This window comes from Dermochelys coriacea, chromosome 4 (genome assembly GCF_009764565.3).
Source record: "Dermochelys coriacea isolate rDerCor1 chromosome 4, rDerCor1.pri.v4, whole genome shotgun sequence".
Taxonomy (NCBI): Eukaryota; Metazoa; Chordata; order Testudines; family Dermochelyidae; genus Dermochelys; species Dermochelys coriacea.
The window spans coordinates 18,157,180-18,229,268 of record NC_050071.1 but is presented as its reverse complement, the minus strand read 5'-3'; the positions used below and the strand labels follow the sequence as shown (position 1 = coordinate 18,229,268).

The window sequence follows — 72,089 nt, the reverse complement described above, 5'->3', positions numbered from 1 at the left end:
AACTTCACCCTCTTCCACTATTGCCAACCTTTTGCTTTCAAAAAAGCATGAGTCAGACTCCCAAAAATCATGAGACTGTCTTAAAAATCACGAGAGTTTAAAAATTAATAAATCCTGGGTAGGTTGTTTGCCTTCTGGTGCTTGAGCCCTTCACGGTTCACATTTGCAAGTTTTTTCCTTGCAATCATAAGGCCTAGAAACATCTTATTTTTAAATGAAGGCTGGGATTCTCACATAATCACATGACTCTAGAAGCTGGGGGCTTACAAAAAGACCCACCAAATATTGGGAGGCTCATGAGAATACCTGCCTTTCCCATCCCACAAAGCCAGTACACATGGGCATTGAACAAGGAACTGCATGGTATTTGGCAGGTGCCAGCCTCCATCCCCAATCAACAAATGGGCAGCTCCTCTATGGCCATTAGAACAGGTGCAGCAACTTCTTTAATCCCATAAGAGAGTTTGTGGCCACTGTTTCAGCATGATTGTTGACTCAGTGGCCAGGATCCAGCTTGCTCCCCAGCTCTGCACACTTGTGCTGAGTTCCGCACCCAGTTCCACTGTGTACAGGGTATGTAGAGTTCCCTTATATATCCTCTCCCCAGCCACCCAGAACCATGCTGAAGAACCACAATGGTTCTGCTGCAGTGGGTGAGAGGAGGGGGAAATCTTCCATAGCCCTTAATAATCTGATGGGCAAATTTTACCCCAAAAAAGCAAGGAATAATATAGTCGCTACATGGAAACAGTGAGAAGGATTGCAGGGTATCTGATTAAGAGTAGGTGTGTGAGAGAAATGTATTTATGAAGGGATATAGAAGAGAGTGGGTCCATATATTTCCTGTAAAATAATGGTGTGTAGGTTGCATCCACAGCTCTAAAAAACAGACCCTCAGTCTAAAAAGTAAAATTCATCTGAACACACTGGGCCAGTAAGAAACAGGCCTGGGCCCTGATGATTACTAAATAAGGACATAATTAATTATTTCTTCAACTGAATAGTCCTGAATCCTACCGCAAATCAATCAGCTCTTCTAGCCTAAGAAGCTCTGACTCTATTTTAGCTCAATGAAAACAAAATCAATGAAGACCAATTATAGCCCATCTCGTTAGAGTATGCAAATCATACACCATACAAATGAGCAGCTATTGCCTGGGGGACTGCTGTAGCCAATATCGCCAGTCAGAGATACAAACATGAGCTGGTGCTGGCCTCTAGCTGCATGTGCTGTAAAACGCCAACTCAGTTTGGATTTATTTAAAGTGGATAAACAAGAAGCAGGTGATACTTTGTCTTTGGAATCACGTCTACTCTCAGGAGCAGTTGTTCTTGAATTTCATCAGGGGGTGATGCAATGGCTTGGTACCTCAAACACATTTCAGGATACAGATTTACCATAGGTATAAAAAATTCTATATGCTAATGTACACATCAGAGAAAACAGACCAAGCCAGTTGGAACAGCAAAAGCCACCCTGGCATCGTGCTAGAATCTGACAAGAGGGCACTTTAAGATGCACAGAATGGCATGGCAAGCAAGGGATTTCAGCCAATTACTGCCTAACCAATAGGTCTCAAAATGTAATTGTAAATGGGGAATCATCATTGAGCAGCTGCGTTTCTACTGCGGTTCCACAGGGATCTGTTTTTGTTCCCATACTATTTAATATTTTTACTGATGACCTGAAAGAAAACATAAAATCATCACTGATAAAGTTTGCAAATGACAGAAAAATTGGGGGCGTGGTAAATTATGAAGAGGACATGTCACTAATACAGAGTGATCTGGATTGCTTGGTAAATTGGGTGCAAGCAAACTATGCAGTTTAATACAGCTAAATGTAAATGTATATATCTAGTAACAAAGAATGTAGGCCGTGGGGAACTCTATCCTGGGAAGCAGTGACTCTGAAAAAGATTTGGGGATCTTGGTAGATAATCAGCTGAACATGAGCTCCCATTACGAAGCTGTGGCCAAATGGGCTAATGCGATCCTGGGATATGTAACCAGGGGAACCTTGAATAGGAGCAGAGAGATTATTTGGCACTGGTGCTACCACTGCTGGAATGCTGTGTTCAGCTTTGGTGTCTACAATTCAGGAAGGATGCTGAAAAATGGGAGAGAATTTAGAGAAGAGCCACGAGATTGATTAAAGCATTAGAAAACCTGCCTTACAGTGGTAGACTCCAGGAGCTCGATCTATTTATTAATTTGATAACAATCTATAAATACCTACATGAGGAACAAATATTTAATCATTGGCTCTCCAGTCTAGCAGAGAAAGATATAATGGGATTCAATGGCTAGAAGTTGAAGCTAGACTACTTCAGACTGGAAATAAGGAATACATTTGCAACAGTGAGAGTAATTAACAATTGGAACAATTTACCACGGGTCATGGTGGATTCTCCATCACTGACAATTTTTAAAGCAAGATTGGATGATTTTCTAAAAGATCTGCTCTAGGAATTACCTGTGGGCGGGGAAATTCTCTGGCCTGTGTTATATAGGAGGTCAGTCTAGGTGATCACAATGGTCCCATCTAGCCTTGGAATCTATGACACTATATGTGCACATTTTTCAGAGAGGAAGACTGACCTTGTCATTTAGACATTGGACTGGGACTCAAGAGATCAGGATTCTTGGCTGTACCTCAGTCTTCCTGTGTCACCTTGGGTATGTTACTTAATAAATCCAGAGAAGAGCAACAAAAATGATTAAAGATCTAGAAAACATGACCTATGAGGGAAGATTGAAAAAACTGGGTTTGTTCAGTCTGGAGAAGAGAAGACTGAGAGGGGATATGACAACAATTTTCAAGTACATAAAAAGTTGTTACAAGGAGGAGAGAGAAAAATTGTTCTCCTTAACCTCTGAGGATAGGACAAGAACCAATGGGCTTAAATAGCAGCAAAGGTGGTTTAGGATGGACATTAGGAAAAACTTCCTAACTGTCAGCGTAGTTAAGCACTGGAACAAATTGCTTGGGGAGGTTATGGAATCTCCATTACTGGAGATTTTTAAGAGCAAGTTAGACAAACACCTGTCAGGGATGGTCTAGAAAATACTTACCCCTGCCATGAGAGCAGGGGACTGGACTAAATGACCTCTCAAGGTCCCTTCTGGTCCTACAATTAGAATCATAGAAGATTAAGGTTGGAAGAGACCTCAGGAGGTCATCTAGTCCAAACCCCTGCTCAAAGCAGGACCAACACCAACTAAATCATCCCAGCCACGGCTTTGTGAAGCCAGGCCTTAAAAACTTCTAAGGATGGAGATTCCACCACCTCCCTAGGTAACCCATTCCAGTGCTTCACCACCCTCCTAGTGAAACATGGTTTCCTAATATCCAACCTAGACCTCCCCCACTGCAACTTGAGACCATTGCTCCTTGTTCTGTCATCTGCCACCACTGAGAACAGCCAAGCTCCATATTCTTGGGAACCCCCCTTCAGGTAGTTGAAGGCTGCTATCAAGACCCCCCCCCTTCTCTTCTGCAGACTAAACAAGCCCAGTTCTCTCAACCTCTCCTCGTAAGTCATATGCCCCAGCCCCCTGATCATTTTCGTTGCCCTCCACTGGACTCTCTCCAATTTGTCCACATCCTTTCTGTAGTGTGGGGCCCAAAACTAGACGCAATACTCCAGATGTGGCCTCACCAGTGCCAAATAGAGGGGAATAGTCACTTCCCTCGATCTGCTGGCAATGCTCCTACTAATGCAGCCCATTATGCTGTTAGCCTTCTTGGCAACAAGAGCACACTGTTGACTCATATCCAGCTTCTCATCCACTGTAACCCCTAGGTCCTTTTCTGCAGAACTGCTGCCTAGCCACTTGGTCCCTAGTCTGTAGCAGAGCATCGGATTCTTCCGTCCTAAGTGCAGGACTCTGCACTTGTCCTTGTTGAACCTCATCAGATTTCTTTTGGCCCAATCCTCCAAGTTGTCTAGGTCACTCTGGACCCAATCCCTACCCTCCGGCGTATCTACTCTCCCCTACAGCTTAGTATCATCTGCAAACTTGCTGAGGGTGCAATCCATCCCATCATCCAGATCATTAATAAAGATGTTGAACAAAATCATCTTCATAAAGAACTACACAAGCCAGGAAACTTACATTTATCTATTTATGTCTCCGTTGAGCACTTTTCTCTGTGACATCATTAAAAATGCTACACTACAAATAAAGGGCCAGAATATGATACTATTCAAGGTGAATAAGCAGCGCTTAATTTGTGCCAGGGCTGAGCCCCAGCACCTCTAGATTTGACAGTTCATAGCCCCGGCACCTCTGGGCCTGCTTCAGGAATGTAAAAAAATAAATGTAAAAAAATGGCTTGAGCCCTGGCACCTCTTTCATTACAAATTAAGCAGATTAAAGGCTACCATACTCATACATAGTCCTATTGAAGTCAATGGGTCTATTTGTGGAGGAAGGTATTGCTCATTGTGGGAGAGATCTTTTCTAGAGAAGTGCACCAGTTAAACTACATAGATCTGGTTAGCCTAGTTAAACCAGTACAACCCCAAAATGGAGGCATTTAGCTCTTGCTTATATCGATTTATTTTAAATTGATAATTTACAAATGCAAGATAACCAGTTTAAGCATGGGATAATCTAGTGTAAGTTTCCAATTCAGCAAACTATTTATATTCACCAAAGCTCTCATGTACCTGCCTAACTTTAAGCACATGATTAAGTCTCATGCTTACACGCTTTAATGAACTAGGTCCTAAGTATGTCAGTATACAGAGTTTGCCCTGGTTTAACTACGTCAAATTTTAAATAGAGTGAGCTAACCGGTGCCCTTTCCAGAAGAGGAAAGGCCAAAGCGTATCACAATCGGTTCCTAAAATTAAAAGTCTATATCATGATTGACAGGAACCTATTGCACCATTGCTGCAAATCAAGGCCCTATTCCTGCAATGAGTTCCCACAGGAAGACCTCTTTGCCTGTGCAGAGTTCATTGCAAGATGAGGGCTAAACATATACAGCTAAGTACCAGGTATATAGTATAGACAGACAGATTTAAATAAATACATTAAAATAGTCTAATATCTAGAGCTGAGATTTTCAAAGGCCTCTAAGGAAATTTGGCACACAAATCCTATTGAAATGTAATGGGATTTGGGCACCAAACTTCTTAATACATTTTTGAAAACCCCAGCCTGTTTTTTTGTTTTTTGGGTTGTTGCTGTTTTTTGCTGGAATCCCATTGAATTCTTCTTATTTACTATTTATTTGTATTATGATAGCTCCTACAAGCCCCCTTCATAGACCACGACCCCAGTGTGCCAGGCATTGCACAAATACAAAACTAAAAGACAGTCCTTTCCCCAAAGACCTTACCATCTAGGTGTGTTTTCAGTCTATCTTTCCCTTCATGTTGATTACCAGGATATCTTTCTATACACAAAAGACATCTCCTTTGTCCTGAGCTTTTTCTTCTTCCCGATTCATACAACGATGCTGCAGTCTAGCATTTGTGAAATTGCGGTTTCTTACCATGGAAATTAATCTGATTACAACATTACAAATGATGAATAGTGGTACCCTCCATCTCTCAATGAATTGGGTCAAGAAAAATAAGACAAATTTTATTTACATACAGTAACTGAACTCTGGGAAATATTTTCAGGTTTCATTTCAAAAATAGGGGAGTTTGGGTTGTTGAATGTATTTGCATATAAGGAGCTTAAATTGTGAATCATATATAAATCTCATGCTTTACAAGCCCCCCGCTCAATCCTGGGTTTTAAAAAGATCTGTGGTTTATGTTATTTTAAAGCCCAATAATCAATAGTTTAACTACTGAGCATTTTCTTGCATAGAAAGAAGAATACTATGGCTGAAGAAACTTCTGGCTTTGGCTTAAACACTGTTTCACAGAAGTACCAGCATTCTTATTTAGCATTACATATGCTAACCATGTTATACATACAATAAAGCATATACAAAACACTGTTATCTGTGAAAGAAAAACTGGTACTCTGGTTCTGTGAGCTAGATCTCAATTTTTGCACAGTATCTACTCAGAGTTTTCTCTCCCCACCACTCAGCATGATTTTTAACATGTTTCTTTGTACTGCTTTAATTACTGCCAGAGAAACATAAAATTCCTTTTAGGTTTCCATTGTCCTTTCTAACTCCTCCAGTTTTTGTCTGATTCTGTTTCCTGGGTCATAGTGAGCTCCTTCAAGTGGACCCATTAATATAGTGGTAATAAAATGAGAGACGTGCCTTGAAAAGATTTGAGATGTGTAGGTTGGGGGAGGGGGGTCTCACCATTGTATTTAATCGAATCCTATTTCTTTGTTTTAAATACTTTGTTCCCCCCTATGTCAAAGGCCTGGAAAAACTCTCACATGAAGAGAGGTTTAAAAGATTGGGATTGTTTACCTTAGAAAGAAGATGAATAAGAAGGGACATGATAAAATAATGAGTGGCCTAGAGAAGACAGATTGGAAGTGTTTGTTCTCCCTGGCCCATAACACAAGAACAAAATGACATGCAATGAAATTAACTGGTTGGAAGTTCAAAACTGATAAAAATACAGACTTTTTCAATACAATGGATAATTAAACTATGGAACTCATTGCTACAGGAAGTTGTTGAGGCCAAAAAATTAACGAGATTCAAAAAGAGATTGGTTATTTATATGGATACCAAGAATATCCATCATTATCTAAATTAATGACTTCAAATTTTGTTAAAGGAATATTAAACCTCATGTATCAAGTCTTGTACCAATCTCTAACTACTAGAGATCAGGATGAGTTCTAATGTGGGGAACAGATTATTCCACATCTGCCTACTGAGGGATTTCTGCACCTTCCTCTGAAGCATCTAGTAGTGTCCACTGTCAGAGATAGGATATTGGACTACGTGGACCTTGGATCTGATCTAGTATGGCAGTTCCCCTGTTTCTATTGTTCTTTCCTGCTTCAATAGGCTTTGAGATGGTATAGGTGGCTTGAAGAATAAATGCAACAGTGCTAAAATCGCACATGGCGCTGAAGGATCATTGTGTAATGAAAGTCCCAACTTCAGGACACTCTTATTATACAATTTATTTATGATCCCTGCCTTGTGCACATGTCCTCATGAGATCCTGAACATTTATCAGTGTGGGGTTTTTTGATTAGTTGGTTCGTTGGGGATTTTTTGTTAGAAATCTGAAAAACATGGTAACCCCAGGTATTCAAGTTTGAATTTTATTTATTACAAAACAAAACAAAAGGTTTTTAGTTAAAAATAAATCCTGCTTTCATACTATGTAACAATCAGGAGAACGTCAGAGTGAAACGTTGATGCTTAAAGCTTAAGTTCTATGACCTGTATTATACAGGAGGTCAAACTAGATTATCATAATGGTTCCTTCTGGTCTTGGAATCTATGAATCTGAGTAGTAAAGGTCTTTCTTTGCTTTTTTTTTTTTTTTTAAGAAAAGAACCAGCATGCAAAGCAGGAGGAGACTTGCAATCTCTCTTCCACTGGGGCCCCATAATGACAGTGTCATAATGTCATCACTTTTTAGCAAGAATGGCACTGTTAGTGGCTTTCATGAAAAGCCTGTGAGAATAAGTCATCTCTCTGAGAATAAGAAAATGAAGGCACAACAGGAGTTAAAAGTATTACTACTACTTATCAGCTAAAAAAAGAGGAAAATACAACAAGTAGATACCAGTTATAAAATGGCCACTCTAGGCCTGCAGCTGTTCCCCTTTTCCAAATTTAAAGGGCCTGTTCTAGAAAGGCATATTGGGAAAAAGTTCATTTCAACAAGCAATCCTGGGCTGAGAAGCATTAGTAAGGATCAGGCAGTTACAATGGAAAGTGGTTTTGGATGGCTGACTGTGCATCATAAAGCAATATTTTCAAATACAACACAGAGCTCTGACTAACTATAGAATGAAATTTTTCTCCTCACTGTTTCCTATTGTGCTCTGGAGTAGAAGAAGTTCATTCAAATAATCCATCAGCTTTTCAAGAGGAGCTTTAACCTGTAAAGGTTAAAGACGCATTTGTAAGATTTCAAGAGGAGGGAAAATGAACATGATTGTCCTTTACAAACATTAGTGATGCATTATAATCACTTCAATGAGATCCTGAGAAAACTGATCTAAAGACTTCCTGGTTTCCTTGCCAGACTAAGTGGCATCACAGTAATATTAATAACCAAAGGGCTGAAAGGAGTTTAGAACAGGATGGTCTATTAAAACCAGGAAGTCTGTAGCCACTACGCAATCTAAATCCTCCAGGTCAGAGACCTACAAGAGACCTGGCTAATCCTCTAGCCAACTGGCTGTTGTGGTAGAAGCTGAGTAGCCTATCGGCAACTTCATACTAAGCAGCTGTGGTATGTCAAAGGGAGAATTTCTTCATCCAAATTACTTGTAAAGCCTGTTGCTGTAGGGCAGAGAGCAGCATTTGACTTTTTATGCTGATGTCAGTCTCACAAGAAAGGGCAGCTCTCTCAAAATATTAACTTTCAGAAGCAAAAGGAGTGCAATTCTCTTTAACCAGTACCATGTAAATACTCCTTGTGAAGATTATTGCCAGCCGGCTGGTAATGCATACAGCATGGGGTTAGATAGCAATATCTAGACATAAGAGGTTCTAGTTTTGTCTTTATTGATATTTCCCTGTTTGGCCTCAGTTTGTTTTGAGATATGTAGTTTACTTGCAGCATTTCTCAAAGTCTTACCCTCAGAATTAACTGAAATTGGCTGGAATATGAGCAGCGTTACCTGGACTGAAAACTGTCTGCAGAACATAATAACTGTTACAGCACAGGTTGGGGAGAGCCATCTAGTGAGGTACTACTGGGATCTGACTCTGATTTCATCTTAATTTCATTAATGATCTAGAATGGAGAGTAAACAGCACTTTAATTAGAATAGCATTTATTAAAATTCTCTCTCTGTCTTAGGTACTTATTTGGCCCCATCTACAATAGTATCTGAGTGTCTCACAATTTTAAATGTATTTATCTTCACAACATACCTCTGCTGTAGGATAGTACAATTATCTCCCCACCCCTTCACATTTTAAATAGAGGGGGAACTGAGGCACAGAGAGACTAACTCCCCAAGGAAGGCTGTGATGGAGCAATGAATTGAACCTGGGTCTCCCAAGTCTTAGGCTAGCACCCTAATCACTGGACCACACTTCCCCTTTATTATAAATAGTCTTTTCTCCCAGGATTGCCTTCTGCACCAAGAGCCAGGCAAGGTAGTGGCATAGGGATTCTGTGCCATTAAGGGAGTTTCATTACACAACGGGAATCCTCAGCTTTCCAACTGCTGTGTGCCAGAGGAGTGGAAAGCAGCCAGAGCAGACTCAAGAATTGGGCTGAGTAATTTTACCCCATTGTACAGGACTTTTCTGTATGTTGGTATGTTGTTTCTCCCATGAACAAGGGAGGATTTAAAGCAGTAAAAATTCTGCCTTGTACTTCCTTGTCTGAGAATCTGCCAATCGATTTGACTTGTAAACCAGCTTTTTTTTTTTATATGCACTTTAGGCTGCCTGATGATGCTTCTTCATATGACATGGTTTATAACATTGCAATAATGTAAAAATCAATAAATAGCATTTGCAACTTTAAAAAAAAAAGGATGTAGGGAGCTCTCAACTTGCCAAGGTCCAGCTGGGAGATGCAATGTCTGATAAAGACCTTAAATGAGGGATATATGAAGTTTAAAATGATGTGGAATTAATTTAACAGAAATAATTTTTATAACCTCAGATTCAGCCTCTGGCATAAATACAGTAATTTACACTAATAAAAGGCAGTAACAGCAGGCCTTAGCTCAGCTAGTTTAGCAGGTGTTAAAGACAGTGCCCCTTGTCTACACAAGACTTCTAAAAATTATGTTAGGTAGCACGTTAGCTAACACATACTAACATCACACCTTTAATTCTAGTCTAAACAAGGCCTTAGTGTCACAATATAGATTCAAGTCTGTCTAACTTGAACCCATGATCTTCAGGTTTAGTTCAACTGATGTGTATCTTTTGCCATTTTTTCAGTCCCACTGGTGCAAGCCACAAAAACTCTAGTCCCTATGATGTTCATATAGCTTCAGGACCAAGAACCAACACACCCACTGAAACGAGGATAATAATAATAAATCCTAGTTCTTATATAGCACTTTTCATCTGTAAATCTCAAAGCATTTTGCAAAGGGCTCATTGCTTCACAAACTTGTTCTGAATTTGGTTTTATTGGAGGATGGTACTACAGTCAGAGCTTGAGTGTGGATGAAAGATTTGATCCAGCTTCTGTTGAAGCTCATGGCAAGTCTTGCATTGACTTCAATGGGACTAGGTTTGGGGCCTGCCTGAAAGACATCAAGAAGGAGGAGGGTGAGCATAAACTAAGCCTCATAACAGAGCACTAGGGTTTTTTCTGTACTTATGCAGGTGAGGGAAAGAGGAGCAAGTAGTGACATTGCTGCATGCTCTTCTGGAAGGTGCTGAGATACCACAGTGCTGGGTGCAATATAAGAAGTTGAATTGACTAGAACACTAGGAGATCTTTCAATCAGCAATAAAATTCAGCAATGAACCCTCCACCCCACAGATCATTAATTATTTTCTGACACAAGTGTTTGGGGCAGTTTTACATGTTTAGTTTTATTCTGCATTGCTCAAGAACCTGGTGAGATTGAAGAACTGTTAATGTTGAAAGCAATTTGATCTCCAGCCAGTATCTTTCCAAAAATGCCTAAAGATGCAGACAGGTGCCCCTTGTGGGATTTTCAAAAATGTCAAAGCACCTAACTCACATGAGGCACCTATCTGCATCTTAGTTATGTGCCTCGGTGCTTTTGAAAAAGCCACGAGGCACCTATCTACACATTAAAGTGTCCAAATACCTTTGAAATTCTGACCCTAACTCCAGCCTTAACTTTGACAGTAACTCAACCAAGACAGATAGAACAGCTTGGCCTGGATCTACTGAATTTACTGCTGGCTTCTTTGCATATGGCTATCTTGAGGGCTAATTAATACCTGTAGCTAAAGCCTTTTGAATGATATTCTCTATTTCTCTGTCTCACTGACACGGTATAGTTCTTATTGTTAAGTGGGAGATGGAAGAGATTTCTGTTGCCAATAGGAGTCCATGCTTCTGAATTCCTTTCCTCTCTCTTGAGCACAAACATAGCAATAAGAGCTGTGTGTACAAGTGCGAGTTTGATTATGGCTTGATCATTTGGAGAGGATTAAACCCTGCCCAGGCCGCTGACTTTACTGGGTGCAGAAATCAAGTGTAACTGTTGCATGCAGTGGAGCAAAAGAAAACAAATTACAGAACATTTGTACAAGAGCAGTTCTGTGTTAAAGCGATCCCAATATTGGTTTATATGCCATCACGTTCACTTTATGCTGTGGTGCTGTCAAGCATCTAGTCTAATGTATTATCTTGGGATGAAGTGAAGATGACATAGTGTTAACCTTCCTATTGTTCTGCTACCACACAATGAAACAAACTATAGAAGACAGTGCCTGGCTGGTCTATAGGAAAAATCCAGGCAGTATTAAATAAACCACACAATAGGCATCATTATTTATCAAGAAGGGTTGGACCTTATTTTTGAAAGATGTCAGGTTGTATACATCAATGTGTTTATTGAATTGCAAAGGCAATTGGGCATTTCTGAAAACGCTATACAAATATAAAAAGCACAATGAAACCATATTAAATGGTCTGAGACCCTGATTCAACTTATCAATTGTTTAAGTCCATTCCTCTTCAGCAAAACACTTACTTATGCAACCAAGTCCCACTGAAGTAGAACATGTTTAAGCACATGCTTTAGTGTTTTGCTGAATTGGGGCCATAATCAACAGCTGACATGGGCAGTTTGATGCAAACCCAAATGCCATAGAGCCTCTCTTATCCGAAAAACCTATCATAAATTGGGTTATGTCCCCTCATGCTCATAAGATATGAATTAGTCCTCTTCTTATATGAACTCCTGTTCATCTATCAAACATTCTCTGTCCCATGTTCCATTCAGATGAAGAAGGTTTTACAGTGTTGTGAAGATGACTATTTAAAAACTTCCAGTGCAGATTATTTCACGTTGGATGTATTTGCTAAAAAGTTACAGGTAGTGTGTTTTTTCTTTTCCTTTAATGCTATAATCAACCAAAACGTGCCACTATTTGGAAGACCAGTTGGCCTATTTTTCCACTAGGTGGTCAACAAGCATATGGGGTGAAATCCTGCCCTCACTGATTTCAGATGGAGTTTTCTCAGAGATTTCAAAGGGGTCAGAGATGTCACCCAAGATTCTGTAGAATCTTTGGAAACAGCAGGTACTTAAGATTTAAATAATAGTGCTGAGAAGTCAGGCATGTTATATTTTTCTAACGCCATCAGTTACAAAAAAGGAACAAGGCAGTAGCCTTTGGAATGGAAATATTATGGTCACAAAAAAATTCTGTCACAACCATGTCCACTATGGCCAGTTTTGTTTTGTTTTTAAAGAAAACCATCCCACACAGAATGTAAACCTCTTAAACGTGTTTAAGATATAATATCGGTACATAGCTAACAAGACAGACAGGACCTCTGCACTGAAGGTTCATCCCTTGAAATTGAATGTTACAGTAAATGAGTGTTACAGTGATTCTCAATCTGTAACCAGGATATAGACAAGACCTCCCTTCCCATTTAGGTGTATGGGAAGTGACCCCGACACCTGTTTGCAACCCCAGGTTGAGAACTCCTGATCTGTTAAAAGATCTAAGAAGGCTTTATTTCATTTGAATCACAGCCTATCATTGCAAGAAATGGTATAACCCTTTAAACATAGAACATAGGAGGGAGAGGGCCACAGGTAAAGGGAAAAACAAATAAGATCCCCAGCATGTGCAGTCATCCCTTGGAACAGTAATATAATGTAAATTAAACCATATCAGTGTAATTTTAGCAATGTATTGGGCACGTTTTAAAAAAATCAATTTTTCTTAAGAGCCAAAGGGTAAGCAGAGGTCACGTGCACAATCGTAGAGCCTAAAAGCCAGATATTATTTTTGAGAGACTGTAATAGCTTGGTGATCAGTTCAAGAAAATCACCGTCATTCAAGATGATGTCTAACATGCACTGGCTTCTCTGTAAAATGAATTTACCTTTTCATTATTATTTACTGAGTGAGCCTGTATTTCATTTGTATGGATTCTATCCAGCAAATAGAAAAAAGAAAAACACAGAAAATCTAATAAAAAGATGGAGACAGTGAACAATCATTGGAGTCTGTATCCTGCCTCTTGAGGTCACATTTCTGCCTTTTTTATTATGTTCATTTAGGGGAAAACAAAAAAATATTCAAGATGGCATCAGATTGAATCTGATAAAGGTGCAGACGCATTGATCAGAGATGGCAGCACCAAGCAGCACAACTGTGATAAAACCAGCATGGTAACTTAAGTGTCTGGGGACAGTTTGCCATTTGAGTCATTCATAATCCCAGTGGCCTGGTACAACCATTTAAACTTGGGTGTAGATGAATCACCCAGGCTCTGTGTAGTGTGTTGTGCCCCATATGAAAGGTTTAACCCTTCTCTGGCAGGTCACAAGCCTGGATTCCTTCTGTTCTGGACAGCAGCAGCATGGAACTTTAGGCCATGATCCTGCAATGGAGTGATCTGCTGGCAAGAGGACACTTAGCTGCACACCCTATAGAGTCTGTGGGGGATGGAAGAATCAGGTTGAGAGGAGCGAGAGGACTCAAAGTGAAGAACTGGGAGAGGGGTGGAGAAGAGTTCAAAAATTAGCACTCAGATCTTTGAATATTTAGCCTAGTGAAGGGTCTAAACCTCTTGAAAATTGTGCACACCCTTTCCCACCCTTGAACTGGGAGCTTGCTGTAGTTTTAGTGGTTGTGATTGGATTTGTAGATAGTCCTGTGAAGAAGTAGGCAAACAAAACAAAGCTTATCACACCATCTGCCTGCAAAGGAGGTTAACACCACATGTGAGATATTTAAAGGAGGATGGACTTGGTCAGAGACCTCTGTGGATCTGTTGGAGCACTGAGGGCAAGAGAAACTGCCTCATTCATAAGTCTAACTACACAGTGACACTTAGACCCTGTCTTAGAGGCTCCTGCAGCACTACCGGATTATTCATAACAAATTTCCAAGGAGAGACTATTGTTTCAAGGATTTCCACAGTTCTCTTTATGCTGACTGAGTAAGACAACTAGACGGCAATGGCCCAAGTTTATCTAGCAGTTGTCTCAATTTCATATACGTAGGACAAACCACATTAAGGGTCAAACTCTTTTAAATCTGGGACAAATTAATTAAAAAACTCAAAAGGCCAACATTTTCAGCAATACTTACAGTGCACTACGTTAAATGAGAAGCTTTCACGTGACATGAAAATAATTACAGAACCCAATTTGACTGTCACTAAAATAGGAGTATAAAGGCCCTTTGTCCAAAGCAAACTCAAAGCAATCCTCCGTTAGGGTCGTGTGGGGATGGCCCTGTGGTAAAACTATTGGATGGGGATTCCGAAGATCTGGGTTAATTTCCTGGCTCTGCCACAGTCTTGTGTGACCTTGTGCAAGTCATTATTTAGTCTCTGTAACTCAGCTCCCTATCTCTAAAGTGGGGATAATAAAAGGGGTGTTGCGAGGATAAAGTCACTAGCATTTGAGAGATGTTTAGGTACAGTGGTGAGAGGGGCTATAGAAGCAGTTAGAATGGAAAAGCTGAAACTTAATTAGAGAAGAAAATACCTCAAATGTATGCGCCTTTAGACATCTAGATTCCAGCTGGGCCCAGAGGCAGAAGTGTGAAATGCCGTGCCAGTAGGGAGACCATCTGTCTCCAGAAAACAGGCATAATGTTGCCAGGGTCTATCCCAATATCCTGCCATCTGTACAAAAATAAATGTTTTATCCCAGTTTCTACTGCCCCTTCTACTAACCCTGCAAAAGTTCTCCAGCCAGACTGTATGAAAAAGAGGGAAGGGGGTTGAGCTAGGGAGGGGAAAAAGAGAAGTTGGGACCTTTCTCTCTGTCCTACTTCAAAAACCCTCCTGTTCAAACCTCCCCAATGTAAGTAGTGGGTCCATCACAAGAGATGTCTTATATTTATGCTTTGAATTGGCCATGCTACAGGACAGGCACTTCTCACACTATTCAGCACTGACATCCCCAACTGTTCAAAATTATGAATCAGGCCCCTATAAGTCATGTGATTAGCTGAAAAATCATGTATTTTAACAAAATAAGTGTGTGGTACTTGTTTGCCTTCTGGAATTTGAGCCCTTTGGTTTTCTTCCACATCCATGGGGGCTAAAAAAAAATTGTTTTAAAATGAGCACTGATATTCAGATGGTCATATGAGTCCAGGAGCTGGGACTGAGGCTTTAAATCCAAATATTGTATAGTTTGAGAGCTGACAGGACTGTTTCAAGCCTGATTAGATGCAGAATCACCTGAGACAGACTATTAGTTTGAGGAATGATTATATTGAATGGAAAGTTTCCTAAGAAGACTGAGTAGTTTACTAATAATGAGTTGAAGCATTTTACATTTACTGAAATAACACCCTCCAGAGAGCGTAGAGTCCTTCCTACTAAAACCCCTGCCATTTATAATAAGACTATGCACATTTATCCTGCACAGACCTTTCTAGTAGGTGCTAGACCTGGTCCTGACCATTCAACAGATTTTATCCCAATGCTACTACAGTATTAGATTTTGGGCCCATAACCCCAGAATAAGGAAGTCTATGCATAGACAGGTTTCAGAGTAGCAGCCGTGTTAGTCTATATTCGCAAAAAGAAAAAAGGAGTACTTGTGGCACCTTAGAGACTAACAAATTTATTTGAGCATAAGCTTTCGTGAGCTACAGCTCACTTCATCAGATGCATTTGGTGGAAAATACAGTGGGGAGATTTATATACACACACAGAGAACATGAAACAATGGGTTTTATCATACACACTGTAAGGAGAGTGATCGCTTAAGATGAGCCATCACATACGTACACATACACACACACGCTCTCTCTCTCTCTCTCTCTCTCCTGCTGCCCCTGCTAGAGAAAAAAGGAGTTGATGGTGTAATACCAAGCATTCATTGCAACTCTTACCATACAGTGAAAGAAAGAAAAAAAAAGAAATTTAGTTTTAGAAAGGGGTTCTTGTGGGTGCTTCTAGCTCTGCATTATCTGCCTCCTAGTGGTGTCCTGCAGCCTTTGGTTCCTGGATAGCAATAAAGAGCTGATTGCCACCTGGTGGCAAATAAGATACACTTACATATTTTCAGTCTTTGGTGTGTTGGGGGGGGTGCGGAAGGGGGCTAATTTATATTTTTAATAAATGTGCTACTCTTGGCAAGTTGTCTGTGATCAAGTACATTCCATGGAGGAAGAGAAAGAAAATGATTCAAACAGCAACCAGTTAACCCTAAAGGCTTTTCAGTTTACAAACAACAAAAAGACTATTAAATGTATCAGGAGCCCTTGGTTTATCCTACATTCCTTCTATACAATATTCAGTTAAATTAGACATTAATGGACAAGGTATTTTTCCTTGGGAAAAAATGTTAAGCTCCATACCCACACACAAAAGTCCTACAAAAAAATTTTCAGTAGCTTGTTTTCAGAGGCTCATAATGTAGTTCTGTCCCAGTTAATTGGTGTGCTGGCCAAGATGGCAGTCATCACAATCACTTACACATAGGAGCACTGCCATTGACTTCAGCAGGACTACTCACGGACATAAAGCTAGACGAATTTATGAGAGCAGAAAGAGGCAGGGGGTGTAACTAGCCCCATAACCACAATACAAATCTCAGCCAGCTTTTCTCCAGGATTCTTAAATGTAACCCTCCTCTGCTCGGACTCCATTGATGCTAAATTTGAACTCTAAGCCCAGTATAAGTTCCCTCTACTGTTACATCTATAGCATTTCTTTATTAAATAGAAGTTATCCCACTCCTCTTCCCCACTCACCCCCCAAAAAATTCTACAAATTAAAAATTATTTTCAAGTAGATACTAAGCCAGGAAAATTTCAGCCCATATAGCAAAAATGTCAGAAATTTAGCAAGAAGACAGGGGTTTACAAGGGAAGCTATTATACAACCTTGAAGTGGTTGCTGCTTCTGCTGTCCTTGTAATAACAAAGCTTCAAGTTTACCAAACTGAGTTTTAAGATTCAAAATGAACATACAAAATGAACTCTGAAATTTGCTCCTTATTGCAGAGCTACTCAAAGCTTTTGTTTAACAGGGATTACTATAGCCTCAAAGATATTCCTTTCCATCCTTCATCCCCAAGTCAGCTCTCATTTATTGCCCCTTTTTTCATATGCACCTAAGCTTTCCAGAATACTTTGCCTTTTGGGCTGATTTTTTTTTTTATTTATTAAATGCTTGGTCTCTGCCCAAAGGTTCTTTTTAACCTCAAAAGTTGGAATCAAATTTCTTTGCTGTTTTTGAGTGGAGATACCACATTCCTCCACTCAGAAAGACAACAGCAACTTTTCCCATTGTGTTAATAAAAATCTATGAGCCATGTTTATTCCATATCCTAGGGTGCACTCAGCCAAGATTTAGGCCAAAATTTTCAAACTTCATTAGTGAATTTAGGTGCCAATTTAAGACACTTAGATTTTCAGCTCCCGGATGCTTAGCACTTTCTGAAAAGTTGTATCTACTTAAGGTACATCACCTTTGGCCCCTAAAAGTTACTAATCACTTTGGAAGATGTAGGCTATAATCCAGGGGTGGGCAAACTTTTTGGCCTGAGGGCCACATCTGGGTATGTAAATTTTATTGTGGGCCATGAATGCTCACAAAATTGGGATTAGCGGGTGAGGGCTCTGGCTGGTGTGTGGGCTCTTGGTTGGGGCCAGAAATTAGGAGTTCAGGGTGTGGGAGGAGGCACCAGGCTGGGGCAGGGGATTGGGTGCCAGGGACTCCAGCTGGGGGTGTGGGCTCTGGGGTGGGAGAGGGGATGAGGGATTGGGGTGCAGGAGGGTGCTCTGGGTTGGGACTGAGGGGTTTACAGGGCGGGGGGGGATCAGGGCTGGGTCAGGAGGGGGTCGGGGTGCAGGCTATAGTCACTGCTTACCTCAAGCAGCATGTCCCCTGCTCTGGCTCTTGCACCGAGGCATGGCCAGACAGCTCTGCATGCTGCCCCATCCGCAGGCACTACCCCTGCAGCTCCCATTGGTCATGGTTCCAGGCTTATGGGAGCTGCGGGGGTCATGCTTGGGGCAGGGGCAGCATGCCGAGCCTCCGGCTGCCCCTATTTGTAGGAGCCGGATGGGGGACATGCCACTGCTTCTGGGAACCATGCGGAGCCACAAACCCCCAACCCTGCTGCCTGGCTGGAGTGTGAGTTCAAGGGCCAGATTAAAACGTCTGAAGGGCTGGATGTGGCCCCCAGGCTGTAGTTTGCCCACCCCTGCTATAATCCAATCTGCAATTAAGTTTATGGAGGACCTTCACTGAGTTTCAAATCAGACCCACAAAACTGCTCATGTCAGTAACACTGCTAACTTCAGTGGAAGGAATTCACCTGAGAGGTTCTCATGTACATATAGGTTTGGGCCCATAATTTTCAATTAAAGAATAGCAATTTTCATATTTAGGAGCATACAGGAAATCCCCAGTTTATAATGACCTATTCAGCATTGAAGAAGTTTTTTTTTTTTTTCTCTTAAATGAGTTCATAGTTTGTTACAGGATCTCGTGCTGAGGCTCATTGTTATTTGCATTTAATTTTAAGTTAATTGGTCTAGTGTCTCTGGGTCCTGTTCTAGTTTCAAGTTCAGTGCGCATTGTGTTGAAGCAGTTTTCCCTGCGTACAAGGGCCACTAAGTCATTTTGTTCTTTTAAACCAAAGGCAAAAAAGCAGGCCTATGTTAGCAGAGGTTTGATTAAAATAGGTTGGACTCCAGAATTGTAGCATACTACTATACTTGTTTGAGCCAGATCCAACTCTCATTGAGGTCAATGTTGACTTCAGTGATTTATCTCCTACTATTTTCACTTCGTTTTCTGACAGTGTGTTAAGTAGGAACATAGGCCCAGAGCTACAATCTCATGCCCAAGATATATCAGGAGCCTCAAATCAGGTATCGCCCCACCTATTGCACTGGCACAGCCCAATTCAGGAGGCATGCTCCGAGCATACCTAACTACACACAAAATGGCTAGAGAGAGAAGAGGGATGAGTACCCCCAAAAAAATAATTCAGTAGACTATGGGATATTCAGATATGGGAATCTCCTGCTGAAGCTGTTTCACTGTGAATAAATAAGATGCGTTGGGCCACAGAGCACAAGAGTAAAGCTTACTTAGCACTAGCTGTTAGGACACGCACCTGAGAGGTGGAAAATTCCCTGCTCCCCATCAGGTGGGGAGGGACAGAGAAGAATTGAACCTGGGAAGTTCCCCAACGAGGGGACTAAAGGGAGGCTTCCTCTGCCATTATCTCTGCAAGAAACTGCTTAGGCTCCTGACTCCCATCTGTGGATTCTGAGCAGAGATGGTTGCATAATGCCCTAAGAAGGGCTGGGCATAGGCCACACCCCTCCCTTCAGCATCTGCCATTGACTATCTTAGGTGGCTCCCTACCGAGCAGGCTGGCTTTTGTGGATCCCTTTTTTAGGCACCCGTTTCTCCCTAGGCATTGTCTAGGACGACTGGGTGGCTAGGTGTTGCCATGCCCATATCCTTTTGTGGATCTGAGCTACACTGCAAACCATTGCCCAACTGAAGAGAAATAGAAGCCAGAACGAACAAGTTAGAGGAAAAATACCATTACCAGAGACTCATTAGAAATATAGAATTTATTTCCCATTTGCAGTAAGGCTGCAGTACATGTGCATTCCCAAGAGGCCATTTCTTTTACTGTAAATGACACATGAATCCTGTTTTGGTTTGTAATAGATATTGCTAGCCCAGCCAAGTATGAGCTGTGTTGTGGTAGCTGATCCCCACAGATTTTTGTTAAGCTGTTAGCATTATGCAAAAAGAAGAATTTACTGCACTTATAATAAAAATGCATCTGCTATAATACACAGAGGTATCCAGTTTCAGTTATGGAGCTCCCAATCATCTCTTCCCTTTACTGTTCCCAGTCTGAAGCAGCACAGTAGTTTAGGGAATAGTTCCAGTATGCAGAGATGTTTCTAGAGGAATCTCCTAAATATCTTCTCAGGTATCAGTTTCCATTAGAGGCAAATCTAGGGTTAGAGGCCATTCAAGGTCCTGGTTGTGTTTGAAGAGAATATTGTTCCGATTGCCCACCTCTCCCCGCACTGTTTAGTGTCTGTCATTCTAGGTTATTCAGCAACTCCCTACTTCACATACATAGAAATACAAACCAATGGAGACAAACAGACCTGCATCAGGACACCACTCAAACCGCAAGATTAGTTAAGAACTAAACAACAAAAAAGCCAGCCTACAAGCATGATGAGAGAGAAAGCAGCTGTTCAGGAAACAAAATTTGTTTCCAACTTCCGAGTGACTTTAGCAAGAAGAGTTATTTGCACACACAGCGTCCGACCAGATTCACTGTATTCACTTCCCTTTCAGAGATTCAAGAGAGTCATGTTTCTCCCCCCCCCCCAGTTTTAAGTCTGGTTCTATTCCACGATACCTGGAGCTGCAATTCAGTGGAATATCATGCTTGCAATAAAAATACATAACAATATACTGTTCTGCCCCATCCACATAAAGGATATTCACACACATGAGAATAGGTTTGGTTTTTCTCAAAAACCCACAGTATTCTTGTCAGAGCTAGTCCTGGGAAGCTTAGTTGGAAAAGCTGGGATTCAGTCAGATTCTGCTCCCATTGATAGATTTCCTGTTGATCCATTTCCTATTATCATCTTGCTGTAGTTTTTCTGCTGTTGCTCCTTGAAAGTGTCTTTGACTTTGGCCCTTTTCAGACCGCCATCCCTGGAGTACAGAAGACAAAGGATGCAGTTAGACGTTATCAACAACATTAGGGAAAAAATGAAGTCGGAGTTGAGCCACTAAATGCCTTTGATGATCTGGGCCAAAGCCCTTAAATATATGCACCCATGTAACTTCATCTTTACTTCAGTGACAGTAGTGCTCGCACAAATAGTATCATTTGTCCCTTATGTTACTTAAATTCCATATCCCATTTTTCTTGGCTCTGTAGATCATTGAATCCACTTGTGCATTTTGACTGCTCTCATTAGGGCCTCGCTCTGGAGTTTTCAGCATGATCTACTTATTTTATAGCATTACATGCTCTTGGGGTACCATAAACCCATACTGAGGCAGGATGTTCAATGGGTAGGAGCTCTGCAGACCTAGGTCCTAGTCTCAGCTATGCTCCTGATCTGCTGTGTCTCTTCACTACAGTAATGTCACCTCTATGTACCTTAGTTTCTATTTGTCAAATGGGGAAGACTGTATTGTGCTTTGAAACTTTTAGCTGAAACCCACTGTTCAAGAGCTCTAGATTGTCATCATATAAATTATTAAGAAAACCTTCTTTCATATGAAAGTGCCTGAATAGCCAACTCTCTCATTATCTACCATATCCTAGCTAAGACCATTTAAGTTAAAGATCACAAAGGTTGAGGCAGTCAAAGCTGTCTAGGGGATTAACACATCTTCAATTATATAGTGAAGTAGTGTCTAAGTCCACTAGACAGTTTAGAGAGAGTCTGAACTACATTCTCTACCCATTAAGACTTAAGACATGTATGCAAAAATGTCACATTAAGTGCAAGCAGAATCACATCTCATACCAGGAAAGCTCAGTCAGTCCTCCTTGGTGAGCAATGGCTGACTTCACTCTGTTGGCAAACTGGACAGCATCTTCTCCTTCCTACAAGGGATACATATTAGAGTCAAATTTACCTATGGATTTAAAAAAACACACACCACACAAACACACACACACACACAGCTGTGCTACAAGTCCTACAGATTCTTTAGTTTGTGACCAGAAAGCTTTTGCTTTCAGACCATTAGGCTTTGTCCTGTTTTGTTTGGGGTTTTCGGTTGGGTTTTTTTGAGGAGGGTGAGGGTGTGGGGGGGGGGGTGTCAGAGAGGGAAGTGGAGCAGCTTCGACACATTAAGCTCATTCTCTGAAGATCTAGTTTTTATCCTTGAAGGAAAAGAAGGCTGTTTGTCCACTCATCAGCAACCTGATACTAAATGGAAGATCACACACTTCGCATGCAAATTTAAAAATCACACCTCCCAGGCAAATCTAGCACACATTTTAGGTCTGTTTTTGAAGTGATGGCAAGATGGACAAAGTTTCCCTCAGACAGATTGATGACTTAATAATAAACCAATTTTCCAAACAGCGAGTGTTATTCTTAGCAACACAGCTCACATTAGCATGAGTAATTGTGTAGCCATTGTGCCATCAGCATTTAGTTCCAGAGCAACACTATATGGACAGGGACAGCCTCCTTTTTCAACAGCTAATATACTGCAGATACATTTCATGCTTAAATACACTGAGAAATGCAAAATTTAAAAAGAAGCTGAACAATGCTACTAAGAGCACTGAAGGAGGCTCAATTTAAGATTAATTCTCTAAGCCATACTTATTTTACATCCTATACAAATCAACCACCAACCATATGCAAAGATACCTCTCTGACCATCGGTGGCATGTACCAGACGTTGCACACAATGGCCCAACTCGTCATTATTCGCAACAGGTAGCTCACTATGTCGTATTTGCTGCTGTTCCAGAACGCATCTCCAAACTGAGGGTCATACTGCAGAGAGGCAAAAATAGTAAGTTTAAGTAATACAGATCCAAGGTGTAAACACATGTTAGGGCATTTAGGCTGTATAGAAGGACATTAGTAACCATTATACATTGGCCTCCACCCCCAGAGTACAGCATGGGGAGATACTGTATATTTTTTACAGGGGTGTAAAGTCTAGCCTGGATTACAAGCTTCATTTTCCTATTCCTTCAAATATTGACTTGTTAATTCATGGGCTGGTCAGACCACCCCCTGCCTACTTTCTCTCCAGTCTTCCACATTGTAAGGCAAACTCCAACAGAGCCCACCAATAGGTTTCCACTAATTTCAAGTGAACAACTCTAAAGAGACTGAATTACTTTCATTCATGGGTATTCAGTTGTTTGCTTTCCAATGGCCAAGTACACCAGAGGGCCAGTTGCAGAGCATGTGCTTCTCCTAGCAACAGTATGAGACAAACTCTTGTCCATCTCCCACACACCCACTGAGCAGCCAGACCTTTCTACAGGTAAACAGCAGTGTCTGGAGACATATTGCTATTGTATTTTACCTTGATTGCAACTGGATAGATGGTCCCTCCTATTTCAAAGCTTCCTTTCTTAAACATCATTACTGATGTGTTGTTTATACAAGTGCCTGGACAAAAGAGAAGTCAGAGTGTTTGCAGTCAGGAAACCTTTGTTATGTATTCTAATGGAGTCAGACAGCAGGATTATACCAGTTTGCAGAGCAAGCAGCCACTGGGGAACAGTAAAAAGCACCTCCAAGAAGAATGAGTTAGTCTTTCCAATGTCTGTGCTTTGTCCAGGCCTAAAGATTGGAGGTCAGAGAACGGTGGGGCAGTGCTCCCCTCCCTGTTGCACTAGAAGAGTAAGGTTGAGGTTTGGGGGAAGAGGATGGAGAGGTAGGTAGAAGCAGGGAGACCATGCATGATACACAACAGGCTCTCTGCATCAGAGAAGGATTAAGCCATTTGTGGGAAAAACCCTTTCAGCCTTCTTCCCCTTCATCCCATCATTTCTGGGAGAAGCTGGGGCATCCTGACACTAGATGTTTCCTATTACAAGTGTGGAACAAGATCTGTTTGAGCAATAGGAGTCACAGCAGGACAACCAAGAGTGACATAAGCACTGAGAAGAGAACTAAATCCAGTGGAATGAGAGTTTACCTTCTGGAAAAATTAAGATGGGCAGTTTGTTCTTAGCTGCTATGTGTTCTCTCAGTCTGTAGAAGCAGAAAGAAGGATGTTTAAGCAATACATTTTGAAACGGGATTAATTTTTCCAGTCACATATGTACATTCGGCAGAAACCAAAAGCCAATGTTTGATGCAACACATCACTGTGCGTCTAATTCATAAAACGGGAATATCATTTGAGCCTAGATTCAGCTCTCTACATCCTTTAATAATTAGTCCTACCCAGTATTTCACCAATTATTCTTACTTCAAAGAGACATCCCCAGCTCTCTTGCGCATGGATATATGAGGAGAGAGAGAGAAAGAGCACGCGTGCGCGCAAGTTCAAGTTTAGCCTCTATTAATGGTTCTGATTTTTTTTTTAAATGCAATAAGTAGAGCAGGTCAAAATTTGTTGTAAAGAGCCAGTAAGATTTCCCTCCCCCCTCCCCATGAAAAATGGTGCTTTTGTGGCAAGCTCTAGTAATAAGTTGCCAATATACTGTGGTAAGAAGAGGCAAGTTTTCAACAAGGGTGTTTGTGAAGAAGCACCTCTCTTGCAAGTTTCACAAGCAATAACTGAGGGGTTAAAAAACCAAACAACAAGTTTTGAAGGGCTGACGCACTGAGAGGAAGTAGAGTTCATGTAAGAGATGAATGGCAAAGTTAAATTTAAGTTCTAGGCTGTCTATCCAGAAAAAACTTCTTGGCAGTAAAATACTTTAGGCTGTGGCACACTCAAGTGGTGGAAGCCCCGCTGATTGCAATACTTAAACAGGCTGAGCAAAATATGCAAGTTTGATAAAGGCTAAATAATCTTGGTTCTAGTTATCAAATCATAGGCCTTCTCCATTTCTGAAATATCTATAGTGTCCACAATTCTCTCTCCTTGATCTTGGTTTAGTAGACTTTCTGGAATGCCCCTTCAATCTACCATTTAGAAGCCAGGAAGGTGAAAGACAAGTTTATCCCTTAAGACTACCCTGAAAATTCTACACAAAATTTAGGATAGGATACAAACACTGGCATTGGAATCCACCTCCAACCAGCAGGTGCTCCTTTGATTGAATCAACTGGGACAGAAAACTTAGTTTGAAAGTTTTTAGTTTGGAAAGTTATGATGATCAGGATGATTGGATAAAGATTTCATCTCCTGTCTTCTCCTCCCCACCCCCAAAACCAAAAACAAAAAACCCCTTTGGTCATCTTCTGTAAATGAAGTAGTTAGTGAAGGTATGCAAGAAGAGAAAGAAGGATGAGAGAATGTGATTCTCCCCAGTTAATGAGAGCTTCCCTCCCTTGTTCCCTCCCAGGATTGGAGGTCAGCTATACCTGACTCAGATCTCTAAGGAGGAACAAGTCCATTCCTGAGTCAGGAGAGGGATGCCCTTTACAACAAGCCTGACGCTAGACTACAAACTTCATAGATACAATAGAAATAGTAGTGCTATATTTCAAGTACTGCGCTAAGGGAAAGTTCTTCCTTGCTACATGACTATACTGTACTTTGAGGAAATCTTGCCCTTTCCAGGAGCAGCTCAGTACAGTAGGTAACTTAATCTAAAACCGGCAAGTCTGTGATGTTTAGAAGGCTCCAATTTAGAAGACATTTCAGAAAGAGCTACAGGTAATTCTATTTCATGATAAAATTAAATATTTTGTGAGTAAAGTTAGATCCTACCTCCCAACAGTAAGTCCCAGTTTGGGATTTACTATGGCTTTTTCTTGACATTCATGTGGGAAAACAATTTAGATTATAATTGTGGAAAGAAACAGCAAGACACTTGGGTACCTGCACACCAAGTGTCCCTGGCAGCAGAGCTATCAGATTAACCCCATGTCAGAAGTCCTGTGCAGTCACACCTGGAATACCTTTGTCACTGGAACCTTTTGTCCAAACTATTTTACTATAGGAAGAGATCCCAAGAGTGCTTAATGACTTTTCAAAATATTGCCCCATTTCAGCAGTATCTCACTCGTCTGCAAGCACACACTTGCCTATTCCCTCCCCATCTGTGGGTAACATCCAAGTTCCATTTCTGTTGCAAATTAGATGCATAGTAATATTCCCAAAGAAAAATAGTGTAGGATTGCTCCCACAACTGCAATTTTTCCCATTCACTGCATGCATGTTGCAAACAACTGCAATCCCCATCACTCCAGACTATGGTAATACACAATCATAGAAGGAGGTTGAGTCCTGGTATTCGCAGTGTTTCTACAAGGTGTTTAGCATTTAGAACAAGGTGGCCAGATATATTCACTGCAGATAAAGTGCTTCTATATAGTCTGGCCTTTCACCCTCCAGAAGAGGCAAGACTGTTAAGCTACTGGCATGCCAAGGCCACTGCCTATCATGCTGACCAATGACTTACTGTTTCCTTATTGCCCCCACCCTGCCTGCATGTCTGTGTCTTGTGTAATACTTGCGTTGTAAGCTCTATGGAGCAAGGGCCATCTTTTTGTTCTGTGTTTGTACAATGCGGTTCTGGCCCATGACTAGGGATCCAAGATGCTACGATTGTTATGGTTAGAATAATGCCATTTTTCACAGCTACGGCAGCACTCAGCTGAGTTATTGCCCATTCCTTACCTTTTTGTCACTAGGTGGCGGTCTTTCATTTCCGAGCGTTCAAACCAGATGTGGGGACAGGCTTTGACAGTGGATCTCTGAATAAGTCCCATTAGACCCCTGTGAGCCTGGCCAACCTGCAAGCCCAAATGAGACAGGCTACTATACGAAACTCATGGCAAAATGAAAGTCCATCTGCTTAATGCCTATTTAAAAATATTGCTATGCATCTCCCAAACTTGAGCTATGCAATGTACAAAAAAGAAATCCAGTAAAAGCATTAGTTTCCTAGACACCTAGGAAATACAGTACTGGATAGTTGGTCTTTTAGCACTATTTAAATACTATACAATCACGGTTCAAACCCTGAATATATATGACAGTAGAAAGTAAAGAGGCAACTATTTTGTTAGCATTTACTTTTGTGCATCTTCAGGAAAAAAAAAAAAAAAAAAAAAAAAAAAATCACAAGACCCTTGAGGCTGCATTTTTCTGATGTGTCAAGTTTCCACTCACCCCTGTGAACAGTCTCTGCACACAGCTAGAAATCCCTTTAAGCACGTTCAAACCAATATGGTGGTTACTAAAGGCACTTGTGAAGTTCTGCTTTCACAAAATAGTTTAGAGTTTGTATCGTCTTGATCTCATACATATTAGGATGAGCATATATCTGTGAGTATTAACCCATCTAAATTTGTGAAGTTTTATATGCTTTTGCATGCACACCAAGAACTGTGCACCAACTGCATGAACAGAAAGATGTTACTCATAATGCAATGAGCATCAATACTTGAGAAGTCTTCCTCTTTCCATTCCAAACCTTGTCCTCTGCCTTTACTTTTATAACCTTTTAGGCAAAATATTTTGCAGTGCTCTGATCTACCAGTGACTTGCACAGATTTTAGGTACTGTCAGTCACTGAAGCGTTATAATAGGAAAGTTAACATTTACTAAAGATGAAAGTTGGAGTTTCATACCATCTTTGTGCTATTACCACATCACAAGCTACACTGAGATGCCCCCATCTTAACCTGTTACTTCCTTTTTTCGGGGCATTTCACAATCCCACTAATGCAGCTACAAAGTAGATTTCTATTCTAAATCCCATCCCCAGAGCACTACCTGTAGCCAGGCTCAAATGTCAGTCTTAAGCTGCATGATGGGCAGGCCACCACAAAAGATAGTCAGCTATTGCCATTATTCATGGGTGCCTTTTTACAGGCTGACACATTGGGTGTATTTACACTGCAATAGAACACCTGCAGCTGACTTGGGTTTGGTGGGCTCAGGTTGTGGGTTATAAAAATTGCAGTATAGACTTGTCAGGCTCAAGCTCCAGGACCCTGAGAGGGTATTCCCTTGGAACAAGTCTGTGGCAGCAGAAAGTTACTGGGCTTGTTCTTTTGAATGACTAACACCCAGTTTAGTTAGGTCATGACCCTCACAGTGGGCAGCTTTAGTAACACACACAAGAGCCAACATCCCTCTCCCACAGCCTTCTTCACAGCTTCCACGACAACAGCAATAAGAAGATCTGCTAGACAGATCAGATGGTAGCAGGAGTTTTACTTGACAAGCAATTTCTTCAGCACTACATGCAAAATACACCTCCAGCACTTGATCACAGGGGCTGAAGGAGGCCTGCAGCTAGGCCCATTCATGAAAGTCATCAGTAGTCTTAGTCACTATCAGGCATTAACTCCATTTTATCATTATATGCAACTAAGCAATTTAGCCTGTCTGCTCTATTGTAATGCAGAGTGCTCTTCAAATGCAGACAGAGACAAGTCATTGCAGGGTCAGGCACCTGTGCTGTCCGAGTTATTCCCAGGTGCACTTTATGAACAGTGCATTCACAGCAATTCTACTGGCCACCAACTTTCAACCTTGACACCCAAGACAAGCTTGCTCAAGGACCAAACACCCCCTTCCTTACTTACACTGAAAAAAGGATTGAGAGCAAAGGCTCAGTTCTAGAGCATTGAGCAATAACTTAGGATACGTCTACACCACAAATTTTGGTGTCATTGTAGGATGGATAGGCTTTAATCTAGCTAGCACGGGTAACATAGATGCAAAGATGCAGTGGGCATAGGCTCTAGCAGACTAGCAACCTGAGTGTGTAGCCCATTGGGCTTGTACTGGGGCTGCCAGCTTGTACTTCCATATCTTCACCATTACGGTTACCTAAATTCGTGAGATTAAAGCTAGTGTAGATATGTCCAATCACACCTTCATCTGCCATGTAGACATATCTGAAGCTTAACAATGCAGTGTAAAGAAATGCATTTTTAATAAGTGATCCAACAGATTCCATTTCTGTGACTTCTGCAATGGTTCAAGATTCTCATTTACACTTTGGTCTGAAGGGGTCAAGTGCTCATACACAACCTGGCAGAAGCCATGGAGTTTATCTGGGATCTCAGGATGCACGTTCATTCTAGAAAATGCTGCGAGAAGTCAGAGATCCTTCCCATAGTCAGAGGCTGGTGACCCACTGGGTTAGTACATAGCATTTATTCTAGACATCTGGAGTGAGACCTTAGTTTAGGTCACAAACTTTAGTGGCCTCCTCCTGATTGCTACTGTGTAAATCAACATCACAAGTTTTCACTTCTCATACCATTGCATAGCATCCGTCGTTGGTCAGGATTAAAACATCTATTGGAGATGTGTGGTTGGCAACACATATACCTCCTTTCTGTGGTCTGTTTTCCCTGCAATGACAGGAAGCATCATTCACTTAACTGTACAAAACATAACTATGTTGCTTTGTTGATTATATTCAGTGTTTCACTAGTTCATAGGAGACGGCATTTCAGTGGAATAGTAACAGCAGCAGTTACAATAATTTTGTAGGCACCTGCAAGCTACAACATGGTTGTGATTATTTTCTAACCTACAGAAAATTGTTGGTGAACAAATTCTGTCAATTTACAGACTAGACCTACTGTTAATGAAAACAGTGTTAAATAGCATTTGGACCATGCTTTGAGAAGAATTTCTGGTAAGATTTAGTTGTCACACTATAAGCAAATAAGCAAACACTGAGCAAATACCTTCATCATTCAGCCACTCTACCTGTGTAGCAGAGTCATGCTAATTCCATACAGACCAATTAAAGTTCATTGAAAGAGGTCCTCGCTTTGAGACATACCACCATTGACACCACCAAAAAACAAAATTACCACCTTTGTCCTATTTGTCTAGAGTTATGTATCCTCTTTACCAGGGCCATCCCTACAGGGGTGTGGGGCCTGGGGCGGAAGTGACAGATTCATCTCTTCCTGGACCATCCAATCGCACCAGCCCGTAGGGCCCCACCAAAGCATGGGGCCCAGAGCCATCGCCCTGATTTGTCCTACCCAAGAGATGGCTCTGCCCTTTACAGTAGTGGAGTGCAACACACTTACTCACTTGTTATGGTATGTGATGGTACCAGACAGAGCTCTGACGAGGATCCGGGAGGATGTCAGGTGGACCAGTTCGCTTAGCCAATCTTTAGCGCTGAAAGACACGTACACTTAAACCTCCAAACAGTCTTGGAAGGGAATTGTAATAGAAGCTGTTTTCCCTCAACCCTTGAGAAATGTTCCAGTTACAAGGACTAGGCCAAGACTTTATTGCAATAGTATAGTGTGTTTAGGGCAGTGCATTGGGATTCTGGGAACTTTGGTCCTATTCCCAGCTCTGCCACCAATCTGCCGCAACACCTTGGGCAAATCACTTCACCTCCCACTTGGTCTTGCCTATTTAGATAGTTCTACTCCAACGAGCCTGCCATCTCAGTGTGTTTATTTTATATACACACACCCCAGCACAAAGGCAGCCCAACCAAGACTGACTCCCCAAAGGTGCTTCCATACTATAAAAAGCGGTGATGCCACTGGTAGAGACAACATAAATAGCAGAGATCTCCCAGGCTCCTCTGGATAGCTTGGGGAGAAACCAGAGAGGCAGACCAGGGGAACAAGTGAAGAAAGGAGTGTTTAGCTGCTGTTCAGAGTAGCACTGCAGTTTAGAGTGGCATTGGGGTTTCATTCTCAGTTATTTCCATAATGAGCATGCTCACTTCAAAGGTAAGGAGAGGGGGTTTTGTTGTTGTTTGCCTCCCTGCAAAATCAACCTAGACCCTAACAAATCAATCTGGATTATGACAAGCATCAGTAATGAGAGGCCCTCCAGGCCAAGATAGAATCTCAGTTACACAGATGCTATCCCCTTAAAATGATGGGTTAGCACAAGTGTCACAACTGGAACTTAGTTAACAGTTCTGTTGGTGCTGCAAAGGAGGATTAGAATCCAGCTCAGGGCACAGAGCCAGGCTGGCCCTGCACATCCAAGGGAAATAAGACCACTTTTAAAAGACAGCCTTGATCACTAAAGAGGGAACGGAGAATACGCACAATATTTCCTTTCCCAGTCACTCTTTGGACTGGAATCACCACTTCAGAGTTTCTCCATTGCAGCAAGTATTGTTTCCTTGTTTGTTGCCTCTCACCTCTCCCTACCCCACCTGACTTTCCCCATTTTGCCTCTCACACTTGTCTTTTGCTTTCCCCTTCATCCTCCTCTGCTCCCAGGAACTCTGTTAGTCTCTCCTCTTACCAACTCAGTACCACATTTTCACCACCATATCCTTCACTGTTGACATTCTCCTCATACACCAGGAGCGGGCAAACTTTTTGGCCCGAGGTCCACATCAGGGTTCCACAAGCATATGGAGGGTTGGGTGGGAAAGGCTGTGCCCCCCGCCAAACCTATATTTCCCCCTCCAACTTCCCACCCCCTGAATACCCCCCCTCAGAATCCCCGACCTATCTACACACACACATACCCACCCCTAACTCCTTGTCCCCTGACCACCCCCTCCTGGGACCCCCTGCCCCTAACTGCACCCCCCCCGGGACCCCACCCCCTATCCAACCCAAACAGGTTAATTAAGGGGAGGGGGACAACACACACTTACCTGCTGTTTGGCAGCTGCCCTACAAGTGTGGTTCCCACAATCATTGAAACAATCCCAATGGCAAACAAGGTAACGCTAAAAATGAAAAGGAAGAGACAAGACTGTTTGTCTGCAGCAAGAAGATCCCTATTGGAGGGGAATTACAGCAATTCATGTCACAAACATCTAACTAGATGTACTAGAGAACATTAGAATGCTGAAGAGTATCTGATGAATATCCGAGCCCCTACAAAAGTTTCAATTTTAAGATGGGGGAAAGAAGTAAAAAGGAGCAGTGCAAGACTCCACAGTGACGGGTGCAGCGTGATAACTTAAGTCCAGTTTGCATGTTCGTCATTGTTTCTTGCAGGACTCAGTTACCTCAGAAACTGCAGAGTGATCATTTCACATTAGTGCATATGTGACACAGAGGCCCATTGGTGGGTTACTGCTGAAGTGAGGTGTAGCTCACGAAAGCTTATGCTCTAATAAATTTGTTAGTCGCTAAGGTGCCACAAGTACTCCTTTTCTTTTTGCGAATACAGACTAACACGGCTGCTACTCTGAAACTTGCTGTGTGTAAGTAACTCTGATCAGACCCGACATGCTCACTGCACCTAACACATTGTTGTCATAATCTGTATCGCAAAGGTGTCATGTAATATCATTGGAAAACAACTCCCTGATCATTAATATTCTTACATAATATACCTATGTCCGGTTAATCTACAACAAGTTATACAGATATGCTGATAATGTGACTAAAACATGTTTAAACCAGACACCTCAGGGGAAGTTGATAAACAGGGTCTTCCAGACAAAGGAAAGGGGCCAGCACTTCAAGCCAGATATAGCCAAGGACAGTGGGCTATTCATTTGCATCTGTGATTGCAAGAAGATGATTTGCATTGTAAAAGTCACCAGCAGGAAAGAGCCAGTATGGCATCTACATGGATGTAACACCCAGCAGGGGTATCCCCAGATAAATTTCATTTCAAAGGTTTACTGGACTATAAAGAGTAAGGGAGAAAACCCATTATTATCCAAGATCGCTAAAAGTCTCAGGAAATTGACTATAGGTGAGAAATCTGCTTAGACCAAGAATGTAACCTTCTGAAATTAAGTTTAATTTTAGAAGCGTATTTTTATTTGTGTTTGTAACCATTTCTAGCTTTATTTCTTACACTTAGTAAGACTTAACTTTATGCCCTTTTGTTAAGAAACTTCTCTGCCTTTTACCGTAAACTAACTCAGTGCTTTGACTGAAATGGAAGGATTGTCAGCCACCGCTAAGTTAATAAGCTGCTCTCTGTACTATTGCTTTAAAGGAGCAGCAAACTAGATATGGTTTTGTGGATGCTACAATAAGAGGGGCTGCAGAAAGATGTTCTTAGGGGGAGAATTTGGGACTGGAAAGGTTGGTGAGTTCCCCTTACAAAGAGTAAGTGGGTGGTGGGAGCCTGGGTGAGATCTCATGCTTGTAGGCTGGCTGTTGGTGTCAGGGCTGTGAGCTACAGCAGCAGAGCATTCTAGGTGCCCAGAGTTGCAAGAAGTGTTGGCTGAACCCCTTACTGGCCTGGGTGAACCCCAGCGTGTCACCACATATATACACACACACACACACACACACACACACACACACACACGAAAACCCAGTTTCCCAGTACTTGGCTCACCGAAGAGGCAGCAGGAGACAGTAGCGGATGAGGACCCCAAGGACCCATACTATAGTCAGACGCAGGCTGATGTACTGGAAGTTGACATTAGTCCTTGTAAGGAGGTTCCAGGAGACTAATTCCTCTGAAGAAAACCTTTGGGTGACTTCATCTTCCACAATAGCCTCAATCCCCTTCTTAGAGAAATAGAACACATCCGAGAGTTCAAAGTCTACTCGGTACAGGCCCGCGATCTCCTTCTCCATAGTGGTTTCATCTCTCTGTATGATGCCTTAACAGAAATGTGAGGAAATGACTAGATAATTGAACAGAGAATGGATTTAAACAGTTCTGTTGTCACAAAGGATTACTTGCTGCTATATGCCACTCAGATAGTGACCTAACAATATCTGAGCCACATATGTTTGACTGCCAGAATAGTGTGTCATGGATTTGCAAATACTATGCAGCAGGTCAGTTCTTCATCACCCCCACCCCCAAATTGCAGACACTTAGGCAACAAGGCAGACTCTTTCCTTCCTGTCCGCTCTCTCCCTGTGGGTTTCCTAAACCACATATAGGATGAACATTAGAAACTAATCCATGTGTCCTCACCACAGCTCCACAGTCACTCCACAGAGAAGATACAGGTGGGTACTCTCATTCTTGCTTCAGTTACTCTGGAAGATACATATGCTTTGTCCCTTAGACAATAGCAGCTTAGGACTAGATGCAAGAAGTGCTCCACTTGGCAAAGTACAGAACAGAGACCCAATCTCATTTACATTAAGATCCCTTTACACCACTCTGGCAATGCAATAGAGCCTTCCAGGGTAAATTACACTTACTCCAAGACCACTTTGCACTGCCAGAGAAGTGTAACCGACTTGGGCACAGATTTCTTCTCCCCCTGTGTTACAAACCATATTTAAAGTGTTCATTCTCCACTCCCCAGCATCTTTCCAACCCTGGCACCTGTTTGTGTTGGACATCTTTGTTCACCACCACCCAAGATGCCAGTTCTTGGAGCACAGACTGGCTAAAACCTGAAAAGCTGCTGAAAATAACTCCTCTTTGGCTAGACTTGCAGCTAGCCTGCATTTGGCACCAGTTCAGCAGCACCCCAGTCAGCAGTGGCTCACAAGCCACAAATTGTATTCGCTTAACTGAGAAAAATCCTGCAGGCAGTTGTACCAACAGTTCCTGTAAGAAAGCAGAGCCCTACCCGCTACTATTTTATTTCACAAGACGACAAAAATTGAACTGCAACATTTGAACTTTGTCCATGTAGTGCAAAGGGAGCCAAGAAAAATATGAGTTGTTCAGAGTTGCATTAGAAGTGGCAATATTCATTGCCCAATGTTTTTATTATGGCATAAAAATAATCAAACAGGCCTGTGCCATCGCTGAGTACCTCTTGGAGATCAGGGACAAAGTGTAAGTGCTGACTAGAGCTGAAGTCCTGCTTACGCAAGATTTTTTGAGGAAATCAGTAGTAGGTGTAACCACACATGAGCTGTTTACTGATGTGATCTAGTATTTAACCGAGAGGCAGAATGACCTTGTGGTTGGAACACTGAACCGGGATTAATATCAGAGTTCAGTTCCCAGTTTGGCCAGACTACATGGCCTGGGGCAAGTCACTTGACTTCTGAGCTTCCGGCTCTCTACACTACCACTTTTGTCAGTCAAGGGTGTGGAAACAAACAAAAAACAAAACAAAAAACCCCACCATACACCTCCCTGACTGACATCAGTTTCACCAACAAAAGTGCTGGTGTGGACTGCGCTATGTGGGCAGGTGTGGGTCTCCTGCCAATGCAGCTAGCGCCACTTGTTGGGGGTGGTTTAATTATGCCTGCAGGTTCCTGCCATCAAAGAGCGGCTATGTGGGAGACCTTACAGCAGCAGTTTTCATGGTGCAGCTGTGCTGCTATAAAGGACCGTAGTGTAGACATAGCCTCAGATCCCATCTGTAAAGTGCACATAATGCTCACTCCCACCCTTAACCTCCCTCTATTAACTAGGTTTTGCCACCCTTTGCACTGAGTAATACCTTACATAAGCAGGCCTACTGAAATAAATGGTGCTATTCTTGGAGTAAAGTACTATTCCATGTAAGTAATGTTATATTTAGACCCTGCCCTGCAATCAAGTGCAGAGTGACTAAACCATTTAAAGGAGGTCACAAGTAAAAGCAGCAGAATCAAACCCTTAGCTCAGGGGTGGCTAACCTGAGCCTGAGAAGGAGCCAGAATTTACATTGCCATACATAAATGTACATTGCCAAAGAGCCACAGTAATATGTCAGCAGCCCCCGCAATCAGCTCCCTCAGCACTTCTTGCCCATCAGCAGCCCCGCCGACCAGCACCTCCCAATCACCTGTTTTGTGGCATGCAGGAGGCTGGGGGGGGGGGGGAGGGGAAGAGGCACTGCAGGCTGAGGGGCGGGGGCAGGAAGAGTGGAGTGGGGACAGGGTGTGTGGCAGAGACAGGGGTTGAGCAGTGAGCACTCCCTGGCCCACTGGAAAGTTGGTGCCTGTAGCTCCAGCCCCAGAGTCGGTGCCTACACAAGGAGCCGCATATTAACTTCCGAAGAGCCGCATGTGGCTCCGGAGCCACAGGTTGGCCATCCCTGCCTTAGATTACAGTCTCTGCCCCCAAGGATCTTGCATTTTACTCTGTGCCTGACAGTGCCAGCCACAATCGGTCCCCGATCTTAGGCCTCTGGGTGCTACAACAGTAATTTAAGAAGATTGGTATCTCTTTATTCCCCATTTTAAAATAATCTGTTCCCCATTTTCCTCAGGTTAATATTACAGAGACATTCTTCATTCAAAATTCTTACCACCGAAAGCAGAGTTCTTAACTGCCTTTGCCTGCTCCTGTTTGACTCCTTTCTGGATTCGTATTGTGGCCCACTGTTCAAGAGAAAAAAAAAAAAAAAAAGGAGTGTGCATTTAAGAGATAGTGTTTGATGTTGTAACATTTGCTCACCATTAAAAGAGCTTCCTATAGAGTAAATGGTACTTCCCTTGAAAGCCATCTGCATTAAGTTCGCTTCACTAGACAGACAAACCATCACCTCCGATTTTGTTCCTGTTCTGAAGCGTCTTGATACAGATAAAATCCTGCCAGCAAAAGTCAGTGGAAATCAGTAGTCCTAGACTCACTCTGCCAACTTTTAATTGAATAGAATGCCGATTCATAAAGTCAAGAGTAGACGTCATCACAGGATTTTTTTTTTTTTTAAAAGGGTTTCATTAGTGGTCCTCAGCATCCAAGCAGAGCAGAGACCAAGCAGCTATAAGTCATGCCCCAGCTGCCAGTCATATTATGTCAGTAGAACCTCATCTTAGAGCGTGTGTGGGGAGGGGGGGGTGTAGAGGGAATATTCTATTGCTCATGGCTACAGAGATAAGCTAGAGACAAGGGTATTCGATTTTGTGCGAGTAGACAGTTGGCAACCGTAGGCCCGAGGCTTATGGGAGCTACCGCCCCCTTCCTCCCAGTCTTCTTTTCTCAAGACGAAACATGCCCCCTTTTTTAAACCTTTCCTCATAGGTCAGGTTTTCTAAGCCTTTTATCATTTGTTGCTCTCCTGATTGTCCACATCCTTCTTAAGGTCTGGTACCCTAAACCGAACACACTTCTCCAGCCGAGGTCTGACCTGTGCTGAATACAGAGGTATTATCTCCCATGGGACACTACTGTTAATACACCCCCTGAATGATATTAGCTTTTATTACAGCTGCATCACATTGTTGGCTCGTATTCCATTTCTGATCCACTATCATCCCCAAATCCTTTCCAGCAGCATTGCCAGCTAGGCAGTTATTCCCTATTTTGTAGTTGTGCATTTGAGGGGGGGGGTTCCCCTTAATGTAGTACTTTGCACTTACCTTTATTGAATTTTATCTGGTTGATTCCAGACCAATTCTCCAGTTGGTCAAGATCATTTTGAGTTCTAATATGTCCTGGGTTCTTGCAACCCCACCCATCTTGATGTCATCTGCAAATTTTATAAGTATACTCTGCGCTCCAAGTCACTAATTAAAATGTTGACTAGTACCAGTTCCAAGACAGACCCTGTGGGACCCCTCTATATACATACTCCCAGTTTTTCAGTAGAGAGCAAATCCCAGTATGATCTTTCAATCTGTTGTGCACCTAGTTTATAGGAATTTAATCTAAACCACATTTCCCTAATTGCTTATGACAATATCATGTTGGACTGTGTCAAAAGCTTTACTAAAATCAAAATGCATCACATCTGTAGCTTCCCCCCCCCATTCCACTAGGCCAGTAAACCTGTCAAAGACAGACCTTAGGTTGGTTTAGCATGATTTGTTCTTGATAAAACCATGATGGCTATTCCTTATAACCCTATTAGCCTCATGGTTATTAAAAAGTGATGGTTTAACAATTTGTTCCAGTATCTTTTCAGGTATCAAAGTTAGGCTGACTGGTTTAATTCCCCAGGTCCTCTCGGTTCCACTTTTTAAAAAGACAATACTAGATTTGCCCTTCTCCAATCCTCTGTGAGCTCACCTGTCCTCCAAAGATAAATTGCTAATGGTTCTGAGATTACTTCAAGAACTAATTGAAATACTCTAGGGTAAATTTTGTCAGGACCTGCCAACTTGTATATATCGAACCTATTTCCCCCCCCCCCCCCATTCTGCAATGTGCTCCTTCCCCCAGCTGTTAGTATTAACTGTGACCTGGTCCCAATCAGCCTTTTTAATCAAATTTGACACAAAAGAGACATTGAACACCTCAGTCTTCTTGATATCAGTGATTAGCTCTTTTTCCCCTATTAAGCAGAGGGCCTACACTTTCCTTTGTTTTTCTCTTGCTCCTAATGGAGTTATAAAGCTACATATAAACTACATGCATTGTCTTTGGTGTCTGATCTAAAGTGCAATTTACCTGGGGTAAGTGACTGGTCCTTCAGGACTGGATGTAACCTGAATATTGTTGTGATTTTTGCTGTGAGGGACCATGTATCAAAGGCAAGCTTGCCTAGATGGCAAGATAATCTCGTTGGGTACTCCAGTTTGTCTGTGTCCATGTTACAGTGCTTGAGAAGTTCACACTTCAGACTTGTTTGGTGAAATCTACACATGGAACTCAACCAATTTTGGGTTTGTGCCCCAGTTCTTAACATTCTGCCCAGAGGTTGGTGCTCATGCTCTTAAGCACTCCAAACAGCTTGGCACTCCTGATTTGGTGGTCTATAGTAGACCTCTACCAGGTCATCACCTATTCCCCCGCCCTTTTATGTTTATCCAGAGACTTTCAACTGCTCTGCCTCTCACCTCCTTTCAGACCTCAGAACAAATGTATATACTCTTGATGTAAAAATGCAACACCTCCTCCCTTTTACCCGTTTGTGCTTTCTGAACAAGCTGTACCACTCTAAAACAGTATTCCTGTCATGAGATTTATCCCACCAAGTCTCTGTGATGCCAATTAAGACTTCCAGTTTATTCCACATACTCCTTGCACTTGTGTAAAAGACAGCCAATATGTTGAACAGATTACCCCACTATTTTCTGTTGTTGCTCCTATGACCTTATTTCAGTTTACCATTTCCTCCCCCAACTTCTAGCCCTCTGCCAAGGTCCCTTTTTTAATATCACCTGCCCCTTTGAACCTAGGTAAGGCCATCCTCATGAGGCTGGCGAGTCCGTATCTGAAGATGCTCTTCCCCTTCCTGGTTTGAAGGGCTAGTACATTTTAATTGTCCAGTATATATCTGCTCATTGCTATGCAGTTCTGCAGTACTCCAAGAATTACAGATTCTCAGGGGGATAGATCATCTTGGTGATCCAAGAGAGAAACAAACCAGAGACATTTAATAACACAAATCCAGTCACCATTTTGCCTCTTCACACTTAGTTTCCAATACAAAGACCTGCTAGTTCATGGACCAATGCTGTACATGTACACTGACTACACAGATAACTGATCTTTCATTGAGTGTTTGTTTCTAACCCGGAAAGCTTAAGAAGATACTGGCTGAGGTAGATTGGAGGAAGCAAGTTTTCAGGACAACCTGATTGTCAAGCAAGTATTTTTTGTCATATGTTGCTTTAATCCCTTCTCTCAATAGTTTTAAAAGACAGCATTTGTACCTCTGCTGGGATTCCCTCTCCCAGGAAACCACATGAAGGTTTCCAAGATGCTCATGCCATCACATGCAGCTTCTCTTCCCTCACCCCTTTCATCCTATGCCAATACAAAACGTTTGGGGGCAGGCAGGGCCGGATTAAGTCAGGGACTTTAAGGGCTGCAGCCCAGGGCCATAGCTCAAGCGGGGCCCCGCAAAAATAAATCAGGCAGCGATCTCCAACTCTGGGCCGCTAAAAGTCCCACAGTGTGGTGAGGTGCTCAGGCTACCTGCCTGCCAGCAGGTCATAGCCCCATGCTGCTTCCAGAAGCCGCTGGCTGCTAGCACATCTCTGTAGCCCCTGGCAGGAGGAAGGAGGCGGTTCCACACACTGCCCCCACCCCCAGCACCATCCCTGCAGCTACAGGGGTGGCGCTTGCGGGCATGGGCAGTGCACAGAGGCATGCTGTCCCCCTCCTCCCAGGGGCCACAGAGATGTGCTAGCAGCCAACCTCTTATAGGAGGTAAGCAGCCTGCCTGAGCCCTACTGCGCTGTCTGTCAGTCAGGAGCTGCCTGTAGTAAGCGCCTCCCGGCCAAAGCCTGGGCCTCACACCCCCTTTTCCACCCCAACACCCTCCCCAGATCAGAATCCACCTCCCTCTATACTGAATCGTATACAAACTCCCTCCCAGACCCTGCACCCCAATCCCCTGCCCGCTCCTGAACCGAACTCCCTCCCAGGAAAATGACTTTTATACAGAGGCCCCACAAAATCTAATAACCCCAGGCCCACAGGAGAGTTAATCCAGCCCTGGGGGCAGGAAATGTCTATTATATCTGTACAGTGCAGAGCAATTGGTCAGACCAGGACCCGCTTTTGGCCTCTAGGTATTACCTTTTTCAGATAAATGGCAAAAATATGAATTACAATAAGTTGCATCCATGATGTAAAGTTCTATCTTTCATTACTGGTCCAGGCTAGACACACCTTGGTAAGTATATTGGGTTTTTTCCCAGCCAATTGTCTTAGAGTAGTGATCAGAGACAAGTTTTGATCCCTACCTGTTTTGCACGAGAAAAGATAGGAATCAATAAAGTCACCAATTTAGAGTTTAGAAGGAGCAGATGGTGTCTCATTTGGAAGCATTCCTGATAAAGTTTAATGTTATTGCTGCACTACTGTAGACAACTAAATCCATATTAAAGGCAGAATCAAATAGGTCTGAACACAGCAGAAAACAGCAGCAATCCTGAAAACACAGGATATTGAGACATGCATCTATAGTGTTTGCAAAGTTGCAACATCACAATGTACAGCAATGCTTTGCAAGAGAGGTAGCCATCTTCAAGGCAGATAAAAACTGAAGTGCAATGTAAAGTAAACAAGGTAACATCTACAGCTAAGATGCACTTGTCTGTCCTTCTCAAAGATGCACTTGTCTGTTCTCCTTTCATTTGTCATTTTATGCTATTTTAGAACATAAAATTGCTCTAAAATAGCCTGATCTGGGAGCTCCATAGTCACTTTTCCTACACAAAATCTGCTATACCACAGCAGAGTCTGGATTATATCAGATTGCAATGTGCTTGGTGGGGCACACAAAAAGAAAGGAAATTTCATCATTTTCTTGAGTTCATGCCTCGGTAAGAGGAGTATTTACTATGGGGAGAAAGTGCTACCATGTAACATTACCTAGTAACAAACATCAGAACCATGGGTTAAAACACTCATTACCGTCTTTCTGTGTAAAGAAGACCAAGCCATTTATAGCACATGAACAACCGAGCACAGGTTCTTTACAACAAAAAGCTACCATGTTGTAACTTGACCCGAGGCACAAGGGGAGATATTCCATCTAGTCACTGGTTTCCAGGAAATGTTTTGTGCAACAGTATTTCTTGAAACATGAGTAATATTGCAAGATATTGGCAAGTTTGATATGCTTTTCTGGTATTCTTCCCCCTCCTCCCCTCTTTCTTGTGCTTGTTTCAAGAAGCTGACCAAAAAAAGGCAGGGAGGGGGCAGCAGTTTTTTCAAAAATCAGATTTGCTGTCTGATCTATCCACACAAGTATTGACGCTCTAGAAGGCAGCACTTCCCAGCCCCCGAACTGGAAATGTGTAGCCTCAGGTAGCTAATATTTTGGAAGTCATCAGCTGTAAAACCTAAGAAAGGAAATGTGACAGATATGGCAATTTCCTGCATTAGCCTGGATGTACTTTACTGAATCAAGTTAAGCCAATTTAGGACTTCATTGTATTAAAAATTAAAGTTTACGCACAATCCCACAAGGATACATAATGTCTCTAGGGAGGAGACCTGACAAGGTAAGCCCTGGCAAGTGCTGCACTTCAGAGAACTATTTTTTTGAAATAATGTGAACTTTTAAACATAAATACAGCCATATGAGGTCAGACCAATGGTCAACATAGCCCCATATCCGGTCTTAAGTAGGTGCTGAAACTAGGGATGCTGCTGCACCCCCATCTTAAAGTAGTAAGAAAGCAGTAGTTTCTGCTTTGAGCTCCCCCCCATAAAAATTGTTCCAGCATCACTGCTATCTTCCAACAGTGGCCAGTGCCAGATACTTCAGAAGGAGTGATCAGGGCAATTTATCAAATCATCCAGTCCCACCTTCTGGCAGTCAAAGGCTTAGGGACACCCAGAACATGGGGTTGCATCCCTGACCATCTTGGCTAATAGTCATTGATGGAGCTATCCTCCATGAACTTCTCTATCACTGGGTTCAAAAAAGACCTTTTGGCCTTCATAACATCTCATGGCAATGAGTTCCACAGGTTGACTGTCCATAGTGTGAAAGAGTACTTCCTTATGAATGTTTTAAATCTGCCAACTATTAATTTCATTGGGTGACCAGGGTTCTTGTGGTTTGTGAAGGGATAACTCTTCCTTATTCACTTTCTCCATACCATTCATGATTTTATAGATCTTTATCATATCCCACCCCTTAGTCATCTTTTCCAAATTAGCAGTCCCAGCCTTTTTAACCTCTCCTCATATGTAAGTTTTTCCATACCCCTAATCATTTATGCCCTTTTCCCAATGGGGTGACCAGAACCCCCATGCAGTATTCAAGGTGTGGGTGTACCACAGATTTATAGTGGCATAATGATATTGTCTGTCTTATTATTGATCCCTTTCCTATTATTAATTATAATATTATTGCTGCTGCACATTGAGGGCATGTTTTCAGAGGACTATTCAAAGAGATGTCAAGATTTCTTTCTTGGTGGTAAAAGCTAATTTAGACCCATTCATTTTGTATGGATAGTTGGGATTTCCCCCCCCCCCTCTGTGTGCATTACTTGGCATTTATCAAGACTGAATTTCATATGCCATTTTGTTGCCCAGTCTTGTAGTTTTATGAGATCCCTTTGTAACTCTCCACAGTGTGCTTTGGACTTAACTATCCGGAGTAATTTTGTATCAGTTGCAAACTTTGCCACCTTAAATATCCCAGTTCAGATCTCACTTGAACAACACTGGTCCCAATACAGATCCTTTGAGATCATGCTATTTACCTCTCATCTGTGAAAACTGCCCATTTAGTCCTACCCTTCTATAGCTAGGCTGCTATATACTTTTAGAGCTGTGCCTAAAGCATTAGCCAAACCAGAGCATTCTATTTCAGAAAGGTATTTTTTGTTCAGTGCATACTAAACTATCCTTCATACTAATGAAAGTCACACATGCACATTCCTGAGAGAATATATTGTACATCACAAGACAAAGTCAATCTTAGTTGAGAAAGACTTGAAGAACCTTTGTTTACAAAAGGCATTGTCCTGACCTTTGTTACCGTTGCCTTAGATCAGACACTTTAAAAAAAGATTTTTTTTTTTTTTTTAAGCTCAGTTTGACTTTGGCTTTCCTTAAGCACTGAGAGATGCTACAAAGCTAGACCACAAATTATTAGAAACAGTTGAGGCTTTCCACACAGTGCTGTTTCAAACTCTAGTAGAGCAAGCATAAGAAAAGCAGGTCTTGTTGTTGGTTAAAACTGAGCTAAGAAGCATCTGCAGTTAAAGGACAAGAGCAGTAATTAGAAGCAAAGACCAGTCAAGTTCTCAGAAGTACAGCATTAGAAACATCAGTCCTTATTTCAGCTATCTGTTCAGCGGTGCCATCCTAGAGGGATGCAGGCAGGTGGTATTTAGACCAGATGTTTCTATGCTACTTTTGTAAACTGGGGTGGGGGGGGGGAGAGAGGGGGAGGAAGAGGAAGAGAAGAAGGCAGAAGAAGACCTCAAGAACAATAGAAATGGCTCTTAGAGAGTTTCCCCTACACTGCAAACAATGCAGTATTGTTTATTCCCCTGCACTGCAAACAATGCAGTATTGCAGTTAACAGAATCGGAAAGTGAAGTCAATTAGGGTTTTTTGCATTGGTCGGGAAGGAGGAGCAGAAATCCGCCATTAGCCAATGTACCTTTAGTTATACAGTAAGAACAGGCACATTAGGATGTAATAATAATCATTAAAAAAAAGCAGTTCTATTGGAAGCCCTCACAAGTGGGAGTTGTAGAAAATACCCTTAAGATCTTCTACATTTAAGAAGTTAAAGGTTTTAAAATTTCAAACAAAGAAAATCCAAATGGAAGACACTGAGAACAATTTGTTAAATAGAGTAATCCTACATAGCTCTGAATTCCTACCTCTCTCTGCTAGAGAGCCGTGAAATGATAAAAACCAAGGAGTTAAAGGCATTTGCAGATGCTGTCCAGCAGAGCTGTGTGAATAATGGATTTTTGGTTTGCTGGCAATTCTCTCTCACACACACACTTCTGGTCAAATGATACATTTTTTGTTTTGTCAAAATGGGACATTTTGTTTTGATTTTGACTATTTAAATATTTTCAACAACATAAAATGAAATTTTAAAATAAGTTGTTTTAAACCAAACATTCAAAATGTTGGTTTTGAACATATCAAAATAATCCATTTTGTTTCCTTCCTCTTGAGTTTTCTTTTGAGGGACAGCAATTGTTTCCACTGAAACTATTTGTCAAAACGGACAGGAAGGAGTTCACAAAATGTTTTAGTGCTGAGGAAATAGCAGGTGTTTTTTTTTTTTTTTTTTTTTTAAAAAACAAACAGACATTCTGGCCAATATTATTCACTAAAACCATGACTAGGGAAGCAAAGTGTATTCATTCACCAGTTTTGTTAGCCACATGAAAATTCATATGTTTAGACCAGTTAGTTTATACAACCTCCACTCCCCCTCATGCAAATACAGAACACATTTTTGTTGTTTGTACCTTACTGGGTTTCTGAGAAAGGAAAGGGTGCAATTCACCTAGAATTTAAGGCCAGAAGGGACCATTGTGATCTAGTCCTGCATGACACAGGCCATAGAATTTCATGAAGTGCTTCCTGCATCAAACCCATAGCGTCTGGTTGAGATTTTTAGAAACAAACCAACCAAAAAAAAAAACCTAATTTTTAAAATATTACACGACAGACAAACAAACAAAAATGACCACATCCCTAGGTAAGTTGTTCTAATGATTATTACACTCAGTCAGTGGAGGATTAATGATTTTGCTGCCCCCCCCACCCAGCTCACCTCCGCTCCACCTCCTCCCCTGAGCGCACCACTGGGTCCTGCTTCTCCCTACCAGTGCTTGGGCACGAAACAGCTTCGCAAAGGAGAGGGGAAAGTGGGGGAATGCGCACGCTCAGGAGATGAGGCAGGGCTGGGGCGGGGATTTGGGGAAGGGGTGGAGTTGGGGCAGGGCCAGGGGCAGAGGGCGCAAACCTGCACCGGGGGAAGCAGCCTCTGGCCGCCCCTGCAAATTTGTTGGTCTAGGCGTTAATATGCCGCTGGACTCAGTGTTGAAGGTTTGAGAGTTATTTCTAGTCCAAGTTCCTTTAACTTCAGCTTCTAGCTACTGGTTAATGTCATGCCTTCATCTGTTAGATTAGAAGCAGACTCGACTCTAACTCTGTTAGAGGTTGTCCATGATTAAGTCACCTCCAAACGATCTCTTGGATAAATAAATAGATTGAGCTGCTTAGTCTCTCACTCCAAGTCAGGTTTTCCAAATGTAAGATAATTTTTATAGCTCTTTTCTGAACCCCCATCTAATTTGTCAAAATCCTTTTTAGGATGACACCAGAAATGGACACAGTATTCCAGTAATAATTTCACAAGTGCCATATACAGAGGTAACATCTCCCTAGTTTTATTCTATCTTCCCCAGTTTATACCTAAGAGGATAGCCTTTGCTCATCCCTGGCACAGCATTGGCAGCCCACATTCACCTGGTTATCCCTCACACCCTCCCCTTAGCACCTCAAATGACTTTTCGGTCACTGATTTCCAAGCAACCATCCCTCATTCTATCAGCACAATGAACATTCTTAGCTCCTAAAAAGGTATCACCTTACAGCTTTAAATAGATAAAATGTGTATTACTCAAGTAAGGCCAGTTTACCAAGATATTCAGATTGCTCCGTACACTAGTGGGGCATTAAATGGTAGATCAACCTGTGTTATCTCAACAAAAACATTGAATAGCGTTGGGCCAAGAACAGATCCCTGTGGGGACAACCTCCCCACCCCCAGAAATAACTCTTTTGGATCACTCATTTATTTAAGGTATCAGAGTATCAGCTGTGTTAGTCTGGATCTGTAAAAGCAGCAAAGAGTCCTGTTGCACCTGATAGACTAACAGATGTATTGGAGCATAAGCTTTCGTGGGTGAATACCCACTTTCTTGGATGCATGTGCATCATAAGCAAAGCTTATGCTCCAATATGTGTGTTAGTCTATAAAGTGCCACAGGACTCTTTACCATTTATTTAAGGTTACTCTAAGATCTATCAGACAGTTTTTAAAAAGTCATTTAATAAGTGCTACATTTTGGCATAGCACTTTAAAAAAAAGAAAATCAGAATGTTGTGAGATACCAAGTCCTGCTTCCGTAAGGCATCTGAATATATTATCTCAACCAAACTGGTAATCTTGCAGACCACCACCAAGTTTAACATCAATTTTCTATAAAACCCATGTTGACTGGCATAAACAGAGGCAGCATGATTTACTGGTTGCTTCCCAGTATGTCCTTCCACAATTTCACCCAGGACCAGTGTCAAGCTAAACAGCTGACAGTTACCCAGGTAATCCTGGTTAATTTCTTTAAAAAAAAAAAAGTACAACATTAGCTCCTCCTTTCCCTTTGCTCCTCTAGAATGTCACACACATTCCACCTTCAACCTACCCCTAACCAGCACTCTCCTGGAGAAGTAGATTTCCATAGAGGAGGAAGATGGCAGGGGAAAAGAAGGAGATCAGCTCACATGCCCACCCCACTCAGAAGATGATGGGAAGCTGAATTGTTGCACAAGTTCAGCACTCAAGAAAGCTGTGCATGTGGCCATCATTGCCAGTACGATGAGTATTTATGTGCCAAGTGACTGAAGTACAGCACGGCACTGGGACTGCCAGGAATTCACATCACGTGGAATCTGAACAGCGACATCGTACTCAGGTCAAGGGGCCACATCAAATGCGAGGCATTACAAATTAAGCACCTAACCCCATCGAGACTCTCGCCTGACCTGAAGAAAAGTGAGGCAAGAGTGTGTTTTGTTAACAGCAGCTTTGAGAAAGTGCTCCATAGAGCATCAAAACTGGATTTTTCCCTGAGCATCTCCTTGGGTAGCAATCCATTGCACAGGATTGGTTAGACAACCTACCTGTAATGTCACGCACACATGGACAACGTTCCTGCTTGGCCTGTGTTATCATGGTTTATACTTTATTGAATGGGATATTGCCACACTTTTAAATTTTGACCAAATAATATGTTAATTTCAACGCTATTCAACAGGGGAAGGTTATTTAGAAAATACGGGCATTCAACAGGCATAAAGGTCAGCAAGACTGAGGTAGATACAAGATTCATAGCTGGTCCCCTAATCTATAGCTTATAAAAAGAAAAGGAGGACTTGTGGGACCTTAGAGACCAACAAATTTATTTGAGCATAAGCTTTGTGAGCTACAGCCCACTTCATCGGATGCATTTGGTCTCTTGAGTTAGAGAAACATGCAAGGAGAAGTGTTTATGCAGAAGTCACAGCAGAATTACTGCTGAAGACTAGAAGCTTTTACTGGAAACACCCTTACCACCACCAAAAAACAAAAGCATGTCCCAGTCGCCCCCCTCCCTTGTATTAACTATACAGTTTGAAAGGCCACCAACTTACCTCCAGGGTTTTTACTAAAATTCTCATGTAAACTTCAGAAACCCCCAGCGACACTCCGAACACCGATGGCAACACTATCAGTGTAATCACCACAGTGAGCCAGACGGACAAGACCTTAGCTGCAGCAGAGATGAGGTCCTCCATGATCGCTAGAACCCCGGCTCCAGGGGAGACCCTCTCCCGCCGCTCCCTGGATCGCTGCTGGCGGCAGAGAGCCAAGCGAGAGATTTGTGTCGTCCGCCCCCTCGGGCTCCGCCCCGTTTACTAATTGCGCTCAAGATCCAGTCCGCAGCTGCAAACCCTCTCTGCAGGGAAAGAACAAATGCGAGGGAGAGAGGGCAGATATGGGACCGTTTGGTGCAAGAAGCCAGAGATGAATAGCATGCAACTACAGCCCGGGAGGGGAAATCCATACGAAGATGAGAGAAGGGGGGGGGGGGTCGGAGATGTGCTCCCCTTGAGTCCCATAAACTTGGAAGGGTTAAAATGGGTAACTGAAAAGGGAACTCAGTTTGCCTGTCGCTCGCTTCCTCTCCCAGGTGTAATGGGCTAGCATTATGCAGAGCCAAGGTGGAGGTGATCATAGCCGTTTCAATTGCATACGGCTAGCGCACAATGCTTGGGGCACACGTATGTGCCTCTGGTACTGGGGCCACATCAAAAAGGAAAGCCCAGAAGAGAGACACCATGGTGGATCTTCCCCATAAGGTTTCATTTCCTTTGTCCAGGGTCAGGTATTTTGCTTTCAACAGCAGCAGTGAAAAGGGCAAAAGTAAGAGGACACTTTAAAAATAAAATAAAATTAAAAAAAACAAACACCCACCACTTCTTAAAAACCTAGCCAGTTTCAAAGAAATCCCCAGCACTTTAAAAGTAGTCTCAGGTACTACACCTCCCCGTATCGACCAGTTTTAGTCATATTCTTTTCCTAACACGAGTTTTTCCTCCCTTCCCCCAGTCCATATAAATCAACAAAGGAAGTCATTAGATGATATACAATTTTATCAACCGCACGCGTTTTTTAAAAAGGCCTCCCCTTATCTCATATGTGACCATTGCAGACAGCAAAGGGTTACGTTTCAGTTAAAATGGTTTCTCTGGGATCCCGTCTCTCAGCAGGTATTGGATGCAGGCAAGAAAAGTTTAAACAGCCACAGTAGAGCTACAGGTTTCAGAGTAGCAGCGGTGTTAGTCTGTATCCGCTAAAAGAAAAGGAGGACTTGTGGCACCTTAGAGACTAACAAATGTATTTGAGCATAAGCTTTCGTGAGCGCTAATAAATTTGTTAGTCTCTAAGGTGCCACAAGTCCTCCTTTTCTTTTTAGTAGAGCTACAGTTTGCCAAGAGCAACAAAAAAATAAGACCAGGTTTATGATGGAGAACACAAGTTTTAAATTCCCTGCTAAAAGCCTAGAAGGGGCTCTTGAAAAATAACTACCCACAATTCAGCCTTTAGCGTGAACAGCAACTTTGTTTAATTTTTTCGTTTAAGAACAAGCCTTTAGGCTACTTTGCCATTGTTCCAAGATAGAAGCAAACGTATCGCACTGAGCAAAACAGGACAGATTTCCTTCGTTACTTTACTAGTTACTTTAGCTAGGCAATTCACGCAACTTTTAAGTAAACACTGTTTAAACCCTGCTAATAATTTGTAATCGTCATTACCCAGAGTAGTACAATAACCACTCCCTTCTTACCTGAGGCAGGGCCTCCTAAGCAAAGAGCACAAAGGGGAAAACATACCGGGCGAGGGCTGCTGGCCCTTGTATATTTCTTGCAGCAATCAAGAGACAGGAAAAGCTACCAACGTTTGTATACCATAATTCACATAACAGAGAGACAGTTTTACCATAAACTTTGTATTACTCCAACCCCCAGCCGGCCAGACTTTTCTTTGCAATAGCGTTCTCCCTGGTAGAAAAGAGAAATTCAGTAAGAGAGAGAACAGAGGAAAGGAATAGATTAAGGATAACTGCCGCTTTTGGGATAATAATAAAAATAATAATTAATCATAATAATGAATGAATGAATGAATGAATGAATCATAAACACTTTGTGTCTATAGAGAGAGCTTTTCATTTGTACGTATCAAAGTACATTATGAAGGTAAGTAAGGTAGCATTATTTCCAATTTACAGCTGGGGAAACAGACCCAGAGACATTATTAAGTGACATGCTCAAGGATACACAGTGAATCTATGTCTGAGCCCATAACAGAGCCCAGGTCTCCTGACTCCAGCCCTGTAGCTGAGGAGGGGCCTGACAAGGCCATTTGTTTACCTTGTTGACTGTACACACACCCTGGCAATGCTGATGGAATGGGAGCTATTATGCTTTTTTTTACCAAATCTGGATTTTGCAATTGGAAAAATGCACTTTCTCAAGACAAAGGCTTAATCCAACATGAAAACTTCTTAGTCCACTTGAATGCAATGGCTGACTAGACTGCAACAAGGAAAAGAGAAGCTGCAGGATTTTGGAGGGGTGGGGGATTGTTTTTGGTTTTTTTCCTATTTCTACATTTCTGAGACAATCAGGGTCCAGACACCCCAAAGAGAGAACAATGGATGTAAACCCAAAAGAATATGCTATTCAATCAACTGGTTGTATACAATATTACTGTGAAAAATATATGTCAAGTTAGATCCCTTATGAAAGTGTGTAATATTCTGAACCTGATTATTGTTATAAGATAGGTACACAAATTGTGGTTAGGAATTTATGCATTTGTGTATTTAAAATTGTGCTCATAATTTGTGCTGCAACATTCAGCTCCATCTCACTACAGAAAGGTGAAAAAATCACCAGAGGAGGCCACTTCACTAGTCAGAGGAGATTAGTTCCAAGTACCTAGCATTGTACAAGCCAGAAACTATAATGGTGGACCATTAAAGTTAATGAGAAAACACAAACAACTTGAAACTGAAAAGAAAACTCTCCTCCCGGAAAACTAAGAAAGGAGGGGGGTGGAAAAGAGAGAGAAAAGGCGGGGGGGTGGGGAACCTTTTAAAAACAAGCTCTTCAGCACCTACACAAAACTCCCTTATCTTGAAGAAGGCTCCTAAACTTGATGTGGTAGATCCACCATACAAAATATTTACTAATTTTGTTATTTCAGTTTATTCATGTGCTCAGTAACATTCCTGACTTATGACTTTGATTATGATATTTATTTTATCATAACTTCCTTTTTCAGGTGCCACAATTATTGCGTTAGTGTCATCCTCACAAATTGAAAGAAAGAGGTAATATTTAAAAACCTTTGCAAAAACTTATCCAGTTTGCTGTGATAAATGAGTTGTCTCTGAGAGGAGATCAAATATCATAAACTTCAAGGACTTAGATCTACTCTGAACGATTAATCAAGAACCTTTTTATCAACCTACTTTAATTTACTGCAGGACAAGATCCAAAATTCAAGGATGCTCCGAACGATTCTGAAAAATGAAAAGTACACTTCTGCTGATATTCAGAATGAAGTAACTGGTATTATGAAGAAGATAGTTTTGAAAGATATGTTGAAGATACTGAGAAAAATAGTGATGTGGTGTCACATTTCAGGCAGAAGAACTTGACATTGGATGCTGTGAATACTGAAAAAAGAAAAGGAGTACTTGTGGCACCTTAGAGACTAACACATTTATTTGAGCATAAGCTTTCGTGAGCTACAGCTCACTTCATCGGATCTCCTTTTCTTTTTGCAAATACAGACTAACACGGCTGCTACTCTGAAACCTGTGAATACTGAAAATTTGTCCATTGTTTTACGCTATTCTGTTGATATCAAAGCCAAGGAGAGACTTACTTGAGTAGTCCAACTGCATGGCCTTACTACTGAAGATCTAACACGACATATTTTGAAAGATTTGGGTCTTGACCTTCAAAATTCTTTATGGGTTTTCTTTGATGGTGCAAAGTTATGTCAGAGTGCAAAGGAGGTGTACAAATGCTTTTGCAGCAGAAATACCTTACACACCCTGCTTGAGTCATCTATTACATCTGGTGGTTACACATGTGAGTGAAAAGAGCTCAGCAGTGGCAGATATGTTCTCAAATTGTAAGTCTATACAATTTTTTTTACAGGCATGAAGTGAATGTGCTGTACAAACACCAGCACTTGCAAAGACTCATAGAAACAAGATGGACTGGTCACCTGAAAACCTTGGAAATAATCCTCAATAATTTGGAAGAGATTCAGAGTATTCTGTCAAACATGTGAATGGATATGGAGACTTGTCCACTATTGGAAGTTAATCATTGAAAAAATTCTTGTTCTTAGCTGAGGTTATGAGAATGATTTTGAAAGAGTTTGCTCCTCTGAACAATTATCTTCAAAAGGAACTAATGCACCTTGCTAGCAGTGTTGAATTGATTACTGTTGGCTGTGAAGAAAATCGGGGACGAGGGGGAGAGAAATATGCTTGAAGATTTTTTCCTTGAAGATTTCATCCAAGCACTCTGGTTTGAAAGATGTATGTGATAAAGCATCAACATTAAGATGTGCCACCAAAAGAGCAAAGGTATTGCCCCTAAAATTTCAAGATTACATAGTTTCTGAGCACTTATCAGGGTTCCAAAGTGTAAATGAGCACCAGAGGTCCCAAATTTATCATTAATTGTTTGATGAAACCAGTCGTGAAGTGCAAAGGAGATTTTCTGAGAACGCCAAGTTATACAAAAGCTTGTCAGCAATCTATTCCACCAGATCGCCAGATTTCTTGAAATTGGAATTACTTTGAGCTTCAATTGATTTGCTTGGATTAGATATGGAGACAGTGAAAGCTGAAATGGCTGTATTTAAACCACTGATAAATAAGAGAAATTGCAAAGAATTTGAAGAAGTTCTAGGTGCTGCTATGGAAATAAAGGATGCTTTCCCATATATTTTTGAAATTTCTATAATGGTCTCTGTTGTTTGGGGCATCAGTTGCAGCTTGTGAGAATTCCTTTTCGTGTTTGAAAAAAAAATTATCACACCAAAGAATGAACATGACCCATGAAAGAAAGAGAAACCTAATTCTCCTGTCATATGAAAGTGATTTGACTTCAAAACTGAACCTAGATGTCTTTGTGGAGGAATTCAGATATTATGAAGACTTATCCAAGACGTTATCCAAGAAGACTTCAACTTTAGTTTTATGAACAGTGTTTACATTACATAGCACTTTCATGTTAAGATCTATACTTTTATATTTCTGAATCTTTTAATTTTTTGAATGCTTGAATATTTGAACAAGTATAGAAATATCTATCTTGTCTTTTCTTATTTCATAAAAATAAATTGTAAAAGGCTTCTGACTGAGACAGCGTTTTTCACTAAGTACATGAACTTCTGAAGGCAAGCACAACTGCCCCTCTTGTCTTGCAGTCTGCTTCCCCATGTCTATGTCCTAGCTATGGGGTTGCCTGATTCCTATCCTGCCGGTCAAACCCAAGAATTGTTAGTTATATACCTAGAACTGGCTCTGCTCACAGAGCTATCAGTAAATAACCTCTCAGGAAATAATCAGGAGAAGGTGAACTGCAACCTAACAAATGCAAAGCTTCTGGCAGCACAGCTCTTGGGCTGAGCTTTAGGAACGGGCATTTGGAGAGCTGGAGGGACAAAAAAGGACTGAGGAGTATTAGCAATTCTCCCTCTAGTGATATAGTTCCACCAGTGCTAGCAATGTTGGAGTACTTGTGTTGACAAGAGAGCAGGGACGGCTTTAGCTGAGGTCCACAGGGTCCCCATCTCAGGTCTGACCATCATGACAGAGGAATGGCTGGACCAAACCTGAGATGGGAGCCTGGGGCAAGTTCACCCAGTGCATATTGGTTTATCCAGGCCCGATTTCTGTGGTGCAGTTGCACCCAAGGACTGGCCATGCTGCGTGGAGTCATTCAATAAATCAGAAGATCACTTTAACATCAAGTCTTAGATCATTAATCCTAGTGGTTCCTAGCATCCTAGGATTCAACAAAGACCTGATATGATGAAGAAGACAGAGGCCCAAAGGTATTTAGGCTTCTAACTTTCACTGAACTCAATAAATCTATGGAAGTGAGGAGTCTAAATATCTTCAAGGATCTGAGCAAGAGTATCTGCTCACTTTTTACCAGGCTTTCTGTATTGTGTCTCACACTCTCTTTTCCTCCCACCCACCACCCTGCTCCTTCACACTTCACCAAAGTTTGTTCAAGACTTAAACAGCTCACATTGCTAATTGCTGCCATGAAGTGGGGCTAACCCAAGCGTACCATGCCCAAAGTCACACCTGACGTCCATGTTAGAACTGGGAATAGAATCCAGATCTCTAATTCTAACGCCTTCACCACAAGATCACATTTCTGTATTAGATATTCCACATTGCCTTGTGGATATTGGAGTCAACAATTCAGCTACAGGAAAGTTTATCTGATATTTATATTTGAATGATTGCTAATTGTCAAAGGTAGCTTTTGACAGAGAACTTTCTGTGAGTGTTAGATGGGGAAAAAAGAAATTGTGTGTGGGAAGATTATTTAATACTAGAAATTCTTTGAGGAAAAATTACACCTGGATTCATTATCATTTTTAAAGTAAAAATTTAAAATACATATCTATAATTAACAAATCCAAGGACACAGAGGACTTCATAGTGGTCTCTATACACACCACAGTGGGTTTGGTGATGTGGAGACTTGTCCACTAGACTCGACAGAGACCAGCAACTTATTTCAGATGGACTACCAGGCACCCTTCAAATTGTGATGTGTTCTCCAAATCTGGATTGATTTCAAACCAGAGGTGTATATGTGGAAGGCTCTGTGCCCCATTTCCAAACCTCTGAATCATACAGGGGCTGAAGTCTACTAATATCTTTGAGATAGAAGAAAAATTCTGATGATCTGTAGATTTTTTTTTTAAATTTAGCTGAAAAGAACAACAATTAGTTGCAATAATGCATCACACAGAAATAACATGTTCCTTTTCTATTGTAATGACCTGACTAATGTGTGTACCACTGCTCTTGACATGGTGGAATGAGAACTGCTCAAGTGGAAGTCATAGCCCCTATATAGCTAGCAACTAATGGAGATTCTCCTTTAGCTCAAGTGTCATACACCTTTGTTTTTCAGAATACAAGAAGTACTGCTGCTGTCCCACTGTCAATGTAGTTCCAGTCAACCAAAGCACGATGACAGCCATGACATTTTTAGGTGGCCAAAGACTTTTATTTTTTCTCCTGGACGTCACATGCTCAAGCGTGACCAGCCACTCTATGTACATTTAACAGGATAAGTGCTTTGTAAGTAAGGTGGTGAAAATACAAACACAAGCTCCTATTTTAGTACCTGGAGCGGTCTCCCTGCCCCTCACCCCCCCCCCCACTCCTTGATATTTCTTTTAAATGAGCAGATCATCAATACTGAAGCAAAGAGAAATCAATTCTGCTTTTGAATTGCTCTTGGAATCTTCTCTTTCTCCAGGTACAGCAGGGAAAAATATGCCTAGTCATTTGAAAGTGTCCTAATAATTACAGAGCTGCTGGCAAAGCCCTACAATAAATTATGCTAAAGTTCACTCTTAGTAAATAGCTTGCATTCTGATCAAAGAATAACTGGCTGTTAACTACAAAAAACTTGCTGACTTATAAAGAAACTGCTTTCCTTGCACTATGGCCTTTGTCTTTAAAAAAACCAGCTGTTTTCAACCTGAACATATGGTGATAAGTCATTTTCAAACTAGATTCATAGATACTAAGGTCAGAAGGGACCATTCTGATCATCTAGTCTGACCTCCTGCACAATGCAGGCCACAGAATCTCACCCACCCACTCCTACGAAAAACCTCACCTATGTCTGAGCTATTGAAGTCCTCAAATCATGGTTTAAAGTCTTCAAGGAGCAGAGAGTCCTCCCTCAAGTGACCCGTGCCCCATGCTTTATCTGTCCCCACTGTAGTCTGTGAGGGAATAAGGCACATTTATGTCACACTGTTCTGGACTAATTGCCATTTAGGCTAAGCCTAGCTCGAATCAGCAAACGTATTTTGCAAACAAGAGGGACTTTCTACTCTGAAACCTTATGGCTAGATCCTCAGCTTGAGTAAATCTACATAGCTCCGTTGAAGTTAATCGGGCTATGCTAATTTTCACAAACTGAAGATCTGGCCTTTAAATTAAACAGAGCTGGAATTCTCCACAAAACTTGTGACACTAGCAGCCCAGGTGCCACCTCATGCCAAGGACCGCATGTCTCAACTGAACATTGACAAATACATAGCTGGAATCAGTCTGGATCCCATGGGTCAGTATTGTTATAATAGCTATTAGGATTAGAAGAATATTTAATGTTTAGACTTTACAGAATGCTTCTGAGTTGATGTATGCATTAATCTGTATCCTATATTGTAAAGTAATATGTGAGTGGTTGTATTGTAAGCCTCTGTGACTGTGTAAATCACCAGACAGGAGAGAAACATTAACTAGTGTGAAGTGCTGATCTCCAACAGAAGGTGCCATGTCCTGGCCAACAAGGAAGGCCCATCGACATCAGACAGATTATTGTGGGATATTAAAGAGAACAAAAGGCACGTTGTTCTACCCTCCCCTGTGAAGATGAGTCATGCAAGTTGATTTCTCTCGTTGGCTGAATTTTCTGCTCAGAGCACAAAGGAAGAGGGCAATATAAACCCCTAACAAGATGGAAATAGATCTCTATGCTGCTGGGACTTGGGGAAGGCAAGGTTTACTAGGCATAAGCAAGAGATCCCTAGTCCACATGTTCCCTTCCCAACTGCCAAACTATCTCACATGCTCTGTGCCCCTAGGCAACAAGATCCCTGACACTGTACCCTTCTGCTGCCCCGCGAGCTGCTTCTGCTGTAGTCCAGCAGTTAAAGCAAAATAATTGGGGGAGAGAACTCCTGCCTTCTATTCCTAGCTCCGTCATTGATTTGTTGTATGATCTTGAGAAAATCCCAAGAATGTTTCTCTGCCTCAATTTCTCCACATGTAAACTGGGGATAACAATACTTACCCATCTTACATGGATTTTGTAAGGCTTAAATTTATTAATGTTCATAGATTCATAGATACTAAGGTCAGAAGGGACCACTCTGATCATCTAGTCCGACCTCCTGCACAGCGCAGGCCACAGAATGTCACCCACCACTCCTATGAAAAACCTCACCCATGTCTGAGCTATTGAAGTCCTCAAATCATGGTTCAAAACTTCAAGGAGCAGAGAAGCCTCCCTCCAGTCAACCATGCCCCATGCTACAGAGGAAGGCGAAAAACCTCCAGGGCCTCTCCAATCTGCCCTGGAGGAAAATTCCTTCCCGACCCCAAATATGGCAATCAGCTAAACCCTGAGCATATGGGCAAGATTCACCAGCCAGACCCAGGAAAGAATTTTCTATAGTAACTCAGATCCCATCCATCTAATATCCCATCTCAGGGGATTTGGCCTATTTACCCTGAATATTTAAAGATCAGTTACTTACCAAAATCCCATTATCCCATCATACCATCTCCTCCATAAACTTATCGAGTAGAATCTTAAAACCAGATAGATCTTTTGCCCCCACTGCTTCCCTTGGAAGGTTATTCCAAAACTTCACTCCTCTGATGGTTAAAAACCTTCGTCTGATTTCAAGTCTAAACTTCCTGGTGGCCAGTTTATACCCATTTGTTCTTGTGTCCACATTGGTGCTGAGCTGAAATAATTCCTCTCCCTCTCCTATATTTATCCCTCTGATATATTTATAGAGAGCAATCATATCTCCCCTCAACCTTCTTTTAGTTAGGCTAAACAAGCCAAGCTCCTTAAGTCTCCTTTCATAAGACAAGTTTTCCATTCCTCGGATCATCCTAGTAGCCCTTCTCTGTACCTGCTCCAGTTTGAATTCATCCTTTTTAAACATGGGAGACCAGAACTGCACACAGTATTCTAGGTGAGGTCTCACCAGTGCCTTGTATAACGGTACTAAAACCTCCTTATCCCTACTGGAAATGCCTCTCCTGATGCATCCCAAAACCGCATTAGCTTTTTTCACAGCCATATCACATTGGCAGCTCATAGTCATCCTATGATCAACCAATACTCCAAGGTCCTTCTCCTCTTCCGTTACTTCTAATTGATGCGTCCCCAGCTTATAACTAAAATTCTTGTTATTAATCCCTAAATGCATAACCTTACACTTCTCACTATTAAATTTCATCCTATTACTATTACTCCAGTTTACAAGGTCATCCAGATCCTCCTGTATAATATCCCGATCCTTCTCCGAATTGGCAATACCTCCCAGCTTTGTATCATCTGCAAACTTTATTAGCACACTCCCACTTTTTGTGCCAAGGTCAGTAACAAAAAGATTAAATAAGATTGGTCCCAAAACCGATCCCTGAGGAACTCCACTGGTAACCTCCCTCCAACCTGACAGTTCGCCTTTCAGTAGGACCCGTTGCAGTCTCCCCTTTAACCAATTCCTTATCCACCTTCTGATGTTCATATTGATCCCCATCTTCTCCAATTTAACTAATAATTCCCCATGTTTGCTGACTCAGTCACAAAAGTGGACTAATTAGCATCTATTTTGTTTATAAATTCACAATAGAGAGTTCAAAATGTGTAAGAGACTGTTTTTGTGTGTAAAAATGCTCTTTAATTCATTATCTCGAAACAAAGTAACACAAGATATGCAATGTATTGTGACAGTGCTATCAGGCCAAATACTAAAGTGCTGAGTACATAAAACTCCCATTGACTTCACCTCTCATGTTTTGGTTTTAATAAATCGATATAAATTATTTTGCTTGTAGTTTTTTTAAGCGTCAGAATAATACTAGAGATGATGCATGGGGGTGGGGGAGGGGGAGGGTGGGGGAGAAATTGCAATCTTTATTGCCAGAGTTAAGGAAATCTTAAACTAACTCAGAAAAAAGATTTCATGCAACAGCCCCACTCTTTTATTTTATGGTAAGTTTTTTATATGTTATTGGTTTCTAGTAGGTCAGATCTAATAAAAAGTAGCATTTCATTTGTCTCCAGTCAGTTGGGCCACACAGGTCCAGAATATCAAGCAGTTTAATTCCATGTCAATATCACCTTTTTATTGCAAATAAATATGGTCTGAAATATTATACTTATCAAGGTATTTTTTTTATCTGCTGCCATTGAAGAATGGCAAGTGGCCAGTAAACCACTCAGTGGAATGCTCCGTTCATTCATCTTTTGATTACCTGTAGGCCATACTTTTCCTCTGCTATTGTATTGACTATAATTCATTGTAAAAATGTATATGCTTTATAGAGAGAGTCGTCTGTTTTCAGCTTCACTTTGTATCTTTGACCTGTACCTGGAATTTTGCATTCTACTGCTCTGCCATCTTTGACTTCTAAACAATAATAAAATTCATGAGTATTAGTGTTAGCCTTAGTTTTAAAATTCCTTTTTATCTACTATTATTTGTTCTTTATCTTACAATACAATATCTTACAATAGGGCCCAACCAAGATCAGGGCCCTATTGTACTAGGCACTGTACGAACACATAGTGAGTCAGTCCCTGCCTCCAAAAATTTACTGTTTCAACAGATAAAGGGTGGGAGGGGCAGAGAGATAAAATGACTTGGTCATTTTAAAAGGTCAAACACAATGGCAGAGACAGGACCCAGGTGTCTTGGTTCCCAGTCCAGTGTCCTATACAGAGAACCATGTTGCTTCTCTGATCTATCCACGAGGTACGGATGTGGCCCTTATCACCCTAGTATCTGAGTATCTCACAAACATTAATGAACAAAAATATTTCAAAATTAAAAATTTAATGAGAAAAAAACAAAATGTTTCAATATTTTCACATTTTTCTCTTTGTTTCAGAATTTCAGGAAAACACCCTCCTGATCTAGTTATTTATTTGCCTCCCTTAAATATATGGGGTAAAGTTTTTTTTAAAGGTATTAAAAAAGTAAAAGTAACATTTTCTTTTTTTAAAGGTGTTATTTGACACTTTCTATAGTAACACTTTCACTTTACAGCAATCTTCTGCCCTCCCTCTCTCTCTGTCTCTCTCTTTGTCTCTCTCTCTCTCTCACATACACACACACACACACTTCACTTGTCTATGCTTCAAAACTAATCAGCAATAAGGGGGGAGGGTGCGAATTTAAAGTGGATTAACTATTCCTGATCATGAAAAAGATACCCCCCTGTTCACACCGCACTATGTCAACGGGAGATGCTCTCCTACTGACATAGCATCTGCCTCTTGTGTAGGTGGAGTAATTATGTCGATGGGTGAGCACTCTCCTGTTGGCACAGCAGATGCGCTAAAACAGCGCAGCTGTGCCGATGTAGTGCAGTAGTGTAGACTTCACTTGCCCTCGGTTCCTATCCCGGGTTGGATGAATCACACTGCATGTGATGATTGGACCCACCCTCTGATCCACACTGTGGCTTCCATCTGGATAGTTTGCATCAGTGCAAGGGTTAATTTTCAAGCACTGCTGCCAGTTACCCAAGGTAAAAGGTACTGCGTGTTGTATATCAGAGGACAGAATCAAGACCTTACTGTTAGCTAAAAGATGTAGATCCTTCACTTAGAGGCAACAGAAAAGTAAATGAAACCCAAAGGGCAGGTTTTCAAGAGAGTTCAAGAGAGTTCAGCAGTTCCTATTTAAATACCTAATCTTAGCCTTTTTTGAAAGTCTGGCCTGATCTCTGTAGCATGCTGCAGAGATAGTGCCTTTCTTTATATACCCACCCCACCCACTTGGGATCTGACCATTTTGCCTCTTTACTGCACACAGAACTGGAGGAGAAAATATGCGTCTATGATTTCTTGATCCCAGTAATTAATATAGCCTTTTCTGTGGCATAATCTATTACTTAACAATGCACATTTCTGTTTTCACTACATATCCTACAGGAAAAGGAAAACATACTGTTGCTCAACAAATGGAGTCACTTCCTCATGGTTTTTACTTAGAAAAAGTAAAAGCTTCTCATATGGATATTAATAAGGTTACAAGCATCTCTCTTATTAATTGTGTGAGTAGAACACAAACACAGTGCTGTCACCTTTTGGTTATAGAATAATTTAAAACAACAGATACTGGTTTAATATCTATAGTACAGTACAATAAAAATTAAAGTATGCCAAATGCACCCTCATCTGTATCACTGATAAACGTGAGGTGACTGGTAAGCATAGCCTTAAGCAGCTGTTTGCTGGTATGCCTGTAAAGCCAACAAATTAGAAAAGGAGGGGTTAAAACACATCCAAAAAAAAGAAGAAAGATCTCTGTGTGTATATAAATATACATACACTTAGACATACACACATACATATATGTATAGCCATATGATCTAAATATCTATTTACTAAATATTGTACATATGCATATATGTACCTGTGTACAATATTATTTAATAAAGAGATATTTAGATCATATGGCTAATTTTTATATATTATGTACAATAAATGTAGTATATTATAAGCAGTTATTATGTGTTAAGTATATTTGTATTAAATAATATAAATAATACAAAAAGAAAAGGAGTACTTGTGGCACCTTAGAGACTAACAAATTTATTAGAGCATAAGCTTTCGTGAGCTACAGCTCACTTCATCGGATGCATTTGGTGGAAAAAACAGAGGAGAGATTTATATACACACACAGAGAGAACATGAAACAATGGGTTTATCATACACACTGTAAGGAGATTTCAGAGTAGCAGCCGTGTTAGTCTGTATTCGCAAAAAGAAAAGGAGTACTTGTGGCACCTTAGAGACTAACAAATTTATTAGAGCATAAGCTTTCGTGAGCTACAGCTCACTTCATCGGATGCATTTCCGATGAAGTGAGCTGTAGCTCACGAAAGCTTATGCTCTAATAAATTTGTTAGTCTCTAAGGTGCCACAAGTACTCCTTTTCTTTTTACTGTAAGGAGAGTGATCACTTAAGATAAGCCATCACCCACAGCAGGGGGGGGAAAGGAGGAAAACCTTCCATGGTGACAAGCAGGTAGGCTAATTCCAGCAGTTAACAAGAATATCAGAGGAACAGTGGGGGGTGGGGTGGGGGGGAGAAATACCATGGGGAAATAGTTTTACTTTGTGTAATGACTCATCCATTCCCAGTCTCTGTTCAACCTGGGGTATTCTATCTGCTACCCAAGATCCATAAACCTGGAAATCCTGGACACCCCATCATCTCAGGCATTGGCACCCTGACAGCAGGATTGTCTGGCTATGTAGACTCCCTCCTCAGGCCCTTCGTTACCAGCACTCCCAGCTATCTTCGAGACACCACCGATTTCCTGAGGAAACTACAGTCCATTGGTGATCTTCCTAAAAACACCATCCTAGCCACTATGGACGTAGAAGCCCTCTACACCAACATTCCACACAAAGATGGACTACAAGCCGTCAGGAACAGTATCCCCGATACTGTCACGGCTAACCTGGTGGCAGAACTTTGTGACTTTGTCCTGACCCATAACTATTTCACATTTGGTGACAATGTATACCTTCAAATCAGCGGCACTGCGATGGGTACCCGCATGGCCCCACAGTATGCCAACATTTTTATGGCTGACTTAGAACAACGCTTCCTCAGCTCTCGTCCCCTAATGCCCCTACTCTACTTGCGCTACATTGATGACATCTTCATCATCTGGACCCATGGAAAAGAAGCTCTTGAGGAATTCCACCATGATTTCAACAATTTCCATCCCACCATCAACCTCAGCCTGGACCAGTCCACACAAGAGATCCACTTCCTGGACACTACGGTGCTAATAAGCGATGGTCACATAAACACCACCCTATATCGGAAACCTACTGACCGCTATTCCTACCTACATGCCTGTAGCTTTCATCCAGATCATACCACTCGATCCATTGTCTACAGCCAAGCGCTACGATATAACTGCATTTGCTCCAACCCCTCAGACAGAGACAAACACCTACAAGATCTCTATCATGCATTCCTACAACTACAATACCCACCTGCTGAAGTGAAGAAACAGATTGACAGAGCCAGAAGAGTACCCAGAAGTCACCTACTACAGGACAGGCCCAACAAAGAAAACAACAGAACGCCACTAGCCATCACCTTCAGCCCCCAACTAAAACCTCTCCAACGCATCATCAAGGATCTACAACCTATCCTGAAGGACGAGCCATCGCTCTCTCAGATCTTGGGAGATAGACCAGTCCTTGCTTACAGACAGCCCCCCAATCTGAAGCAAATACTCACCAGCAACCACACACCACACAACAGAACACTAACCCAGGAACCTATCCTTGCAACAAAGCCCGTTGCCAACTCTGTCCACATATCTATTCAGGGGATACCATCATAGGGCCTAATCACATCAGCCACACTATCAGAGGCTCGTTCACCTGCGCATCTACCAATGTGATATATGCCATCATGTGCCAGCAATGCCCCTCTGCCATGTACATTGGCCAAACTGGACAGTCTCTACGTAAAAGAATGAATGGACACAAATCAGACGTCAAGAATTATAACATTCAAAAACCAGTTGGAGAACACTTCAATCTCTCTGGTCACTCGATCACAGACCTAAGAGTGGCTATACTTCAACAAAAAAGCTTCAAAAACAGACTCCAACGAGAGACTGCTGAATTGGAATTAATTTGCAAACTGGATACAATTAAGAGGCTTGAATAGAGACTGGGAATGGATGAGTCATTACACAAAGTAAAACTATTTCCCCATGGTATTTCTCCCCCCCACCCCACCCCCCACTGTTCCTCTGATATTCTTGTTAACTGCTGGAATTAGCCTACCTGCTTGTCACCATGGAAGGTTTTCCTCCTTCCCCCCCCCTGCTGTGGGTGATGGCTTATCTTAAGTGATCACTCTCCTTACAGTGTGTATGATAAACCCATTGTTTCATGTTCTCTGTGTGTGTGTATATAAATCTCTCCTCTGTTTTTTCCACCAAATGCATCCGATGAAGTGAGCTGTAGCTCACGAAAGCTTATGCTCTAATAAATTTGTTAGTCTCTAAGGTGCCACAAGTACTCCTTTTCTTTTTGCGAATACAGACTAACACGGCTGCTACTCTGAAACCTGTCATAAATAATACATACTCTATGGAGTAATTAATAGTAATTAGTAGTAGTAGTAGTTATTTGTATTGTGGCCACGCCTAGGAGAGCCAGCCGTGTCCTAGGACCCCACTGTGTCAAGTGCTTTACAATCAGAACAAAAAATATGTTCTTTGCCCTAAAAAAGGTTACAATTTAAGTAAATAATAATACATAAAGTTTTATACATATATAACTCAATATGCTATGCTTTCTATAATATATTATTATTTTATTTAATGACAGCTAATAGGGCTAATGTTTCAACTCATAAGTATCTTCCTTAGAGCCAAACAAATACATAACCAGGGGTTATTCATTGATGTCAATAATCCATTATCACACACAATAATGACTACCCATTAGTGAAGCAATTATCATATTGCACGGGATCCAACATAATGTAAGATTAGAAACCAGCCAATACCATGACCTTCATATAGAACACGATTGATTGGCTGTACCAAATGCTGTTCTTGACAACAATTGATCACAAAGATCTTCACTCACAAAGGAGGAATGTACGCTAATTGAAGAGATATAATTAAATAGAATAATAAATCGGGGGGAGTGCACCCATGCCACACTTTTTAGTGCACTAGCTGGAGCAGAGCTAGCTCCTGTCTGTCTACCTGTGGTGGGAAGCACCCTCCCAGCTGTTGTGTAGACATAATCTAAACCTCAAGTAAGTGCATTTCAGGCATTGGTCTGAAGCTGCCACCCTCTTCTTCACTTTCTCTGCTACACAGCATTATGCTTGTGATCTGGGATGGTGAGGAGTCAATCCTACCTTTCCAGACCCAGTGAAAAAGGTCTTCTTTAAGGTCTAAGGTTTTCAAACGTGGATGCCTAAAGTTAGGCATCTAAACCTATATTCAGCTACATAAATAAACATGGCCTGATTTTCACTTCACTTGGCTTCAGTGGGAACTGTTGGTGTTCAGCAACTAGGAAAATAAAGTAATTTATTTTTAATCAAATAAAAACAGAATTAGGAGCCTAATTTTAGGTGCCCTGGCGTGAGAATTTTGACCAAAGTTCCATATGCCCAGGTCATGAATGCAGAAAATGTTGGCCAGATTTTTAAAAAATAATAGTTGCATTAGACATTGTTTAACTGTATTTTGAAATATTCAGTAAGAAGATGGATGGTCAGTACTAGTTGACACATAAGCTGTTTTGAAAATTAGTGTCAGAAATCCACCTAATATATATTGAAATGAAACAATCTAAAAATGTTCCTGTTAAATATACATATGGGGGAGAATCACTCCGTTCAGATAAACAAAGGCAGCTCTGTCTGCATCGCTATGGATGTCACATCTTGTGCCAGAAACAGCTGATAACACTTGCCCACCATATAAAATCCCACTTCTTAATGGAGTCTACAGCAATTACATTCACCCTCCTCAGAAGTCTTTCCCTAGGACAGAGTTCTGACTCCTGGAAATAATATTAGCTGAGGAAATAAACTAGCTCAGGGTTAGAAAATAACCATTTTGGTTTTATCCTATAATTCCCTCCCCCAATGTTCTTTCCGAAAGAAGAATTCAGTTTCTTTATAGTGAGGGTTCTGTATGATCTTTAAGACTCTTCGGGGCCCTGATCCTGCAAGCTGATCAATGCAGGACGAATATGACACCCACAGGGATTGCCATAGATGTCAACAGAGCACCATTTGAACACAGGGATCTGCCTGAGCAGAAGAGCTTGAAGGATTAGAGCTCAAGTGTGCAAGGAATGCAAGGCCTTATTTCCTAATAATAATAAAATAAGGAAATATGGGCTGAGATTGTAATGTTCAGATCTAGCTCTGGCTTAGGTTTGGCTGGGATTAAGAGTGTAGCCACACTAAGTTGTAACAGTTCTAGTACAGGACCAGAACCAAATGCTGATGTCCCCCTGAGTCAGGTGCTGTATATATATATAAAGGATTATTTATCTGAGAATTTGTTCTAGAAAGTTCATTATTCTCCTGTTAAAAAAAAGTTAGTTGTCTACTCAGAGAGCAGAAACAATGCCTTGTGACTCAGGTAACCAATTACACACCACACGTCATTGGTCCAAAAGGCCTTTAAGAGATTTCAACCCAGCATGGTGGAAATCTCTTAAGATCAGCTGATCTCACAAGATCTCCTTCACCGTAAATAAGCCCTTTCCAGTTTTGGATCAGACCGGGAGCTAGAATTGATGGCACAGTTTGGATTTGAGGTCTGAAGTATTCCAAGCCCCACGTGTTCAAAAATCGTGAGTCAGGCCACAAAAATCCTGTGTTGTTTGTTTGTTTTTTAAATAATACATGTAGAATTCTTTTTTGCCTTCTGGTTTTTGAGACAGAATAGAGGCAATGCTACCACAAGCGTGTAATGTCCCACATCAGAGCTGGTGAAGCCTTTTACCCACTGGAGGCATCAAGAGGACATCAAGATGGGAACCATGAGAACTGAGCCAGTTATCTAAACTTGGCCCCACTCTAGCCTTGCATCATGCCACAGCAATTCAAAGCACTTCACTAAGGGGCAGGGGCAATATTATTAGCCCCATCTTGCCACCTCCCTAAGCATTATCAGCTGGCAACATTCTGTAGGCATCAGAGCAGAAGCAAGTTTAAAGGTAGAATTTGAAGAAGGCTAGATTGGAAGAGGAGTCAGCATAAGATTTACCTTTTCTTCTTCAAGGAATCTCTGTCATGCATGAAGAGGTGTTTGTAGGAGGCATTGATTAATAGGCAGTGCAGTTTGGGAACTCTGGCATAGGGAAGCTTGCAGTGAACAATGCAGTGAGCTAATAGATATAACAAATAGCGTGGAGTTAAGTGTCTTTAAAGTGAGGACAAGAAGCTTATATCTGGTGTGAGGTGGAAGGGGAGTCAATGGAGAGACTCAAAGAAAAGGGAGGCATCTTGAAATCAAAGAACAAGGAAAAATATTTTGGCAGTAGCATTTTGAATGGACTCAAGGTGGGCAAGTTTACAGCAGTCAAGACCTAAGAGGAGGAGATGACAGTATTCAAGACATGAGAGATAAGGGCCTAGATGAGAGTTTTGTGAGCCTGGACAGAGAGAAGGCTGGATCTTGGAGATTTATGACAACTGTGGATACAGCCTGGATATAAGGGCCTAAAGAGAGTGATTGGGAGGATGGGGGTATCAATGGTGACCAAGAAAAAGGGAAGACAGGGCTTTGGGAGGGGAGATGAGGAGCCAACTGTGGGTTTGATTTGTTTTTTTTAAGATGAGGGAGTCTGCGCTTGTATTGTGAGGTGAATGAATTCAGGTACCATGGAAGATTTTTCTTACTAAGGAAGTGCAGTCAGTCTTCCTTGGGCAGCAATAGCAGATTTCACTTTGTTGGCAAACTGGATGGCATCTTTCCCCTCCTGCAGAGGGTACAAATTATGTGCATTATAACTAATGCATTTTAATCTTTTTTCATTTTAAGAGATGCTGCTTGCTAGAAAATATCTGATGACAGCCTCTTTAGACACACATGAAGGCTTTTATTATTTCCAGTTAAGGTCTATTCTGAAAAGTCAGTCTATAAAAATATTTATGATCTCTCAGTGATTCCATTTCAGATTTGCTCCATTTACAAGAAAAGATTGTTTTCCAGGATAGGTTTCTTCAGGTTAATGCATCATTACTACAAAGAGCAAAGTCTATAGAGCATATTGTTTCCCTAGTACAATTGCTCTATTTTCTTCAGATGATGTCTTTGGTTGCCTTTGTGCCACCTTATAGCTTTTAGAGAATGCTCTCAACTACAATTGTGCCACCCATTGTCTTCAATAGGATTGCGTAGGTGTAAATAAGGGCCAAATTTAATTGTATTTTTGGGGCCCGATTCTTATTTACACGAAGGTCCACTTACACTGCTGTAGCAATGTAAAGGGGCCTCAAAGTGAGGCGTGTATCTATGTTTCTCCCTTTCCCCAGAAATGTTGCATGCATGACTCTTCCTAGTAAATGTAGACTCTGTGGCCATACATTGAAAGACACATGTCCAATGCAAACTAAGACAAGAATAACTGGAATTAATGTAACAGAAAAGATAGAAGTAGAAAAACATTTTCTACTCCAGTGTTCAAAATATGTGTGATTGTGAGAAGGGTTTTTCATCAAATTATCGGTAATAATAAAAGCTTTTTCATCCAAAAGGAACAAGGAAACTTTAGGCATAAACCTGTGAGAAAAGAAAGAAGTGGCAGAAATAGCACACTCGCAATCTATCACAGAACAAGTACAGGGGGTACACCCTGCCCACTCCACCCACCCCAAAGCCAGGTGATCCCTTATCCTGGGAAGATTGTATTTACCTCTGACCAATACCAGAGCCATCCATCCCTCCTTCCACTTGACAACACTCCCATACCTTATGACAATGCATTATTGAAGCAAGTTTTATTTCTCCCTTTTTGTCCACAAGACGGCGTGTGTTTCTCCCCCAAATAAGGGTGTTTGTGCACAGCAGAAAACTGTATGTTTCCTTGGGAGGCGGAACGGCGGGGGGGAGAAGAGGAAGTTAACAAGAAAGATGGGTAAACCCCTTTCATGACTGGCAGGTGACATGTGTTCCCCCCCCCGCCTTTTTCCCAAGCAGAAGAATATATGTACCCTGTCACTTTTTTCCTCAGCTGTAGGAGGTATGGGTATGTTTCCCCATCCTCTTCTCCCCAGTAGAGAGGGGTACATTTCATGAATACATTATACATGGTAGGTTTCAGGTCAGGCTTCTGAACCATACATGGACCTGCTACAGAGTTTCCTTCCCAGAGAGATACACCAGAGATGTGTTAACTATAAGATCCTTTTAATGTACTGCCAGGTATGGCTGAGGTTAGCTTAATATTAAATAAGGTATGTTACACACAGAGTCACCTAGTATAATGAATGGTATAATACAGTTTAGCACTCCCTACAGTACTTACAGTGTATGTGTCCCCACCCCAATTCCCCAGCAGTATGTGTGTGCGTGCATGCGCAAGCACCCCCACAGGGGGGTTGTGTGTGTGTGTGCGCCCCCGCAGGGCAGTATGTGGGTGTGCCCCCAGCACAGAACTGGGGCACGGTGTTTGGATATGTGGGGATGTGCCCCCGGTACAAGTTTCTGTGTGTGTTTGGGGGTGTGCCCCCAGCACAGGGTTTGTATGTTGGGTGTGGAGGGGTGCCCCCAGAAGGGGGCTGTGCACAGAAGTGCTAGAACTAGAGGTGCTGTGGGTGCTTGAAGTGGTTTCCATTATACACAGTGAGCAATTAGTTTGGCTCAATGGCTTTCAGCACCCACACTATACACATTGTTCCAACACCACTGGCTGTGTGTGGGGGGATGCCCAAGATCTGTGCCTGTGTGTGTGTGTGTACATGTGTCCCCAGCAGAACGCGGTGAGGGTATGTACATTTGCCACCAGAAGAAGGCAGTGTGGGTGTGTACGTGTGCCCCAGGCAGAATGCAGTGTGTATGTGTGTGGATGTGTGTCCCTGGCAGAGCACTCTGTTTGTGTGTGTTTACGTGCGCCCCTGGCAGAATGTGGTGTGTATGTACGTGTGCCCCCAGCAGAGCACTCTGTGTGTGTGTGTGTGTACGTGTGCCCCCAGCAGAGCCCATTCTCTGTGTGTGAACGTGTGCCCCCAGCAGAGCCCGTTCTGTGGGTGTGGGTGTGGGTGTGTACGTGTGACCCCAGCAGAGCCCATTGTGTGTGTGTGTGTGTGTGTGTACGTGTGCCCCAGAAGAGCCCGTTCTGTGGGTGTGGGTGTGTGGGTGTGTACGTGTGCCCCCAGCAGAGCCTGTTCTGAGGGTGTGTGTGTCTGTACGTGTGCCCCTAGCAGAGCCCGTTCTGTGGGAGTGTGGGTGTGTGTGGGTGTGTACGTGTGCCCCCAGCAGAGCCCTTTCTGTGTGGGGGGTGTAGGTGTGCCCCCAGCAGAGCCTGTTGTGTGGGTGTGGGGGTGTGTGGGGGGGGTGTCAGTGTGGGTGTGTGGGGGCAGTGTGGGGGGTAAACCTGTGCCCCCAGCGGAGCCCATTTTGTGGGTGTGGGGGCGTGTGGGGGGAGTTTGGGGGCGTGGGGGTGTGTGTGGGGGTTGTCAGTGTGTGTTTAGGTGTGGGTGTGGTTGGGGGGTGTACGTGTGCCCCCAGCGGAGCCCATTGTGCGGGTGTGGGGGTGTTTGGGGGAGTTTGGGGGTGTGGGTGTGTGGGGGGTGTGGGGGGGTGGGTTGTGTGTGGGTGTGGTGGTGTGTGGGATGTCACTGTATTTGGGTGTGGGTGTGGTGGGGTGGTGTACGTGTGCCCCCAGTGGAGCCCATTGTGTGGGTGTGGGGGGGTGGGGCGTGTCAGTGTGTGTATTTGGGTGTGGGTGTGGTGGGAGGTTGTACGTGTGCCCCCAGCGGAGCCCGTTGTGTGGGTGTGGGTGAGGGGGGGTGAGGGGTCAGTGTGTGGGGGGGTGGGGGGGTGTACATGTGCCCCCAGGAGAGCCAGTTGTGTGTATGTGGGGATGTGTGTGGGGGGTGTCAGTGTGGGTGTGGGAGTGTGTGGGGGGGTGTCAGTGTGGGTCTGTGTGGGGGGTGTGGTGGGGGGGTGTACGTGTGCCCCCAGCGGAGCCCATTGTGTGGGTGTGGGTGTGGGGGTGTGTGGGGGGGGTTGTCAGTGGGGGTGTGTGTGTATGGGGGTGTCAGTATGCATGTGTGGGGTGGGGTGGGGGGTGTTAGTGTGGGTGTGGGGGGGTTGGGGGGTGTCAGTGTGTGTTTGGATGTGGGTGTGTGGGGGGGTGTGGGGGGGTGTCAGTGTGGGTTTGTGGAGGTGTGTGTGGGGGGTGTATGTGTGCCCCCAGCGGTGCCCGTTGTGTGGGTGTGGGGGGGTGTCAGTGTGGGTGTGGGGGGGGTGCGGGGGCGTACGCGTGCCCCCAGCGGAGCCCATTGTGTGGGTGTGGGGGGTGTGGGGGGAGTTTGGGTGTAGGGGGGTGTTGTGTGGGTGTGGGGGGGTTGGGGGTGTTTGGGGGTGTGGGTGTTTGGGGGGTGTCAGTGTGGGTGTGTGTGGGGGGTGTACGTGTGCCCCCAGCAGAGTCCGTTGTGTGGGTGTGCGTGTGGAGGTGTGTGTGGGGGTGGGGGGTTTCAGTGTGTGGGGGGTGCAGGTGTGTGTCGGTGTGGGGGGGATGTGGGGGGTGGGGGTGTCAGTGTGTGTTTGGGTGTGGGGGTTTGGGTGTGGGGATGTGGGGAGGTGTGGGGGGGTGTCAGTGTGGGTGAGTGGGGGGTGTCAGTGTGTGGGAGGTATGGGTGAGGGGGGGTGTCAGTGTGGGTGTGTTGGGGTGTACGTGTGCCCCCAGCGGAGCCCGTTTTGTGGGTGTGGGTGTGTGGGGGGGGTGTCAGTGTGTGTGTGTGGGTGTACGTGTGCCCCCAGCAGAGCCCGTTGTGTGGGTGTGGGGGTGTGTGGGGGAGTGTCAGTGTGGGCGTGGGGGTGTGTGTGGGGGTGTGTGCGTGGGGGGATGTGGGGGGTTTCAGTGTGGGTGTGTGTGGGGGGTGGGGGGTGTACGTGTGCCCCCAGCAGAGCCCGTTGTGTGGGTGTGGGTGTGGGGGTGTGTGGGGGTTGTCTGTGTGGGGGGGTGTGGGGGGGTGTCAGTGTGGGTGTGTGTGGGGGGTGTCAGTGAGGGGGGGTTGGGGGGTGTACGTGTGCCCCCAGCAGAGCCCGTTGTGTCAGTGTGGGTGTGGGGGTGTGGGGGGGTGTCTGTGTGGCGGGTGTGGGGGGGTGTCAGTGTGGGTGTGGAGGGCGGGTTTGGGGGGTGTACGTGTGCCCCAGCGGAGCCCGATGTGTGGGTGTGGAGGTGTGGGGGGGTGTCAGTGTGGGGGCGTGTGTGTGGGGGTGTCAGTGTGGGTGTGGAGGGGGTGTGTGTGGGGGGTGTACGTGTGCCCCCAGCGGAGTCTGTTGTGTGGGTGTGGGGGGTGTGGGGGGGTGTCAGTGGGGTGTGGGGGGGTATGGGGGGAGTCAGTGTGTGCGTGGGGGGGTGGGGGTGGGTGTGTGAGGGTGTGGGGGGTGTCAGTGTGTGTGTGGGGGGGTGTGGGGGGTGTCAGTGTGGGGATGTGGGGGTCTGGAGGGTGTCTGTGGGGGGGTGGGGGGGGTGTCAGTGTGGAGGGGTGGGGGGTGGGGGTGTGGAGGGGGTGTCAGTGTGGGTGTGGGAGGGTGTGGGGTGTGTCAGTGTGGGTATGGGGGTGGGGGGTGTCAGTGTGGGGGGGTGGGGGTGTCTGTGGGGGTGTGTGCGGGGTGTCAGTGTGGGAGGGTGGGGGGGTGGGGGTTGTCAGTGTGGGTGTGGGAGGGTGTGGGGGGTGTCAGTGTGGGGGTTTGGGGGTGTCTGTGGGGGTGTGGGGGGGGGTGTCAGTGTGGGGGGTGTCAGTGTGGGTGTGTGGGGGGGTGTCAGTGTGTCAGTGTGGGGGTGTGTGGAGGGGTGTCAGTGTGGGTGTGGGAGGGTGTGGAGTGTGTCAGTGTGGGGGTGTGTGGGGGGTGTCAGTGTGGGTGTGGCGGTGTGGGGGGGTGTCAGTGTGTCAGTGTG

The 72,089-nt window shown here is 42.7% G+C and overlaps 1 protein-coding gene across 1 annotated transcript; it reads right to left on the bottom strand.

The window, feature by feature from the left end:
• Positions 1 to 19,825: 19,825 nt before the first annotated feature.
• Positions 19,826 to 49,325, bottom strand: GPAT3 (glycerol-3-phosphate acyltransferase 3). The gene is made up of 13 exons (XM_038400337.2): positions 49,172 to 49,325; positions 47,475 to 47,779; positions 35,971 to 36,043; positions 33,144 to 33,414; positions 31,489 to 31,563; positions 29,937 to 30,026; positions 29,143 to 29,236; positions 26,541 to 26,656; positions 23,940 to 23,995; positions 23,322 to 23,407; positions 22,649 to 22,777; positions 21,788 to 21,867; positions 19,826 to 20,960 (listed from the first exon to the last, which is right to left on the bottom strand). Exons 2-13 carry the CDS (start codon positions 47,616 to 47,618, stop codon positions 20,834 to 20,836), a joined length of 1,341 nt encoding a protein of 446 aa, XP_038256265.1. The 5' UTR covers positions 47,619 to 47,779; positions 49,172 to 49,325; the 3' UTR covers positions 19,826 to 20,833.
• Positions 49,326 to 72,089: the final 22,764 nt, after the last annotated feature.

Bases quoted from the DNA above. Each gene is read 5' to 3' on its own strand.
- GPAT3 (XM_038400337.2), bottom strand. From the start codon at position 47,618: ATGGAGGACCTCATCTCTGCTGCAGCTAAGGTCTTGTCCGTCTGGCTC. The intron at 33,415-35,970 runs GTAAGAATTTTG...ATTTCTGTTAAG, and splicing joins TAAGAACTCTGCTTTCGGTG to GCATCATACAGAGAGATGAA. The intron at 21,868-22,648 runs GTATCTTTGCAT...TATCCCTTGTAG, and splicing joins TGCCACCGATGGTCAGAGAG to GAAGGAGAAGATGCTGTCCA.